At 44.8% G+C, this 72,089-nt stretch overlaps 2 protein-coding genes across 3 annotated transcripts; one reads left to right on the forward strand and one right to left on the reverse strand.

Annotated features, from left to right (window-relative positions):
- Positions 1–19,874: 19,874 nt before the first annotated feature.
- On the reverse strand, positions 19,875–23,171 carry LOC133897622 (uncharacterized). 2 transcript variants are annotated; one of them, XM_062338416.1, is made up of 3 exons: positions 22,480–23,171; positions 20,387–20,485; positions 19,875–20,255 (listed from the first exon to the last, which is right to left on the reverse strand). In XM_062338416.1, the coding sequence occupies exons 1-3, from the start codon at positions 22,516–22,518 to the stop codon at positions 20,133–20,135; spliced, it is 261 nt and encodes an 86-aa protein (XP_062194400.1). In that variant the 5' UTR covers positions 22,519–23,171; the 3' UTR covers positions 19,875–20,132. The 2 variants fall into 2 exon arrangements, with proteins under 2 accessions (XP_062194400.1, XP_062194399.1); XM_062338415.1 differs by lacking the exon at positions 22,480–23,171 and adding an exon at positions 20,694–21,069.
- A 24,488-nt stretch (positions 23,172–47,659) lies between these two features.
- LOC133896715 (HSP-interacting protein-like) lies at positions 47,660–53,118 on the forward strand. Its single transcript, XM_062337313.1, has 2 exons — positions 47,660–50,617; positions 52,837–53,118. Exons 1-2 carry the CDS (start codon positions 48,169–48,171, stop codon positions 53,037–53,039), a joined length of 2,652 nt encoding a protein of 883 aa, XP_062193297.1. The 5' UTR covers positions 47,660–48,168; the 3' UTR covers positions 53,040–53,118.
- The last annotated feature ends 18,971 nt before the right edge of the window (positions 53,119–72,089 follow it).

Consider the following 72,089-nt stretch of genomic DNA (forward strand, 5'->3'; position numbering starts at 1 on the left):
CATGGTCACATCACAGTTGATATGTTGACGTATCATTGCCTAAGCGCCCTCGAGAAGGATTTTTAGCAAGGGTTAGAGTTGTGAGGCGGTAAAGGCAACAAACATAATTGTAAGGGAGGTATTTGAGAATTGAGGTAACTTCCCTTATTTTATGCAATAAAACATGCGCACATCATATTTTTAATTAGTTATCATATTAAAGATATCAAATGATAAGTTTGGATGATGTTCAAGGTCATCTCCTTATTGAAACAAATAAGAATCTATCAGAAGAAACAAATCGAAGGACTCACCTTCATATCTCTATTCTGTTCATCACTTTCAATATCTTCTAATCCAAAATCTTTGATAGACATCATCCTTCCCTTCTCATTTTGTATCCCTTGTGCCTCTTCATCCTCACCATACTGTTTGCCAACATTATAGTATATATGCATTCTTACCTCTGTCCCAAATGTTTTTATCCTTTTCATCTTCCTCTTGTTCATTCATGTTATCACCACCACTACCAATTTGTTTCACTGCTCTCTCTGCTCTTTTTAATGTATAGACATATTGAGTTATGAATATACAAATACCTCATATCGGAAGAAACAAGTACAACAACATACACTACTACAAAACCCCCTTTCACTGCTGGTTCCAAAATACTCTTCACTGTTAGTTTTGGAGACTGGGGACCAGCAGTGAAGGTGTTATCACTGCTGGCTGAAGGATTCAGTCGGTAGTGATCCCTTCAGCCGGTAGTGATAGCCGGGTGCTGAATTAGAAAAAATTTCGCACCTGAGGAACCCCCATACTCGCGCCATCGTAAGTCACATGATTTTTTTGCACGAAATACACGCGTGTGTGGTTCGTGACACTTGAACCCGGAACCTCTCAGCTTATACAATATGTCTTTACCATCCCACCATAAAAGTACTAGTGATAGCATTAGCATCTGTAATCCTTTTGACATCTTCTGTCTGAAACTTTAAACGATTATTTGGATATCTAAATGACTTCAAATGAAAAGTTTTTAATTACAAAGTTGTAGATATCATCGAGGACTATAATGATATAAAGTTTGTCCTCATTTGACTTCGTATGAAAAAGTTATGATTTTTTTAAAATAATCTATCATCCACTATCATTGTCGGCTCTTTTTGAATGATCTTTTAGTGCCGGTCCTTGATACGAACCAGTAGTGATACTCCATCACTGTCAGCTCGTAAGGAACCTACAGTGATAGACCGATATATAAGCCTATTTTTGCAGTAGTGATACGTGTTGCAATATTTTTCCCCACCAACTTCTCAAATAACTTATCTCAACCATAATGACAACGCAAATTTTGAAACTATAGTAAACAAAAATAACAATATTTTAACAGCATTTATAGCAAAAAAATGTAGATAACTATGTGATGGAATCTAATAGCTCCGATGCCCTGAAACAGAGTTGATACAGGAAATATGAAAGAAATAAGAGGTCACCAGATAAGACTATGTTAAAAATAAAATGTTGCAACCCCACTCAAGGTAAATTTGAGGCCAAAAATTGAATTTAGTGATCATGAAAGATCAATGACCTTAGCATTGGGTCGATGTGATTTTGGTTATCAATAATATTGATGATTCGTAAACTGCCGATCTTACAGACTTGTAGAAGAAATAGAGGGATGCTTTGAGTAGACGAATCAAAAAACACGCAGAGGGGTTTTTATACAACTTCAAGCATCCCTTAGGATAATAGCCCTACGTCCTGTTTATCTTGTATTGATATCTAGGACAGTTATAAGGGGGTGTGTGGCTAGCCTAGAAAGATCTAACCTAGTCGGGCTGCTTCTTTACGTGTAGTTGAAGGAAATCTAGCTACAAAAGGCTTGGTGGATGCAAAGTTTCTGCAGGCACGCAATGGCTTGTGCCTCATTGTAATTCTCAATGTTCTCCGCAAGGTCCCCATGCTCCGTATATGTTCTCTGCAGGCACTAAATGGCCCAAGGCACGAGTAGGCGACACCAGCCCAGGAGGGAAGGAGCGCACGCGCACGTTGGTCGGCTGTGGCCCACTTCATCCTAGGTGAGAGGGTGGTGCGCTGGCTCAGGCTTTGGTGCTAGTTTTTATTATTTTTATTTTTTTGATTATCTTGCTTATCTTTTTTTATGATTACTTAATTAGAAAAGGCCAACAACAGCTAAGGAAAAAAAGCCAGAACACCCTGTGTCAAAGAAACTAAACAACCACACAACTAGGAGAACCTATGAAGGTGCATCTAGTCCCTAAGTATATTTTTGGTAATTAATGACAATACCTATGGACTAACAATTATGTTGAGAATTCTTAGTAGGTTGCTCCATAAGTGATGCATGAATGATTGAGCATAGATTCATTGAGGAATACCATTTGATCAAGAATGCATCAAGATGAATGAGCTCTAGATGATACTTAGGTAAGTGGTGATAATACATACGACTAACAATTATATTGAGAATTGTTAGTAGGTTATTTCAAAGGAGATGCCTAAGTGATAAAGCATGGATTCTTTGAGAAATACCATGAGATCAAAAAATATGCATCGATGTCATTGAGCTCTAAGTGATGCTCATGTGATGAAAAAGAAGCTAGAGAGGAAGAGACCTTAGAGTTTGAGGATGGTCTTAAGAATATTGACAATAATCGTGAAGGCTAAGTCACTTGTCGAGATTAAGTGACTAAAGGTATTAAATTGTTAATTTAGTTTTACGGACTAATACGTGTGCTGTGTTTGAGAGTAAGTTAGGGTTATGTTACATATCAAGGCAAATATTGAATTGAGATATTCAATGTGCCGAGATGGAAGAGAAAGATCAAGACAAGTTTAGTGGACAACTTATGTGCTTGATGCTTGCGGTTCATACCTCAGTGGTGAACTAGATGAAGAAGATGTGGAAAGAAAAGTCTTCCATACTTGGTGCATGGGAAGCAATCTAGTGAATTTCATCAAGCTTCTGGAAGATCAAGAGAGGATCGAAATGGGAAGCGAGGATGAACATCGTCATCAAGCTCGAGTGAAGAGTTGATGACAATCCTAGAAAAAACATCGGGACTTAGAATGATATGTTCATCAAGTCCAATGGGATGGCTAGCTCAAGGCAAAGGTATAAAATGTATGATATTTTCTTTTACCGGTCAATGGTGATTATAGAAGAGAAATGACCAGATTGATAGGACAAATACCGTACTATTAAGAGGGGTCTAGACGATTGCTTGAGTTTTTACCATGTGTTGATAAGCTTAATCTTCTATTTGTATGCTCTCTTTTGTGGGATGCTATAGTTTGCAAATGGGTTTTGCAAATAGCTCAAATCCATGTTCCTACTCCGTGTGGCATGTCACTAAATTTGCAAAGGTGTTTCCTAAGTTGTCATAGTGAATGCTTTAACCTTTGTCCATATGGAACCTTTAGGTTGCAACTTTGTTTCTATAAAAGATTAAGTTTCATGCAGTTTTCATTACGGTGGATCTTTGGACTATGTTTTAGGTTGATCCAATGTGTTTGAGATCAAGCAATTAGTTGGGATGTGTAGCCTTCTGAATAAGCTTTATGTAGAGTCCAAGATCACCTAAATTGGACAATTGGTTCAAAAGTTATCGTCATTTCTCTGAGTGTTTGCTGTGCTGATCTGGGAGTGGCAGCCTGATTACCAAGATTGCCGGTCTAGAGTTGACACAAAAACTTCATTTTCCTGGAGAGGTTGGCGATCTGACCGCCAAGGTGGCCGGTCTGACCACTGGAGCTTGCAGAGAAATTTCATCTCTCTGGAACGGGTGGTGATATGACCGCTAAGGTAGCCGGTCTGACCACTGACCACTGGAGCTTGCAGAGAAATTTCATCTCTCTGGAACGGGTGGTGATATGACCGCTAAGGTAGCCGGTCTGACCACTGGAGCTTGTAGAGAAATTTCATCTCTCTGTAATGGGTGGCGGTCTAAACACCAAGGTGGCCGGTCTAACCGCTGGAGTTTGCAAAGAACCTCTGTTTTCCTAGAGAGGTTGGCGGTCTGACCATAAAGGTGATGGTTTGACCACTAGAGACATGAAAAGGCTGTAATGACTAGTTTTAGAGTTGTTGGTTTAGTGGCGGTCTAACCTCTCTGTGCATCTAGCGGTCAGACCACTAGTTGTATTTTGGTCTGACCGCTAGATGTGCAGAGAGGCCATCTTGGGTATAATGGCTAGATTTGATGGTGTGACCTATATACCTCTTGTCCAGTGACTTGGAGTAGGACTCTTGCCCTCTTTGAGCATCCTTGAGCAAAGTAAAGTCCTCTCCAAATATTTGTGCATGTGTTGCACATAGAGAGGGTTGTGAGGTAAGAATAAAGTGCATTTGCATTAGAGATTGAACTTTAGGCACTTGGTGAGAGTCGAGTTCATCTTGGCTTGTTACTTTTGGTGTTTGTCAACACCTAGATGGCGTGATGGCATTGTGATCAGGTGATATTCTCAAAGAAGTTTGTGAGAAGGCCCGATATGATTGTGAGAGGCTTTGTGCATGCCTTGGTTTCTTTGCTTGAAACTTCTCTTTGTCTTGTGAGCCAAGTCTTCAAATCCCCAATCTCAACTCGGAGCCTTCAAGTTTTCTTTGGAACCCAAACCGATTGAGGCCCCTTCATGTTCGTGATGACTTCCTTGGGAACCCAAATGGGTTGGTTCCACCTCCAGTCCTTTCTCATAACCATATATACAATCACTTTGCCATTGTCCTTCTTCTTGAACTTGTAGTGGTTGCTCTTGATCTTGATATTGTAGTTGGGCTTGGTGTAGAGGTTGGAGGTCTTGTTAGAGAGATTCATCACCTTCTTCTTCTCCTTGGTCTTCTTCTTGACTTGCTTACATTGGAATGACTTGTGGCCTTCTTGATGGCACTTGAAGTATGTCACAGGGGACCCCTCTATAAACTTGTTCACCATGTTTTCATGGTTATCTTGAGGAGGTTGGATATATCCTTTGACCTTTAATCTTGCTAAGTCCTTCTTGAACTTCTCCATTTCTTGCTTAAGTTCATCATTCTCTTGTGCAATGAGATCATTAGATAGTTCTACAAAAACATTCGCAATACATGTCTCATTGCTAATGAGTGAGCTAGATAAATCAATCAAATCATAACAAGAAGAGGAAGCATCTACGTTAGGATTGAAACTAATGAGAGAGGTAGATTGCTTCGAAGGGACCTTAAATTGAGATTCAATGCACTTAAGTTTTGCCTTAAACTCTTCATACTCCTTGTTTAGCAATTCGAATTTGCTCAATAATCATTTATATTAGACTATAACACACTTATGTGATGAATTGCGTGATGATGACCTTGAGAAAGATCTTCTCTTGGAAGAGTGGATGGTGAAGCTCTCATCGCTTGAGCTTGAATCATCTTCACTCACCCATCTTCCTATGCTTGCGAATACTTTACTTCTTTCCCTTGTCTCCCTCTTATTGATCTTGGTCTTCTTCTCCTTCTTAATATGATCAATTGTGCTGACCAAGTTCGTCATAGAGATTGGATGATTGATCTTGGCGTTGATCTTCTTGAGGTTCTAAACCAAAAATCTTATGATCAATTTGAGAAAACTTGGTATAACGCCTAGAAAGTGCATCAGCAATCACATTGTCTTTTCCTTTGTTATGCTTTATGATACATGGAAAGGACTCAATAAATTCGACCCATTTAGCATGCCATTTATTCAGTTTATCTTGACTCCTAATATATTTCAGAGATTCATGATCAGAATGTATAATAACTTTCTTGGGCCATAGATAATGTTGCCAAGTTTCAAGCACACGAACTAAAGCATACAATTCTTTATCACACGTAGAATAATTCAGACTTATCCAACTTAATTCACACTGTAATAAGCAACAGAAATAGCAAAAGGCATTGGACTTGTCGCTAAATTTACTTAGTCTCTTCCGGGTTGGTCTTATATACAACACAGTTTAGCAAAGTTGCTCCCAGAATCAAATCGATTTGATGTTCTATTCCTCGAATTGGTGGTAATCCTGGGGTACTTCAGCTAGAAAAATATCCACAAACTCCTACAAAAGGTTAGCAACAGCAGGATGCAAAGAGCTAGATATATCATCGAGTGAAACTAAAGCATCTTTGCATATCAAAGCATAGCATGGCAGCTCATTGTCATAAATTTTAGCAAGGTCAGATTTTGTAGCGAGCATAACACACTCTTTCAATTTAATTCCATCGGACTTAGAAGTTGTTGTCACCTTCTCCTTTTTGGGTGGAAAATTTTGTTTCGCTACTTGTTGATTTTCAGATTCATGCTTATGCTCTTTTCTCTTATTTTTAGCTATCTCTTTTTCACATTTCACAACTTTAGCAAGGGTTAAAGGTAGAAAGGTTATTTTCTTTCTTTTATACATAAGGGTGTACTTATTACTTCTACCATGATATGTTGCATCTGTATCAAACTCCCATGGTCGACCTAGCAAAAGAGAGCATGCTTGCATGGATACTACATCAAAATCAACATAATCATAGTATGAACTAATAGAAAAATGCACCCTAACTGTTTGTATTACCTTCATCTTACCGTTGTTTTTGAACCATTGAATATGTTAAGGGTGAGGATGAGTTCTTGTCGACAAGGCAAACTTCTCGATCAAATTTGAACTTACCAAATTGTTGCAGCTCCCTCCATCAATAATGACGTGAACACAGTAATCCGTGACTACAACGGATATTTGGAATAGATTGTGGCATTGTAGCTGTTCCGCTTGCTCTATTTGAGTGCTTAACACTCACTGCACAATGAGGTTCCTATAATTCTCCGTGGTAGCAGCACCAAATTCTTCCTCGTGGTCGATATCCATCTCATATTCATCCTCTTCACCTGCAAAGTTAGCTGCAAGAGCATATTCATCCTCAACATCACTAGCAGTTACATATCCACCTTTCTCTGCTGCAATGTACGCTCGCTGACTTGGACAATCCTTCATGACATAGCCTATTCCCTTACATCATTGGCAAATAATCCTAGTCGTGCGACCAATCGAAGCAACCAAAGAAGAGCTCTTTGCTTGAGCCTGCACACTAGCAGATTTGCATACCTCGAGAGCGTGTAATGGTGTCGAGGGTACTGCTGAATGCGCCCTACTCGAGAAGTGGGCAGCAGACCATGAAACTGAATGTGGGGCTATTTTGTCTTGACCTAGAGTTGATTTTGAAGTAGTTGAGCTTCCAAAATTATTCCTTAGCCTTTGTTGTCGTCCCTGCAATTCTTTTTCTACCAAACATGCAAATTGGAACAACCTAGGAATGCTATTATATTCTTTATAATCGACTATGTCCTAAATTTCACGCCTTAACACCCCATAAAAGCGTGCAATTGCAGCCCCTTCATCCTCAATAATATCGCAATGTAGCATGCTAATTTGTAGCTCCTGATGATACTCTTCTATAGAACTATCACCTTGGTTTAAACGCTGTAATTTCTTACGCGAATCATGTTTAAAAGAAGGTGGAACAAATCTGTTATATATAGCAACCTTTAAAGCATTCCATGTAGTAGGTGCTAATCCGTCAATACATACCCTATTCCACCAGATGATTGCAAAATTTTTAAATTCACTAGTGACTTGCCTAACTTTATGCACTTTAGTAACTAAATGAGCATTAAACTTCTGTTTTACTGTCATCTCTCAATCGAAATACCTTTCAGTATCATAAGCACCCTCAAAAGATGGTACAGTAAACTTAATCTTAACAAATAGATCATTATTAATATATGGGTTATGTTGCTGAAAATTATTACCTCCTATACCTTGACGGTTGAAGTTCAATCGGTTCCTTTGTCGTTCATCAAAGGTATCACATTTTTGCCTCAAAATTTTATCATCCGCGATGGACTCCTCTTGTTCATGAGGTGCACCAAGAGGATCCACTTGACTATTATTCGGTGGCGGATTAACCAATCGATCAAAGCGTGTATTGAGCATTGCAATGATTTCATTGAGTCACTACAATGTGGTATGGGTTCCCGCAATCTTTTTTTTAATGTCATCATTAATAGTTCATTGATGATCATCCAACAACATTATGAGTTGTCCCTCAAAACACACTTTTTCACATTCGATATTTCACCTGCCATGGTTAGTAGCAGACAGAAGATAACAAAAGACATTATCCCTATTGACTACAAGGTGGTGGAAAGTGAAGTGGAGTCACACCCTCTCAAGCGTCTTACCACGCTCTTGTAAGCGTTCTTACCAATCACAACAGTTGGCACAACCGGTAGCTGGTTCGTGATACCTTATCGGGTGCGAGTGAGATAGTTGCAAGGGAAGAAAGCGTTCTGATCGACAGAATGTGTAGCTTGGACAGACAGTATTTAGTAGCAAGGAATAGCAATAATTGAAATCAGATTAGCAAAGCTGAATAAGAGTCCACAGTACTTGTCACAGTTGCTGGCCCGGACACGTTTCTAGAACTAGCTAAAGGAAGCCGGAAACTATAACAGACACAAGCACATTGGAACAAAATTCACAATGCAGACTGCTTTTTTTTTTTTTTAACTCTCTCTCTCTCTCTCTCTCTCTCTCTCTCTCTCTCTCGAAGCTCTCTCTCTCTCTCTCTCTCTCTCTCTCTCTCTCTCTCTCTCTCGAAGCTCTCTGCTTCTTGCCTTTTTAGTGAATGTGACACAAACTCAAAACTCTTCTACTACCTTTTCTAAGATCAATGAGGTATGTGGGTCACAAACTTTTCCGGAGAGCAGGGGTATAAAGGTAATAAAAATATACTCTCTCTCTGAACTTTAGCTACCTCTGTTTTGGCTATGGTGGTCGGATCTGAGAAGGTGGGTGACTCTGACTAAGTGATTGCAATGACTAGATGGTCGGACCACGAGTGGGTGGTTGGAACCCAAGTGAATGGTCACAACGACTAGATGGTCAGACCCTGAGTAACTGGTCGGAACCCAAACGGGTGGTCGGAGTGACTGGTTGAACCCTGAGTGGGTAGTCGAGTGACTACATGGCTATAACAGACAAGGACTCGATGCTAGAAAAATATGACACGATGACTTGACCAGCAACAAAGTCACTAACGATGGACTTGAACTCAACAACATGAAAATTGAAAACAAAATTGTGAAGGTCACAAAGTGGTTTGGACAGCGGAATAACTATGATTCAAATTTTTTTGTGAAGAAATTTTCTGGACTATAGGTAATGAAACAAAACTAAACAAAGGGGTTAACTGGGATTACCTAATAGGAAACTATAGCTCTGATATCACTTGATGTGGGGATGCCTGAACTTCCATAGGTAATATGATAAGTCGATTTGGTGAAGCTTTGACGTTGATGATCCAAAGACTCCGATCGGATCAGATCAATAACCCTTGCAACCACTACACTACTACTCTATTGTTATCAACCGTGCCAAGACACAGTTGACCTCACCAAAAGATTTTTCCTACTAGCAAATCAAGAACACAAGCAAGAATAGGTAGATGCAATCTGAATATTACTGATTACCAATGAAATACTCTAGTTGGGGTTCAACAAACTAATAAACGGTGAAACTATCTAAAACAGAAGACAGAATAATCTAAACTAAACCCGATCCTAAACTATGACGGCTACTGTATCTTTATAGGGGGACGTGAGGAGGTCGAGCTAGGATTGTGCAGCTATGGAAAGAGATGTACACAACCTGGACTCCGACCCCGACACAATTACAAGACCCAACTAGGCCCAAAACGGTGAAGAAGCACCTTATTTCTTTGATTGACTAAATTATAAGGAATATTTGGTCAAGATCATATCTATTGGAGAGGAATCAACGTAAGCTTTCCAGAATGTCCAAGATCGTCTGAAATGGACTTCGTATGAGAGAGTTATGTCTATTTTACTGATGTGTTGTCGTGAGATTCGACCATGACCACGACCATGACTTCAACTACAACCACGACTAGAGCTCAGCCTCAGATCTGAGTAGACTTGGGCTTCGAGGAGTGACCTTCGAGGGGTGACATCCGGGTAAGATTGTAGTGCTTCTCCCACGTTCCTAAGTAATAAAATATTATAAGAATTTAGTAGTAATCCATTCAAGGAAGCATGAACAATGAGAAACGAGTTCACCTGATGGTCTAATTATCATGCACATGCTCTTGTAATTGGATCTTGTATGATTTGAGGATTATTGGCGGTATTGATCGTATCCGAAGAAGCCATGGTCTCATCACCTCTATGCTTAATGAAGTTGATTTTCTCACATGGGCTTGTGTTCATCTCCTTCTATATTCCTTCTTTTGGTTCTCTTGTTTCTCTTGCAAGTTTTTATTTTCAATTGTGATATTCATTTTCCTTTTTGAACTGCAGTTTTTTTCACCCTTGTGAAGTTGATATCTTTGTTACTAGGGACATAAAACACTGCATATAATATTACACATTTGGGTCTCGCATCCCCTTGCCTCTAAGTAGTCAATTTGGAGAGTTTTTTCAACTGGTGACCATCTTTTTGAGTTTCTGTCAAGTTGTGAGTTTTTTTATGACTAAGGTCATGGAATGGTCTTAAATGAAACTTTGTATTCATATCTCATCCATGAAGTCACATGTTATCGGTTCTTTTCTTTGTTTCTCTCTATTTACTTTCACTTGAATTTTTGAGGTGCGTTGAGTGAAATAAAAGAGAAAACCATCCGATTCGAAAGAATTTGGTGAGACGTCTATTCACCTCTATAGTCCTCAATCTCGGTCCTACAAGAAGAGATTATCAAAAGATTCCAAAACGACATCTATAGTCTTGTCAAGAGAAAGTTGGCTCAGTATCTTATCAGAACATCCAGATTGCTTCTCATTTTTCTCAAATGGAACTTCAGATCTTTCCTCAATTTCTGATGGAGTTGCATCAATAAGATGGGAGAGAACATTTACAACCACTCGGATTAACCCATGTTCTTGAGCATCTCTCCATATCAAAGGATCTTAACACCAGGAAAGGGCTGGCCTCTTTGAAACAATGCATCACTTATGTTGAGACTGGGCCTTCATTTGAGCAAAATCCTATTGAAGCAGGAATTGCGTCTTGCACCTCTTATTCTCGAACACGGAATGTAGGACTAAGCATTCCGCATTCAGAACCTTCTCTGCCTTCTCGCATGCAGCCCTCAACCTCATCCTCGCCTTCACATTCCCAATTACATCGATCTTATACATTTTTCTTGAGGTCATAAATAGGCTGACTCCACGGAGCAACCGAAATAGAAAATCCCGAGCTTAGGCATCGAACCCGGGACCGGGAGGATCGAACCCAGTGACCCTCCCACTGAATTATCGCTCAGTTTCTAAAAGGGACATTGATCTTATACATGTCCCTGAGCTCCTCGATAAACTGCTCGTACAACACATCAAAGTCCCTGCCCCTAGCTCCGCATGGAACCCTATGACGGCACCTTCATCTCCGACACGTCGAAGGCAACTACGGCGACCTGCATGAAGTATCAGGGGACAGAGATCACACAGTCAGCGATGGGAGCGTCGAGGTCAGTCTCGGTGAGCTGCTTGAGGTACGCGAGCAGCATGGCGAGGAGGGAGATGATGATCTTGATGTACCTACCTTTGTCTCAACATGTCAAGGATGAGAGATGCCGCTGGATTTGGCTGCTGCCGATGGGGAAAAAGGATGATCTGCTGCTGATTGCTACGTGAGGAAGAAAGAAAGCAGAGGGAGAAGACAGGTGAATGGCAACTGGCTTGGGGTGGCAGTTGCCACAATTTTAGCTTGGGTCCTCTGCGAAATCGATTGGCTTGTTCAATTTTCCTTCCTTTCCATAGCTTGCAGTTTCCTTCCAGGCATCAATCGACAGTTAATGGCATTAATTCGCGCGGAATTGAAGGGAAATTGAATCGGGAGGTCATATATTTAGAAAGAGATCAGGAGGTGGAGGAAGACTCTAATGTGTGGGTCCGGTTGGCAGCAACAGAGAGAGAGGTGCAAAATTGGGCTGTTACAATGAACTAGTATCATTCACAGAGAGAATGAGTTTATTGGCAAATTTATAGAGAATCAAAGGGGGTAAACCGCACACCAGGATTCATTCTAAACATAACGTTTTCTACGTTACTAGCGGTACATAGTGTCATCAATGCTGTGAACGATGCAGAGCAACCAGTTGAGGAAACATTGTGATAATCCCTTTTGCTTATACTTTTTATTGGCACTATTGAAGCTTTAGCCTTTTGTGTCATGCTCTGCATTTATGAAAATCTCAAAAACTAGCATTGCCGTATATAGCATTAGTGTTCGTTTAAGGCTGGTTGAAGTTTACTACACTAAAAATGTATATAAGTGTGGGAGATGCACCATGCTTGGAGAGCCCTAGGCAACTCTGTGATGGTCAGAGGTGGCATTGGAGAGGCTGCAAAAAAGAGTAAAATTGGTTCTGAGGACCCGTTGGATATAGTGGCTTCCAAAGGTGCTGTCCAGGGGCGGATCCACCGCTAGGGCGAGCATGTGCGGCCACCCGAGCTCCCCGTCGATGGGAACCCCCCTCCAGGCTTGTGAGGTCCAGTGGCCTAGGCCCACACAGCCACACCACAGCCCACAAATAAAACTTCAACCTGCAAGCAAGCCGCAAGCGCAACCCTAGCTGGCATCCTTCTCCCGACGGTGGCTTGCGGCAGTGGCGGGCAGGCAGCGGTGGTGCCGGGCGCCCAGGCGGGTCAAGCCGTGAAGCGGTGAAGGAGAGGGGAGACGAAGGTTGGACCGTCGAAGGCCGGAGCGCTTCTCGTCATCTTGTGAGTAGGCCGCCGTGCTCCCTAGTCCGACAGTCGGCAGTCCCCATCGTGGCCATCGCTCCACGATGTGCTGCGACTGCGAGGTGGCTTGAGGACTTGCAGTCCTGCGGAGTTGTGGCTTGCGGGCTGTGGCAGCGCCCAGCGCCAACCGCTGGGCCGCAGGCGGCACTGCGTGGCTATGTCGGTGGACGGCCCTGTGTGGCTGCGTAGGCGGACGGCGGCCAGCTCCAGGCGGTAGCCTGCAGCCGACAGCTGTTGGTGAATCAGGAACCGGGGGTTCCCGAACCCCGAGACCGGGTCAGCAATCCGCCATGTGGCATGGTCCCGCGGAGTCTCCCCCGCGAGATAGAGAAGGTTGAGTCCCGGGAGAGGGTGCTCAGAGCCGCAGTCAGTGGCCCCCGAGCACCCAAGTTCCCTGATGCTCTGCGAAGTCTAAGTATCGAGAAGGGAGTGCTCGGGAGGGTGTACGGCAATCCCCGAGCACCCAAGTTCCCCGACGACCAGAAAGGCTAAGTACCGGGAGAGGTGTGCCCGGGCGCCCACGTGTCCCGAAGAATCACCAAAGGAACTACCGGGAGAGAGTGCTCGGGGCCGCAGGCGGCGGCCCCTGAGCACTCGGTTCCCCGAGGACCCGTACCAGTGTGCTCGGGAGAGACTGCTCGGGGAGGTGAACAGTACCCCCGAGCACTCGGGTCCCCGACGACTCAAAGAAAACCTCCCGACCGTTGCCCGGTGAGGGTCTGCTAATGAGGTGTCAGCTAGCCATAGGCCTGTAGCCGCATTTAAGAGCGCGTGTGGCCTGTCACCTCCAACTGCTCCCGGCGCGCCCGGTGTCAGTTCCTGCCACGCTTCTGGCAGAGGGGCGTGAGAGCATTAATTGCACGGGATCCTCTCCCGTGCCACCCGATCTGTCCCAGGATGACGTCGTGAAGACCGAGGCGTTCTATCCGCCGCGCTGCTGTGTCAGGTGTACAAGACAGGGCGGGCACGCCGGGTCGCTCTGAGGCTGCCCGGCGGGCCCTCTCCACGGCGTCCGTTGCCTGAGCATTTATGGCGATGGGTGACCGGGCGTGAGACGCTTTTTTCCACCCCCGGTCACTTCGCCCAGAGGTGATGATGACGCCCTTTCCATTCAAGGCGCCTCGGAGTTCACGTCCTCCCGTGCGAGGCACACCGCGGCTGGCATGTATTTGAAGAGGCCGGCGGCACAGGAGACAACATCTCTGGAAGAGGCTGAAAGAGTCCGAAAGAGAGAGCTGAATCCAACCTCGAAAAAGACGCCGAATTCCGGAACACCCCTTGTCGGAGGATTAACTCCTGTCGCAGGGATCCCGAGAGACCCCTTTTTAGAGATTCGGCCGGGGGGATGATCCTGAATAAGTTCGTCGGAGGAATAAATGGGAATGAATGCAACGGCCGGTGGTGGGGGTGATGACCTAGTGCAAGAAGAAGTAAATGCACCAGAATTTAGACAGGTTCGGGCCGCACAGGGGCGTAATACCCTACTCCTGTATGGATGCAATAACTGTCCTGAGGAAGTCCCTCAAGGATGTTGCTGGTTACAAGAATATTGGCCTAACTAAGAGCTTGAGGCTCCTTGTTCTTCGGTTGGAACTGTACTCAACCTAGCTCACAGTGTCTCTCGTTCTTCTTGGGCTTGGTTCATTGTGGGGTTGGTCTTCTTCGTGAGTGAGTTTTTTTTTGCGTTCAGCCGAGAGCTTTCTTCCTCTTCGATTGCCCTTCTTCTTCACCTGTGTCGCCGGCTCTTTTAAGTACTCGCCGGCCGCGACATGTCCCGAACAGGAAGGAGGGGGCACAAGTTCCAAGACGCCGCGACTGGGAAAGGCATCATCATTTCTTCTGGGTGAAGTGACTGGGGGTGGAAAATGCGTCGCACGCCCGGTCACCTATCACCATAAACACCCTGGCAACGGACGCCGTGGAGAGGGCCCACCGGGCAGCCGCAGAGCAACCCGGCGTGCCCGCCCTGTCTTGTTCCTCTGCCACAGCAGGGCGGCAGACGGAACGCCTTGATCCTTGCGATGTTATCCCGAGGCAAGCTAGATGGCGCGGGACGGGACTCGTGCAATTAATGGCCCCACGCCTCTCTGCCAAAACATGGCAGGAACTGACGCTGCGGCGGGAGCAGTTGGATGTGTCTGGCCATGCACGCTCAATAAATGCGGCCTCGGACCTCTGACTGGTGGACACCTCATCGGTGGGCCCCTCGGGGGCCTTTCTGGGTCGTCGGGGTACCGAGCGCTCGGGGGGTACTGTTCATCTCCCCGAGCACTCTCTCCCGAGAATGCCTATCCTTGTCCTCGGGGTACCGGATGCTCGGGGGTACTGTTCACCTCCCCGAGCACTTTCCTCCTGAGCACTCTTGTACGATCCTTCGGGGAACCGAGTGCTCGGGGGCCGCCACATGCAGCCCCGAGCACTCTCTCCCGGGCACTCTTTGTGCGGATCCTCGGGGAACCGAGTGCTCGGGGGCTGTTGCTCGCAGCCCCGAGCACTCTCTCCCGGAACTCAGCTCTTCTAATCATCGGGGGACTAGAGTGCTCAGGGGTGACCGGGCACCGGCCCGAGCACTTTCTTCCCGGTACTTAGACTCCGTGGATCATCGGGGAACTGGGGTGCTCGGGGACCACTGACTGTGGCCCCGGGCACCTTCTCCCGGGACTTAAGCTTTTCTCATCCTTCAGTAGAGACCTCACGGGATTGGTGCCATGTGGCGGATGGCTGGCTCGGCCTCGGGATTCGGGGACCCCAGGTTCCTGATACACCGACACCCCCGAACAACATCACTGAAGAAGAGCCATTACACACAAGCCGAAGAACAGGGAGCCCTAGGCTCTAGGATAGGAAACCCTCCTTGTAACCAGCAACATCCTTGAGGGACTTCCTCAGAACAGGTATAGTATCCATACAGGAGTAGGGTATTACGCCCCCGTGCGGTCCGAACCTGTCTAAATTCCGGTGCATTTACTTCTTTTTTGCACTAGGTCATTCCACCACCACCGGCAGTTGCATTCATTCCCATTTATTTCTTTTACGAACATACTCAGGATCATCCCCCGGCCGAATCTCTAAAAAGGGGTCTCTTGGGATCCCTGCGACTGGAGTTAATCCTCCGACAACAGCGGAAGGGGGTTGCGAACTTGTGGTCTTGGCGTCTTGCAGCTCTTGATGCTATAAACACAGAGATGACTCAACATTTCAGTGAGCTATCTTCAGAGTTGCTTATATGTTTTTCTTGTTTTGATCCAAGAGACAGATTCTCTAAGTTTGATGTGCACAAGATTGCTAGACTTACGGAGATATATGACATAGATTTCTCTATCAGCGATTGTGCCGTTATAAAAGATCAACTTGAAACATTTATTCTTCATGTTCGAAGAGTTGAAGATTTTATTGGTTGTCACGATCTTGCAAGTCTAGCAATGAAGATGGTAGAAACCTAAAGACATATTGTGTTTCCATTGGTGTACCACCTTATTCAGATAGCATTGGTACTACCAGTTGCAACATCATCTGTTGAAAGAGTCTTTTCGGCCATTGTCGGAGAGTGAACTCCTGTCGCAGGGATCCCGAGAGACCCCCTTTTTAGAGATTCGGCCGGGGGGATGATCCTGGAAAAGCTTATGTGGGAAAAAATCGGGAACGGAAATAAATGCGATGGCTGGTGGGAGACGATCACCCTAATGCAAGGAAAAGTGGGTACGCCGGGTTTTAGACAGGTTCGGGCCGCACGGAGGCGTAACACCCTACTCCTGTATGAGCGCTATATTTATCCTTGAAGGGGATTCTTCAAGGAGATATCTGGTTCTAAGGGGAGAACTGTTTACAAAGAGCTTGAGGCTCTTCTGTTCTAGCTTAACTTGAGCTGGTTCGAGTGTCTGTCGATCTATCTTTGGCCTGGTTCGCCGGAGATTGTTGGTTGTCTGGTCTCTTGGCCGTCTTGTGGTCGGGGGCTCTTTTTTTGCTCTCCCTTTTTAGTGTTCTCCATCCTTTCCTTTTATAGGCGCGCCGACCTCAACATATCCTAAATGGGAAAGAGGGGACGCGAATGCCAAGGTGCCACGGAGAAGGGCGTAATCATTTCATCTTGGCGAAGTGACAGGGGCGGTGGAGAAAGGCGGCGCGCATTCGACCACCAGCCGCTGCGGAAGCCTCGGGGCGCCCTAAAAGGGGCCCACCGGGCAGCCTCAGAGGTGCCCAGTGCGCCCACCCTGTCTTGTTCTTCTGCCAGGGCAGGGTGGCAGGCGGAGCGCTTCGATTCTGGCAACGTTATCCCGAGGCACCTGGATGAAACGGGACGGGACCCGTGCATTTAATGGACCCACGACCCCCTGCCCGTGCATGGCAGGGTCTGACACTGGGGCGTGGGCAGCTGAGAATGTCAGGATGTCAGGATGTCAGACCGCGCGTGCCTATTAAATGCGGCATTGGGCCTTTGACTGGATGACACCCTGACGACGGGACCCTTCGGGTCGTTGAATGATCTTGCGCGAACCTTCTTGGTATTTGGGCTCTGCGGATCATCGGGGAACTAGGGTGCTCGAGAACCAGAAGCGGCGGCCCCGAGCACCTTCTCCCGGGACTTCGCTTCTACCTACCTTGCAGGGTGGTGATATGTGGTGGATGGCCGGCCTGGCCTCGGGACTTAGGGACCCCTGGTTCTAAATACACCGACAGCCATGGACATCATCAAGACTGATTTGCGCAACAGGATATGCGATGATTGGCTCAATGACTTGATGTTGTGTTATATTAAGCGGGATTTATTCAGAGGACTAGATTCTAATGCTATTAAGAACCGGTTTCAAGACATAAAAACAAGGAAAATGAATTTACCTAAGCCTTCTAGTTCTAGACATAATTAGTGGTTGTGGTTTCGTAAGTTTCTTTACTTAATTACTTCTATTGTATTTGGTTACATTTGGTTACTTTGCTTAACTGCACATTTGCATATATGCATATATGTTTACCTTCGGTTATTTTCCATTTTGCTGGTTCATATGGTTTTATCGACTTATGTTGAGGACTTGTTCGCTTCGCTTAATTATTATCTTAATTAAGGTATTTTTCTTTAATCTTAAAGTTCGCCCTACCTTCTTTGCCTACCTGGATCCGCCACTGGTGCTGTCCAGTCCCTAAGGTGATAAATATGGCGGCTCGTCGTGAAGATGGTTGCAGGGGTTGTTGGCACCATAGAAGATAGCAACAACGGTAATTGGCGGTGTCAAGAAGAGGGGAAGAGAACTAAGGGCAGCATCCCTTGTGTGGGACAATACCCACCTGGCATGTATATATTGGAGCATAGGAATTCAAATCCTTTCACAATCTCATCCCAAGGGTGGTTACCACGTATGAGAATATCTTCATCGAGTTACTTGTGAGGATCGGCTCACAAGCGAATCCCATTATTTCCACACAAGTGTTTCCAATTATTCTCATACTAGAATTTCGATTTTCATATAAGCATTTCAAATTATTTTTGTAATAAACTTTTATCCAGACATTCGTTTGAATTTGTTTGCTGATCAAACTTGTTTAAAATTTCATGAAAAAATCTCAACCATACTTGAGACAGTAGGAGCATATGTAAATTATTTCAAGATTTTACCATGGGAATAGATTCCACGAGAACCTTTTGAATGCTGCTGGAAAACATGCAATGCATTTTATATTTTTCTAAAAATTCAAAACAATTATAGAAAATTTCAGATTAAATCCACAATTGCATCTTATAATATTTTGGCTCACATATTCTAGATTTTCAATTTTTTGGGTGTTACGGCCCTACAATTTGGCTTATGCTGCTTGGTGTACAGAGATGGTTCAGACTGAAAACCATGGGAGTATTTTTTTTTTAAGTAGGTCCATAAAAAACAAGTAAGGCTGCAGATAAGAAAAATGCATTAATTACACATTCTAGAAATTTTCAAGACCTTGCCACATGCACACACAAAGCAACAAAAGAGAATATTCACACAAATCAATGAAAATGATTATCTTTTTGTGCATTTTCTTCGAAGCTTGTTTATTTTGATCTGGTGTTTCCAGAATGTTCCAAAAGAGCATTACACATAGTAACTCTGGGTTTACCATCATTTTGTTATTCATATCTCCTCAACGCCGAGTAACCCCTTTTGTTGTTGGTGCTATCAATTAGCAAATTACTGAGTAGACGCTTCATTCTCCCACTTTTGCTTTATTTTTACTCCTTGTTACTAGTATCATTGATACTATTATATATTGGTTCGATTGCATGCTATTGTGCTTTGTAGCTGTTATTTTGGCTAAAGTTTTAATCTGCTTTGAAGAGATGTGTTCTGCTCACACAGTTATTTGATGAGGGTTTGGGAAAATAAGAGAAACCAATTTGAATCGCTTTGTGATTATTGTTACGAAAGTTCTGATAAAATTGAACTTCAGAACTTTTTAGACTTTGTCGTCTGAAGATTGAAATCTAATTTAAATTTGATATGGAGGATTTCAGCAGAGTTTGTTTCATCATAGATACTCCAACATTTGGTATGAATTACTCGTGCAATACATTCTAGTTCTCTTCCTCATTATGAGATGCCTATTATAGCATTTGTTTATACTCCACTGATAGCACATTAACGCCTTCATCCGTACCATTGTTTCTAAGACGAAGTTGAACATATCATGGATTTCATTTTGCAGTTGGCAATTTTGTTGTACGGGAGACAACATTTGCAAGTTCCCCTTTGATTATCGTTATTTTGATGAGTTTTATGCTCCAGTTGGAGCATGTTCGAATTCCATTAGATAAATTCTTCAAGACTACCACCTCTGTTTATTGAGCATTTATTTCAAGTTTCTTTTGACATTTGGTTATGAGAGGGTTATGGATTGTTTTAAGACCTAGATCTTCCTTTCTGTTTTTGGTTACTAAGTTGAACCTCGTGGTCGTTTGATCAATTTGGCTAATGTACAGCAATCGGAGAAGACTCATGCAATCCCATTTTCTAATTAGTCCTATGGACCTTTGGCGTACAAGATTCGTTGTTAATAATTTATTGCAGATTCACGATTTGTCTATAGAAGGGAATTCAACTTGTGGTGGAGATTGATATATTTTGATCTGAATTCTAGTCTACACATAGTCAAGTCTAAATTTATTTCCTTCTCCAACAGGGCACCTTCATGCTATGTGGAGTTCTATCCTTCCCTTTTATTTTTTTCTTTATTGTCATCTGTAGACCGAGGGTTATTAGGCAAGCCAAAGCAAGTTGAAAGAGAGCCACGGACCATGGCAATATCTGACTTGTAAACTCTTCATAGTAACGGATTTCTGGTGCATGCATGATCGATCTCTCCATCTCTTTATGCAGAAGCTCCTGCAGCTGCAGGGTCCACGTCATCATCCTTATGAAATTTGAGCACGGCGCCTAAGATTGGACTCATCCTTGTTCTCTTCTTCTTCTTCGGCTTGTCTTTCCGCAGAAGCTGCAGTGGTAGATCTCAAGATAGTGAGACATATTGTGCAACTTGTCACTTGACATATTGCGAATTATACCAAGAACGAATGAAGTTTGCATGATTGAGATGATGCAGAGAATGAACCGTTAAAAGCCAACCTTCTTAATTGTTGCTTTCACCTGGCTCCGAAGTGTAGCTTTCTTTTGTAACATGTACTCCCTCAGTTCTTGGCCCGCCATTGCTTCCATCCTGGCCACCTGTCAATTAATGATCACTGATCAGTCTATGAACGGTAAGAACATAGGTAGTTAAATTCTTAATTTGTATCAAATCGATGGTGGTTAGATTACAGATGAAGTAATTTATACCACCTGTTTCTTATTAGTGTGAGCTCTCTTCATAAACAAAAGAAACTCATATTCTATAAGAAAATAACATATGAACACCCATAGTGCTGCCATTTACCAAAGATTTGGATTCCTCTGCTTCTCTCATTATGGTCGCACCTGCTTTGTTGGAAACATCTTTCTTTTCTGGCAAAGACGCCACCTTCTTTCCCTTACCTTCTTGAGGCATATCAAGTAATAGGTGATCCAAGACTCGTATTGTTAGGAAATCGATGACTTGTAGTTTTGCAAGAACTCTAAGAGTGATCAGGTTTATTTATAGGCTATAAGCTTCAGCACTTGGTTAGGCTTACCCGTTTAAAAAATCATATACGTAAAAGAAGTCATGGAACTCGATTGATCAAGCTTTCAGGAACATGTGAATGGCTGCAACTATGCTCTTTGCAGTTTGCAGTAAGCTACCAGAAATACGCTGAAATATTTCAGTATTTCAGGAAGCAGTTGATACTTTCTGAATATAAGGAGGTTGACATGGATTTCTTGAGCAAAATCCTATACTAGCATGATGCTTGCTTTTGCTTAGCTTAAGGAGAAAGGCGCCAATGATTTTCTTGTAGCAGTTACTTTTACAGGCAGTTTCACTTCCTCCCTTTATTATGCTTAATTTCTGCAAATAGAACCCTTATCCTTGGAAGAGATGTCGCTTCTAAGTTTCTCTGAAATTGAATACACTAGTATGGTTGCTCTTTTTGATTTGTTTTCTTTCGGTTATGCTTGTTTTCATAGTAACCGTTGTTTTATATCCAACGCCATACATAGCATGCCTTTAACCACTGCTTTTATTAGATGCCTATCTTTTACCGCAGTTTACAGAAAAGTTTATACGAGTTGTTGTAGGCATTATTCCTTTTTGTATCTTGAGTTCTAAAAGTAAAAGGAAAAAGGTGTCAGTTAAAACAAAGATGCTTTCTTTTGCAGGATTCAAGAAGGAAAGCTCCTTTTTTTTTTTTTACAGAAATATGGTGTTTCTTAGTTTGAAAAGCTCATGTTGCTTAGTTGTCTGATAAACTAACATTTTTGTTACATTTCTTTTGATTTCTGTTTTCTCTAATCTGTTAGGGTTACATGCCATGATGTTTGTGTACTTGCAGCCACAGTGTGCAAATGCTCTGGTGATATTTTTATCATTACAATGGTACATGCCATCGGTGCCAAATGACAAAACAAAATACAGAGGTGAAGAGGGGAGAATGGTACAAATGATACTTCTAATGCTTGCGGGTATAAATTATATTTACCGGCTTAGGGCACTAATTTGTAGTGAGAAGTAAAAACTAGCTATGCTATCTTAGCACATTATATCTACAAAACAAATCTAAAAATCTTTCTCTCGATACATGGGCAATTACACTAATGATTCAATTGTGGTGCAAAACATTGAATCCATTAAAGTAATAAACATTGTTGAAGTAGGTTCCATCTTGATAAAAATGAAATCCATAAAATAGGTATATCTCTTCCCATACACAAATTGCGAAAATGTTGTTTCTCTTGTTAGTAATTTACTATTTATATTTATTGAAACCATGAGCCTTGAACTAAACAAGAAACATAAATAACATTTATCACATTATTTCAACCTATCATTGTAAAATTTTACCGGCATGGCAATTGATTTTGTTTCATTTTATTTCAATTGTAACTACGCTAGAATTACTTTGCTATTAAAAAATTCACAAGTCAAAAACTTTATAACGGGACAAATGTGCGCACAATATATTAGAACAATAATTATATTCTTTATTGAAACAAAGTAACTTAAACATAGTCCAAGCATGGGGTAAAAAACAAACTTGAATATGTAGCTTATGGCCAGTCCTTCAGAAGTAGCATCTGCTCCGTACCTTCGTAAGATTAAAGCTGGAACAGACGGCGGTGTGCATAAATGTTTGACTCCTCCGTTAGCATACTAAGCAATAGTACCATCCACCAGTGGTCACTAGCTCTCTTTGAATTGGCACCAACATTGAACCAATTTTCATACTTGTCCACCATCCCAACCAAACAATCATATGAACTAGTGCCCTTTGGGAAAATAATGAGTTATCAGCAAATTTATAGAGACTTGGTAGAGAAAAGTTACATGCCAGAATTCGCATAACGTTTTCTACGTTACTAACGACAATAGTGATCAATAGTGTGAATGAGGTAGATGAGTCACGCAAAAAGGGTTAATAATCTATTTTGATTCAGGATACCTTTTATTGGTACTGTTAAAAAATTTAGCCTTTTGTGTTAATCTATTGGATGTAAGAGATAGCATTGCTAGCTATAGCATTAGTTTATATTTCAGGCTTTGACATTTATTACAGTCTAAAAATGTAAGCACACAAATTGTCCATTATAGTTTTCAGTAAGTGCTATCCTGAAGTAAGTACTTAATATATAACCTTTTCCAGCTTGAGTATCACTAAGGACCAAACACAAGCCAATCGAGCCGCATAGTACACAAATGAAGGTTCCATCTTAGACCTCTTGTAGACAGCTAAAATTAATACAATACACATATTATGTAGAATATTCATAGAATATGCTGGGGAGGTCCATGAGCAGACTAAATAACTAACCTGGTCTACAGACCCAACCTACATGTTGAGTATCACTAAAGAACCGCTGGCTGATAATAACTAACTGCATAGAGGGACAACAACAACTTGATAGCGACTGACATGACTATTGGGAAACAAGTAGGCAACATAGCACAGAATTTACATATTGTTAACCAAGAATCCATAATGGTTATCAGATCACCAATTGTTACCATCATATATGTAGCTAGCGCCGAGTAGCATAACCAAACAATTTGGGTAATTGTGTATTCAATGTCACTAACCACGTACTCTCCTGTAGTAGCAGTCTAGCACCTTGAAAATCATCCTTGGTACTTGGTAGTGCCGCAGAAACAATACCAGGACCTCTATTGGTATATCGACAAATCTTGAGGTGGAACACCGGTTTGCCAATGCCAGATCACATGGCTAATATTTCTCAATTGATCAACACCATAGGCGGAGGGTTAGAGTGTTTACCAATGAAGTCACATGCATGCATCAAATTAAAGCCTGCCGCACTTTAATGTATAGATGCCCATCAGAGGAGTCCTACTCCATCAAGATATGAACTAAATGGAGTCTAACCAAATATAAGTCAGTCATGTCCTTATATAATCCGAATAATTTGTGCAAACCCATTAAACGTATGACCATACATGTTAATGTATTGGAAAAGCATACGTAGATAGTCACGATTGTAGAAACCTCCTTCACTGTTAGCTCTAAAACTACCTTCACTACTGGTTTTGGAGCCGGCAGTAGGCAACGGGCAGTGAAGGGCCTTATCACTGCCGGCTCGGTGGACCGGCAGTGAAGGGTCTTATCACTGTCGGCTCGAGGATTCAGCTGGCAGTGATACCTAAGGTATCAATGCCGGCTAAATCCTTCAGTCGGCAGTGATAAACCTGAAATCACTGCCGGCTGAAGGATTCAGCTAGCAGTGTTTTGTCTCTCCTCCCTCTCTCTGTCCTCTTTGTACTCCCTCTCACTCCTCGATCTCTCTGTCTCTCTCTCAATACATACATACAATGATACATATATTTAATGTAAATCAATAATAAAAGCACCTTCATTAATACATAGTACTGAACACATATTTCAAGTCATAGGCATCGACAAATACACATATATACATAATAGTTCTCACAGGTCACCCCCTGAAAAGTCAGTCATGTTCAGCCAGTCCAGTATCCATCTACCTCTACCTCTACCTCTCCCGCGATGAGGACCGTGTCTCCGCACTGTCGACTGTTGGCGTGTGTACGTCCGGGGACGCAGAGGGGGGGGGGGGGGGCGATGGTGGTGGAGCGGAGGATCCGGCCACGCCTGATAGACCGTAGCGTCGCCTAAGCTCTAGGCTCGCCGGCGTATCAAAAACATCAAAGTCTGACGCCTGAACGCCTCTATAGTTTGAGCCTTGGGCCTCCTCCGCAGCACACTGACGGGCTACCCTCTCGTCCTCCTCCTCCTAGGCACGCTTACGGGACACAACTTCTTGCTTCTCCGCAGTGCACAGCTGACGGGCCAGCCTCTCATCCTCCTCCTGGGCACGCTTCCTAGCCGCTACTTCTTGCTCCTCCTTCGCATCATCTTTGGAAGGTCATCCCATCGATACCAACTTCGCATCATACATAGTAATTAATATTATTCATTAATAAATAGTAATTAATGACATACATTAATATCGTGTCATTTGGCAAAATATAATACGTTGTCAGACCCCTTGGTAGTCTTCCGCCTTATCACTGCCGGTTCGTAAGCCACGATGACTGTATTTTCCCTCGCGGCTTATGAACCGGCAGTGATTCTCCATCACTGTCGGCCTATTAGGAACCAACAGTGATGGACCGGTATATATAAGGGTTTATATAGTAGTGAGTGGTCTTAGCAAGACATAGGGACTCCCAAACATATACACAATTTTCTTTCGGAACAGGAACTCATGGATTCCATTTAACCAGGGTGCACAACTAACTCACCGGTCATCACATTAGCTACAAAGTTTGGGAAGTGGTCTAGCCAGACATTGGCATCACGCTCTCAACTCAAACCAGAAGAAGCTAACACATACGCTGTGTTGTTGCATATTCTAAGGAAAAATAGAAAACAATATGAATCAGAAAGTAGAATGAGCAAACTCTTAATCTCACTGAACACAACACCCAATGGAGCTAACACTATAACAGAAACAGTCATCCGAGCTGGGTCATCAGTGCCAGCTAGGATAAAACTGGCACTGATGAAGTATCAGTGCCGGTTCATACCTTCCCGCGCTTGATCATCAATTGAGAAGGGTTGAACTGGCACTGATACTATATGAGCCGGCATTAATACTTGATCCCTACATATATAAGAACTTAGCCGCAACCTCTCAATCCCTTGCGCTTCTGCCGATTCCATTTCCTCCCCGACACCACCGTCCTCGGAGCCCAGTTGTCTCCCCAACACCGTTGTCCTCATCCCCGGAGCCCCGCCGTCCTCATCCCTGTAGCCCCACCATCCCCATCCCAGTCCTTGTCCTCATCACCGATGCATCCTCCCCGCCCCCTTCCTCATCACCGACGCTGCCTCCCTGCCGTCCTCGTCCCCATCATCGATGCCGCCTCCTCATCGTCCTCGTCCCTAGAGCCCCGCTGTCTCCGTTCTCATCCCTGTTGCTGACGTCGCCTCCCCGTGTCCCCGTCCTCATCACCGTCGCCGACACCGCCTCCCCGTCATCCCTGACATCGGTGAGCGTTGTCGCTCCTTTCTCCCTCCCTGTGTGCCACCGCTCTCCGCTTGGCTGACACACGCGCAGCCGTCGCCGCGCCGCCATGGCCAAGGGCCACCGATAGCCCGTGCCCCAGGGCCAGCCTCTAGAGAAGTAAAATTTGTTGGTTTATATATGTCTTACTTTTTGTAGATGCCACATGGATCTAGCAGGTATCGTGGATGCATCCGAAGCAACGTCTACATCTTGTCGCGTGCTGCCCTTCGGGTCCTCCCGGCATATTCCTCTACAAACTTGACACCCACACCCTCCCTAGCACCCACAGGGATAATCAAAATAGTATACCTCGCATCTATTTTGGTTGGATAACTAATAGTTGAAAAATGTGTAGTTGTTGAAGATATGCATGTAATGATGTAGGTGATTCCTCCTCTAGTTTGGTTAAATGGAATGATTGCTCACATCGAGGGTTATACACAGCCTGTTGTGACTACCACTATAGGTGATAGTGGTACAAAGAAGATATCAATTAGTTTTCAGATGTCGGTAAATGAAGAATCTATCACTATAGGTGATAGTGCTTGAGTAGAATGTGGAAGATGTGGCTTCAATGACTATCAGTGTGTCGCAGTTACATGTACTTGATATGGTTGGTGCCACGAATTTTAGTCTATAGTAATTTTCATATATTATCAACTTTTCTCTTTATATTCATGCTCTTTTCCTGTAGGATTTTTACTGGAATAACAGGATGTATTTGGATGTTAGCTTGGGTTCACTCTTACGTTATGTCATGAAGTGGCTAGGTTTCACAATGATTGGTCCAAAAGTCAAGAGAGTTCATGAAGGTAGGTATCAGGTTTATGTGGAGTTCGATGAAGGAGGTTTCGCTACTTATAGAACTGTGATGGATCTGCCCTTTCTTGCTTGAGATAGTGCGCTCGTTTATGCACTATGCCATTGGATGAGATATATGGAGTTGATATCATAGATGTCAACCATGAAGATTATATGATTTGATGTGCATCGTAGAATCATAGATGAGTACATTTGCAGTGTGTTTAATCTATGTTATAAACAATGATAATATTTATGTGTGGATGTTGATGAACTCATGATTATGTGTGGATGTGGATGAACTATTTGTGATCTATGTGTATATATCTTCCTGTGATGAATGCCTACATATATTTCAATACAAGTTTGAAAATGGATTTTGAATGATGTATTATTGAGTGCATAATTTATTTGTGTCTACATAAGTATCAATACCGACTTGTGACACTAGCCGTCACTGATACTCAGACTATCAGTGTCGGTTCAGTCTTATGGACCAGCACTAATAGTCTGAGCATCGGTGCTAGTTCTTTGTTATGGACCAACATTGATATTTATTATTAGTACCGTTTAATAAACTACTACTGATGATATTTTTACACTGACACTGATGATCATTTCTACAGTAATGTAAGTCATCTGTGGCACTTGTCACTGCCTTTTGGAGAGTCTGGCAATCGGTTTAGGAGAGCAGTTCGGTCATGCCCAGAATTGCTTCCTCTCGCACTGCATGTAATAGGGGCTATTACATTTACAAGGGGGGCAGAACTGGCTGTTTCATGTCTTTTGCCAAAGCACTTCCAGAATTTAGTGGACTGTTTTTTTGCACCAGAAAATCAAATGTTTCGACCGAACAACACCTTTCATTTGCATTTAATGCATTACGGTCATCCATGGGGGAATATTTTCTGAAAATAGGTCCTTTGACCTTTCTTGCATTGGATATTTGGATGCTATGTGCAATACTGTACTGCAAACCTGAAGCGACAGAACAAATCTGATGATAAGGGCAAGAGGATTATCAGTGATATTGATCAGAGACTGAATTCTCACAACAGAGACCGCACTGTAAACTCTATTGACTCCTCGCTGGGAACTTCTTGATAGGGGATGGGTCAAGACTCAAGATTAAAACAGGGGAACTCCTCCGTTCCCATCACCATGTAGCTTGTTGGGGAAAATGTTTGCCTTGCCGCCATTTCCACGGGGGATTTAGTAGGTATCAATCAATCCCTATATAAGATCTAAATTTGAATGATATTGGGAACTTACAAACCAAGTGCCAGATACAAGTATATTAGTAGGAATTGGAAACTTGGATCAAAGAATTGGATAGAATTTAGACCTAATAACAGGAATCCGGGGTACACATAGCATGATGTTGGGGGAAACGTCCCAGCCTGAGATATTTGGTGATGTACTGTAGCGATCATAATATCCTGTTACCACGTGGTATGTAAAAAGGGTCAAAGGTCTGTGGTACCTCCTATGTACATTACTGTAACATAATATCTTAGAGGGTGTGTATTAATTTCACATGTCCCTTCTTTCTATAAATAAGCTCTCAAAGGGCACAAGAAAGAGGACCCCCGGATGATTTTCCCCGCTACTTCGACTTTCACAGATACATCGACTCTATACTTTCTCTCGCTCTCTCCCCTTCGGCTCACTGTTCATCCCTAAGCTTAAGCCTACTTGCTGAAGGAGGCTCTCGCTGTACTTTGTTCGTAGAAGACACTTCTTTCACCAACAGATGGCATCATACATGGGGATGCGACACTAGAGGCCACAAGAAAAAGGAGTTGGGAGCTCATCATGAGCGGAGAGCATGAAAATTTAGCAGTTTTTTAGAAGACACCACTACACTGGGTGATCTTGCCATCATCTCGCAATGTCGGGGGCCATCGTCGGGTAGCTCCGAACAAGTGGGTTTGCCACCAGGCTTCCCTTGCAATAGGGCTCACCTCGGAGAAGGTCATGACGCATAGGCTTAAACGCACCATGAAGGGGATGCAGTTGTGAGGACCGCTATATGAGCATGACCCCATTAGCATCTTGTGGGTGAAGAAGCCATGGTTGCATCAGCCCGTGCACACGAACGGCAGCTGTGGAGTGCTGCGAGCCGCTCCCAAGGCTGTCCAGAGGCAAAGCATGTACAAGTGTGGCTCCCTATGTCTATCCAGTCTCAAGCGAAGGCTAACCCATGCGAGGGCAAAAGCAAAGGTAAACATTCCTCCATATGTTAGATAAGAATATGTGCCTATTTATTGTGCAACACTTGGATGTGTCCTTATTTATTACTAGTATTAGCTGATGGTCAAGTGGACCAGCAGACACTCCTACTAGTTTTTCAAAAGCTAGAGAGTATTTCTTAGTATAAAGCCTATCGTAGTCCGCATCCCTAGTGTGATCAGCATATTTTCTGGTCACTGGGCATGCACTATAGCGTACTTCATCTAGAGCACCTCCTCGTTTATTATGATATGATGTTGTGTGAGTCACAAGCTGCGATGCAGTCAAATCACCTAACATGCACTCGGTGTGGGCTCCTGACACACGCACCATACATAACAAGATATAGCACCGTAAGGCTTAACTAAAGTTCTCGCGTTCATACTATGACCGTGAGATATTTATTCTGTTGATGTAGAAAGTAGTGATATATTTATTTACTTGTATGCTCTTCTAGCCATTGCTAGTTGCATAATCAGTAATTACTTTTTTTTTCTGGAAAGGTCACTAGCTTGGCCGCGCATAGGAGTTAAGTTACATGTAAAAAAAAGTTAGGCTAGAACAGCATTGTCACATAATGGACACGGCACCATAAAAACCTCCGTGTGCTGTGTTAGTTGGTCCTAACGTGTGCTCCCGTATAACCCACATGGGCTGAGCAGTTAACCATAGGGAAGTAGTAAATATGAACACGGCACCCATAAAGATATGCAAGGACATGACGTACTCATAAAGTATCATGTTCTGCCATCTCACCTAAAGCTTATCTATGAAACACTTATCTATCTGCAATTCTTTTTACCCGCTTGGAGAGATGGCTTCGAGTCTGCGCAGGAACACAGGAAGAGCTCGCAGGCGCAGACCATGTGAGGGGTGGCCTTGTCGGAGTACCCGGAGGAGGCTCCGTGCCCGGGCGTCATGGGCACTTCGTGGCCCAAGCAAGACTCGAGCGGCCTCCGGACCCCTTCTGGCCACATGTCCCGAGGCACCGGTAGGCCTTCGGACCCTCCTACTCCTTCACAGCACCGGCTGGCCTCCGGACCCTCCAGCCTCCGTCTCACCTCGTGCTCCAGAGGACCCCTCCAGCTCACCGACTATGTCAAAGAAAAAAAAAACACTACATAAATGACGGGTCATAATATGATCTGTCATTTATAAGAAAAATGACGGGTCGTAGTTGTGACCCGTCACTAATGCCAGTCATTGATTACGGATGAAAACTTGACCCGTCATCAATGACGACTCATCAATCATATATCATCGTAGGCTAGTCATTGGTGCCGGGTCAAATTTTGACCTATCACCAATGACTAACTCATCGGTGACGAGTTATTTAGAAATACAGAAAATGATCCAAACATTACAAAATTTTTTATTTTTATTTTATTTTTCTCTTATTTTTTTCTCACTTCAGAAGAACTAGAATATGAAACATTGTACATTTTTGCTAAGTTTGATATAAGAGGTAATGACTATGGACACAAACACTCGTTCCAAAAACAGTTGTGACCCATCACTTATGACTCTTGGCAAAATAGTTAAAAGGATCTTTTATCCAAGTCCCTTCAGGACGCAGCCTTGGTTGAGGTGGTTAGACAGCTACTCGCGCGAGGGGCCGTCGCGAGTTTGATTCCCACGGAACGCATATTCTAAAAACAGCCTAAAAATAGGTAGAGACACGTAACGAGTGGTTATAGGTCTGAGTTGGATTGACTTGGATGAAAAATATTTTTTTTATTTTTTTCGCTTCCAAAAAGCGCGAAAACCATATATCAGTCATAAGTGACGAGTCACAATTGTGACCCATCACCAATGACCTTAATAAGTGACGGGCCAAGTTTTAACCCGTCACCAATAACCTTATTGGTGACGGGTTCTTACCCGTCACTTATTACATATCATCAGTGACGTGTTCAGGATGACGAATGCAGGACCCGTCACCCATAACGGTTATGACCCATCACCTTTATCTATTTTTCACATAGTGACCTCCGCGATGCTCCTACCTCCCAGCCACAGGTCATGCTCTGGAGCCCCATCTCACCGCCGCGCTGCCCTTCGGCTCGCCTCCGCCCTAGACCGACCTCCACGTCAGAGGCCGTGCGTCTGGACCGACTTGTTTGTGGCTAACGGTCGTGAAGCAGGAAGAGGAGCTGTACCTGAAGCTGTAGCCCAGCGCGCGCTCACCAGCATCTACGGGCGGCATCGCCAGCACCATATCGTTCAGCGCTAGCTCAAGCGAGTACGACATGGACGTCAGTAACAACCGCACGGGCGACAAGGCCGGCAACCAGAAGGGGGCCATTGCTGACCCAGACACATTCAACCTTGGCCCGGCTATCCTGAGTGACAAGTTCCTCATACCGACGTCGCACTACTACAGAACCCCACATAATAGTCGCCACCTTCAGTGCCGGTTCAAAGGAACCGGTACTGAAAGAGGTATCAGTGCCGGTTCTAAAACTCCCGGCCGCGATCGAGGGCCTGGAGTTAAGAACCGGCACTGATAGTTACTATGAGTGCCGGTTGGTGGTTAGAACCGGCACTGATATATCAGTGCAGTTCTAATAACAAACCGGCACTGATAGTGGTATTTCAGTGCCGGTTTGTCTTTAAACTGGCACTGAAAGCCTGCTATAGTATATATAGCCCATCTTCTTCCCCGTCTTGACCCAGAACAGAGCCGCCGCCGCCGCAGCCCAGTGTTACAACGCCTCCTTGCCATTTTTTTGGCGATTCAAGGTTTTTTTTTTGTGTGGGAGCCTTCAAAATTTGGAGGAGTCAACTGTTTTAAGGTTAGTGAGATTTATATTTTATTTTTGGATAGATTACTTGGTAAATTGCTCTAGGGTTGATGATGGATGGTGCTTGTTCCATGGTTATGGATTTAGAGATGTAGTTGAGATATAATTTAGGTAAATTTTGCAACTTTGTCGTTGTTATATGTATAGAGATGATCTAAATTTGATTCTTAGTTAGATTTTAGTTGTTAGATTTCTCTAGGTTTGAATTTAGGTGGTTGTTAGTTGGTGTTGAAATTTGAAATGAGCAAGAGCTCAAATATCCATATAAATTAGAGAAAGGTCACAATTTTATCATTGTAGATGATTTAACGAGTTGCAACTTTGCAACTTGTTGAACCATTATTGCCATTCAAAAATTGCAAAAATACCGCTAGAACTGTCATTCGAGTGGCATCCGAAGAATAAAAAATCAGGGAGGTACTTGTAAGATGTCTCTAAAATCTAGCTCTAATTTTCTGGTATATGGATTGCGTATATTTTTAAAGTCATGAATTTTAATAATAATCCGATGAATTTCATCTGTTAATTAATCAACATACTGAATTTAACATATACAGTTCATAAAATACTGTGTTGTAGGGATGGCACATCCACCCACGGGCCGCAATCAGACTCGACAGCCTTTGGAAGGCGGGTCCCCCGACCCGGCCCAAGTACCGGAAGGAGATGGGCCCTCAAATAGGGACCAATCAGGATGCGAGGTAATTCGATGAATATGTTCTAGATTTTGAAATGTTTAATGATTATAAGTCCAATGTGTTTAATTATAATGATTTGCAGATAGACTGGTCATTGATGTACAAGGAACGAGGGCCAGAGTTCATTGTTGGCATCGAGGCTTTTTTTAGGGCTGCCGCGGCGTACAAGAAGCCAAAAGGGAAGCGTGACGAGCACTATATATGTTGTCCGTGTGTTGACTGCAAGAATGAGAAGCAGTTTTCAAACATAGAGCAGATCCGTGCACACTTGATTCGCAGGGGTTTTAAGGCTGGCTACACCCGTTGGACTGAGCATGGTGAACTTGCAGATGTTGGGCGTGAAGGGCAACCAACAGTCAAAGGTGACGAAGTCAACGATTCGACGGCTAACGAAGACTTCGATATGTCGGCATTTGAAGATACTTTTGTCGAGAACGATGATCGGGACAGTTTTGTTGGCAACAATGACGAAGGCATAGAACAAATGTTGCGCGATGGGGAGGGGGACTTCACCATTGAAAGACAACATCAAAAGTACCAGCACATGATAGAGGACTCTAAAACACCAGTTTACCCGAACTGTAAAGATGAGCATAGCAAGTTGCATGTGGTGCTGACACTGATGCAAATGAAGGCTAGCAATGGTTGGGCCGATAAGGGTTTCAATGAATTGTTAGAATTCTTGAGGGAATTGCTTCCAGAGGGGAACGCGTTGCCCGAAAACACGTACCATGCCAAGCAGGTTGTCTGCCCGTTGGGATTGGAAGTAGAGAAAATACATGCATGTGGAAACGACTGCATGTTGTTCCGCGGTGAGGATGCAAACTTGGAAGCGTGTCGCATTTGCAATGCACCGCGGTACAAGAGCAGCGTTGATGATATCGAGGGCGATGGTGTAGGGGTGAAGAGAAAGAATAAAAGACCCCCCATTAAGGTGGCTTGGTATTTCCCTATAGTCCCCCGTTTGAAGCGATTGTTTGCTAACAGAGCGAATGCCGAGCTAATGCGATGGCACGCCGAACAACGCAAGAAAGATGGAATGCTTAGACACCCTGCTGATGGCATGCAATGGAGGAGATTCGATTCAAAATACAAGGAATTCAGAGATGAAGTGAGAAATATAAGGTTCGGGTTGAGCACGGATGGGATGAATCCTTTCGGCAACACGAGAAGTACTCATAGCACTTGGCCTGTAACTCTCTGTATCTACAACCTTCCACCTTGGATGTGCATGAAGCGGAAGTACCTTATGATGCCTCTACTGATTAGTGGGCCGAATCAACCAGGCAACGATATCGATGTGTACCTCAAACCATTGGTGGAAGATCTTCTTGTACTGTGGAAAGATGGCGTACGAGTATGGGATGAGTACAGACGCGAGAATTTCACCCTGCGCGCGATGCTGTTCGTGACAATTTCATATTGGCCTGCTCTTGGTAACCTATCAGGGCAGACTGTAAAAGGGTACAATGGATGTGTTCAGTGCTTGGAGGAAACGGAGGGGCGGTGGCTAAAAAACAGCCGGAAAATGATCTTCATGGGTCACCGTAGGTTCCTCCGTCCGGATCACCCATACCGCAAGAATAAAAGAGCTTTTGATGGGACAATGGAGCTTCGTCAAGCTCCAAAGATTCGCAGTGGAGAACAGGTATTTAAGATGGTTAATACACTTAGAGTTGTACTTGGAAAGGGGCCAGGCAGTACAAAAATGCAGGCTGGGCAAAATGCTCCCATGTGGAAAAAGATGTCAATATTTTGGTTGCTGCCTTATTGGAAGTATCTTAGGTCCGACACGCAATCGACGTCATGCCGTGGAGAAGAATGCGTTTGATAGCTTGATTGGTACCTTACTAGACATACCCGGCAAAACAAAAGATACACTAAATGCATGGCTGGACCTGGAAGAAATGAACCTCAGGAAGGACCTACACTACATACAACTAGACAACGGCAAAAAGAAACTTCCCACAGCTTTCTACACTATGAGCAAGGAAGAGAAGATCCGCCTGTGTAGTTGCTTGCGTGATGTCAAAGTTCCGACCGGTTACTCCTCCAATATCAGGAACTTTGTAAACATGAAAGATACGAAGTTAGTTGGCATGAAGTCTCATGATTGTCACGTGATGATGACGCAGATGCTTCCAGTTGCAATTCGAGGTATTCTGCCGGATAAGGTCCGAGACCTAATCATTAAGCTATGTTCGTTCTTCAACGCAATTTCACAGAAGATCATTGATCCGAACAAACTGGCAAAGCTGCAGGAAGACATGGTCCATACTATATGTCAGTTTGAGACTATTTTCCCTCTGACATTTTTTGATATAATACCCCATTTAATTGTTCACATTGTGGGTGAGATAAAGAGCCTTGGCCCTGTGTTTCTGCATCAGATGTATCCTTTCAAAAGGTTCATGGGGGTTCTGAAGAAATATGTTCGTAACCGAGGCCGTCCGGAAGGTTGCATTGCCCAAGGGTGGAGTACGGAGGAGGTCATTGAGTTTTGCATTGACTATATGAAACTGAACGCGATTGGTATGCCTATATCTCGCTATGAGGGGAGGCTAAAGGGGAAAGGGACGATAGGTCATACTTCAATCCATATCAAAGATCGTGCTTCATTCACTCAAGCACACTTCGCAGTTCCGCAACAGGCAATTGTAGTGATCCCGTATGTCAAAATGCATGTGAGCATGCTACGCTCCACAAATCCAACGAAGTCAGATGATTGGATCGCAAAAGAGCACAGAGATAATTTCGGTAATTGGTTACGTCAACTCATGATGGGTAAGGATACTGATGATGCTCTGTTGGAACTGCTGGCAAATGGCCCGTCAACTACGATTCGCACATTCCAAGCATACGAGATTAACGGCTATACATTTTATACGCGAGCACAAGACAACAAGAGCACTAACCAAAATAGCGATGTCCGTACTGATGCCTGTGACCGCGCTGGCAACAGGGAGACCTACTATGGATTCATAGAGGAGATTTGGAAACTTGAATATGGCGAGTTGATGGTCCCTCTGTTTCGGTGCCAATGGGTCAGACTCGTAGGGGGAGTCAAGGTCGACAAGTACGGTATGACTACCATGGACTTCAAACTCATCGGATACAGAGAACAACCATTCGTGCTTGCCAACGATGTTGCACAAGTCTTCTATGTAAAGGACCCGGACCCAGCTAACAAGGAGGAGCGTCACGTGGTTCTTCAAGGAAAAAGAAAAATCGTCGGTGTTGATAATGTTGTCGACGACGAAGACTGCGACAAATTCGAAGACCTGCCTCCTTTTGGAGAGAATGTCGAACTGCTTCTCATTGATGACACTGCGGAAGCTACCTACATACGCCGCGACCATAACGAAGCATTAATCATTCAGTGAAAGCAGCTTTCATGTATTTGGTGAAATTTGTATAATATTTAGGTTAAGCTTTATTTTGTATGAAGGACATGTATGAGTGATGTAATAATATGCTTTAATTTATATCGAGTGCATATTGAATTATTCTAGAATTATTTTTCAACATAAAACAAGTTAAAAAGATTTTATAAAATTTATTTGCAATTTTCTAGAATTAAAACTAATTTTATATGCAACAAAGCATATTAATGCATTTATTTTGTCAAACAAAGCACATTATAAGAATTAATTTGCTGGGAAATCAAGTATCAGTGCTGGTTATATGTACAACCGGCACTGATACTTCAATTATCAGTGCCGGTACATATAACCGGCACTAATACTTGAACTATCAGTGCCGGCTGTACATATAACCGGCACTGATAGAAGTATCAGTGCCGGTTGGGAAATAGAACCGGTACTGATACGTCTCCTATATTTATCGCCAACACTTAGCCGCATCATCGTTCCTCTATTCACCCTAGCGCTACCTTCCTCATTAACTTCAGTCACCCGAGCCTCGACGTGCCGCCGCCTCCTCCCGACGCCACCCGGACGCGCCGCCGCCTCCTCCTGATGCCGCCCCGACGCTCCTCCGCCTCCTCCTGACGCCGATTTGTCCCCGAGCCGTCGCCGTTGTCAACCCCCACGGAGGAGGAGCCGCCGCCGCCCTTGACGCCGACGCCGAGGACCACCTCTCCTGCTCTGCTCTCCTCCATCCCCTTCAAGCCCAACGGGTAAGCACCATCCCATCCTCCCTAACACCGATTTGTGATAAGGATGGAAGAATTTGGGAGAAATAGAGGAACTACGAACTAGGGTTCTAGTTTTGTTCTGTGAAATGTGAAGTTCATGAATCAATACCCCTCAGCAACGAACTGACTATATATCTAGACAAGCAAAAGTGCAAGGGCTTGTTGTTAGAATCTCAGGAATGATTAGTCATGAATGTTCAGTTACCTCGATACGAGACGTCATGCTCATTTACCTCCTTTTGACTCACTGTCACCTCTTTAAACTAGCTGATGGTAAACTATGATTTGTATTAATCCAACTCAAAGTGCAATGCTGTTTTGTCCCATCAATTGCCTGCAGTCAATCAAACCGCTTTATCAGTTATCGTTTGACTGTATCTTAATGTAGTAGTTATGGCTTCTGTGGGTATGTGTGTACTAGTACTGCATTGGTTGGGACTAAACTCTAAAGCAATTACAAATCAGAGTGCTCTAAATAAACTACTAGGCTACTAGGTAAAAGAACAGATGATAACATCGTTCCTTTGGTGTGTATCTGCTTCTTTGGATGTTAATCAGGATGCATAAATGCTAAATGACTAAAGGTACAGTTTTTGACTTATTCATTGTTTGGCATATAAATTTCATAAATCTTTTACATCCTTTTACATTTCTTTTGTTTGTGAAAACCGATGTCTGCATACATACAGGACTACCCTATGGAGTCAGTATACCAGTATATATCACCTTAAATTTAGGTATTGCATGCTTATGCATCTTGTATGCTAAATTCATTCTTATCTTTTTTTTGAGAGCTAAATGCATCTTGTATGCTAAATTCATTCTTATCTTTTTTTTGAGAGCTAAATTCATTCTTATTGATCTTTTCACATTAGGCAAATTTTCTGATTCATACATATGTATAACATAGCTTTGAATATATAGCTTTGTATATATAGCTTTGAATATATAGCTTTGTATATATAGCTTTGTCATAATTTGGTATGTCATATGTGTTTTCCTATCCGTTTTGGATGGTTGTAGAACAATGACTGATGGTTCGGCGTGGACCATCGAAAAGATTGATGATATAGTTGTAGACCTAAGGAAGATGGCTAAGGAAAGCTTCGATCCCTATTTTGTGCAAGTGCTCTATGGATGCGAACCGGCTTGTACTCCAAATTGAGGAGGTAGTGAGAAGGCTTCAGAAGTTGTCCATTCAATCGGCCGAGGTGCTGGACCGTCAAGATGTTGGCCACCTTGAGGGCGATGATGTGGATTCTAGCGTGGACCCGAACGACGTGGTTCCTTATGACTACGTTGAGGGCGATGATGTTGGCCACATTGAGGGCGATGAGTACTGGTGGTTGTCGAGTGATAATAGCGATGAGTAGTTTGAATGTATAATGCTTGTGTGGACCTGATTATTATGTGTATAGTACTCTGGCTATGAACACTTGCATAACTGAAACTGATGTATGTTGTACTTATGGACCTGATCAATATGTTGTACTTTTGCATTTCTGTATGCCTTATGCCCTTGCATTTTACGTCCATTTCTCCTCATTTCTTCTATGTTCTAGTATAGCATTCGGTTTTAGATTATCTCTAAATCAAGTGCTTCTTGTGTGTACAATGTTGATGTAGGAATGACACGTACGAAATCCAACTGCCGTGCACGGCCCCGTCCCGTCCCCCCTCCGATACAAGGTCCCTCAAGTCCGGCTCCAGCCTCAGTACATGATGAGCCTGCAAACATGGAGCCGGACCAGACATGGGGCAGTAGCCCAAGGTTGTACTTGAACATGGAACAATTTGAGTTGGAGACAGCCGCTGAGGCTGCGCAGGGCACGGCCGAAGGTGATGCACCGGAGGGTCAGATCGACCCTGATGCTGATGCTCCGGGTGGTGACGAGATGACTGGAGAAGAGAGGAGTGGACGAGGTCCCAGCAGGATGCCTGAGGGACGTTTCATCATCGCGGAGGTCAATGCAGTCGGGGAGCCCACGAGACCAAAAGTTATTCTGGGCCCGTACAAGATAGCAATCGGGTGTCTGGTGAGGGACCATGTCGCAGTCACATACAGAACTTGGAGAGGCAGACGGGATGACATGTGGGTGGTTCCCGAAAATATCAAGGATCTTATGTGGGGCAAGTTGTTGGCAAAGTTTGAGTTCCCTGAAGGATGCAGCATGGCGAAAGTGAAGAGTCGTGCCCTATCAATAATGTCCATCGCGTTCAAGAATTTCAAGGGTAAGCGTGGAGAAATTATGGCTTGGTGGGCCGGACACCAAAATGGGACCATTATCCGACGGTTCAACCATTCTGGAACGATTTCATATAGCACAAGCGTTCAGAGGAAGCACAAAGACTAAGCGAGATCAACAAAGCCAACTCCAAGAAGAACGTGTACCCCCACAGAATTGGCTCGCGTGGGTACGTGAGGAAGTACGATGAGTGGGATGAGATGGAAGAACAGGTAACCCACAGTGGTGCCACACCTCAGACGGCTCCCTGTATTGAACGGGCGAAGCACTATCTGTACGCGAGAGGGGTGACCTTGGCGGCAGATGGCAGTCTGAACTTCAAAAGCGACAGAGAACAGGAAGTGATGCAGAGATTTGCAGATGCCCACACTCAGTCTTCCCAAGGCTCTTTCAGGCCGGATAGGGAGAACGACCAGTTAACCTTGGCACTTGGAACCAAGGAGCACCCAGGTCGCACCAGAGGTAAGGGTGTGGTGCCCTGGAAAGAGGGATTCCCAGAATCCACCGAAAGTTATAGGAGTCAGAAGAGAAGGAGAGAAGAGCTGGAAGACCTGCTGGCTGTAGTGTGACAAGAACTTGTGCAAGAGCGTCAGATGACAGACGCCAAAATCAGAGAAATCAAAGAATCATTTCAGCAAGGAATCAGATAGCAGCAAGGCGAAGAAAATGTTGTGAGCCCTGGTGGTCGTCGGAGCAGCTGCGCGTCCGCGGGGTTTGGAGAAGAAGAATTAGCCCGTTACCCCGTGGATGACATCACAGAAAGCAAGGTGTGCAAGCTTGTCGTGTCCACTATGAACATTACCATCACGGTGGCTATGGGGCAGGTCGACCAATGCGTCGAAGGGGCTCTCTTGAACGATCTTCCGATACCACGGGGATACGCTAAGGTCCACGTGGACTCCGTGCGAAAGCTGTACCGTAAGCTTGACATGGATTACCCCAGAGAGACAGGTTCCAAGAGGCTCGGATCAAACGTGGGTGGTTTCATTTTGTGGCACAAGCGCTACATATTGTTTGAAGATGAGACAGACGAGTTGTCTGATGCGGAGTCGGACCTAGCACACAGAAGAGATCCAACTCCTCCACGGTCAGCGCCAGTGCCACCGTCCCCAGGAAGAGATCCAACTCCTCCACTATCGCCGCCCCTTCCACCATCACCGAGAAGAGAGTCGACTCCTCCCCCTCCAAAGTCCGCAAAAGTGCCACCAAGGGAGCCAACACCTCCCCCTCCGAAGTCAGCATCAGTGCCTCCAAGTGAGCCGACTCCTCCTCCTCCGAAGTCAGCAACACTGCCACCAAAATTGCCAACTCCTCCGAAGTTGACAACACGCTCTCAGTCTAAGAAGGTGGCAGCACCTGAGAAGTTGCCTTATGAAAGAACTGCAGAGGAAAACAGAGCGATAGTGAACACCGAAGTCAAGAAATTTTTTAAGAAGCGAGAGCCTGAGAAGAAAAAACCACTCACTAAGGAAACAAAAAAATTTCTCTTGACGCTGAGCAAACCTGTTGTGGCTAAGCGTCAATCAGACTACGAGCGTATCAAAGGAAAGAAATCCTTGAGGCAGGCTTCTATTGATCAGGTACGGGAAGAACAACAACTAGAAAGATTCCTTAAGGATGCCAATATGACAAAAGAGCAATTTTTTAACGAGTCCGTGGCACCCAAAGCAGTCGAGAGATGGCAATTTAAGCTGGGCGAACTATTGGTCGCGCCGGACGAGTGGGCCAAACTGACATATCAACTTCGGAAATTTCATGCGTGGTACATGAATGAGTCGAAGGAGGGTAGGGAAAGTTTTGAGGCTAGATTCAAGGAATAAGATCTCCTCCACGGGGACAGCAGTATTTTTATATTCTTCGAGGAAATGTATCGACTGTACCAGTATGATGCCCTCGACGTGTCTATCTTGAGTTATTGGACTCTGTAAGTGTCGTATACGTAAAATTCATAATATACATTTCTGTACCATTGTATTGAATCTCTTAACTTATTCCTTGTGTAGAATAGAGGTACAAAGATGCAGAAAGGAGTGCATCATGCATGTGGGATTTATCGACCCATATCTTGTTAACCCAACAATGAGGAAATCTACCGACCTAAAGAAAACCGAGGACTACGTATTGAAGTGTCTTCTGGAGCTACAATTGAAGAAATACATACTTTTACCCTACCACTGGGGGTACATGTTTATACTCTTTTTAGCAATACATCGTTAAAAATTAGGACCAACTAACCTATAGTCACCTATGTATAGTTTTCACTGGATCCTTCTTGTTATCCAGTCAGATATTAGCAAGATCTTTATTTTCAACTCACAAGATAATCCGAAAGAAACCTACCAACCCGTCATTGACTTGCTACAAAGGTAAAAACTGACCATTTTGTTACTGCTCTTGTAGTATTTGATTTGATTGAATCTAAGTCTACTTACGGTAATAATCACACACATACAGAGTGTACCCGCGATACACCAAAAAGAGCGTTAGATACAAGCCATACACGAAAGAATGGACAGTCCGACATGGCTTTCCTTGTAGGAAGCAGGGTCCGGGCAATAATTTATGTGGTTTTTATGTAATGGAATTTATGCACAGCTTCAACATAGAGGATTCGATCCTGTCGAAAGATCCTGAGGTAGGCGGTATACACATTGATGACTAATTTTCAGGTTCGATACGCCAAAATCATATGTATTGATTTATTCAATTCTTCAAATTGCAGATCCTCGAGCTGTCCAAAGAACGTCTCATGCCTCATGAAATCAACGCGCTTCAAGAACAACTTGTCGCGTTTATCAATGACGAAATCATCAATCCAACCGGCGAGTTCCATGAAATTGGATCGTCTTTCTCGTTACCTTCAACCCATAAAAAAGGGTAGAGTTCATATCCATCGGTTCACAAGAAATCTTAAACTCCATAATATTATTGTAATGAAACTTGATAAGTATGCGGTATATATATATTGTGATGAGACTTGATTTTTTATAAATAAAATTTATATGTGGTTGTGTATATATGCTGTGATGGAACTTGATATGTATGCGTGTCTATTTCCGGCAACGTTGAAAATTTGAAAATGGCACTGTACTGACGGCAACCGCCACGTTTTTAAAAAAAGACGGGAAACACTTATCAGTGCCGGTTGATTATACTAACCGGCACTGATAGTGCACCTATCAGTGCCGGTTCTAATCTAGAACCGGCACTGATAGTGATTTTCAGTGCCGGTTCCATACCCGATACTGATAGTCACTGACTATTAGTGCCGATTAATCAGTGCCGGTTCATAAACCGACACTGATCACGTTTTTGAACCGGCACTGATCACCTCTTTTTGATGCATGCCGAGTGCATCAAAAAGAGGGGCATGCCTGCTGCTGCTCACCCAAAGCTGATGCTGAACAATCTGTAAACAACGTCCAGTGCCCGCACAACGAGTATGGGTACGGGTTCCTTGATCGCGAACGCGTGTAACAGCCACCAGTACACATGCAAGCACAACGATCCTCTCCCACAGAGCGATGAGAACAAGCGGGCACCGCCACCGGCACAAGTCTTCCCGGTGACCTTCAACCGGTCTAATCAAGCGCTGAAACATCTGGATTTCAACCTGCCCTTGGACGGCCAGAGGTCCATCGCCGAGCTGATGCAAACGTCAATGATGTGCTTGATGATGTCAACAGCATGGTGCAGCAGACCCTAGTACAGCAGTAGCAGTCTTTCACATCTGGACCCGTGCTGCATGGGCACGGGGGCTGTATGCTCTTCTCACGGTACATACCAGACCTGCTGCACGTATATCTGTACGTGTCGTTACCATCTATCTACTCATATACTATCCCATATATGGACATACCCATGTCTGCACAGTATTAGTAGCATGCATCAGCTCACGCATAGTCATTCCGTGCAGTCTTGAGTCCAGCTAGGCACATGCAAGTACGCATGGTTCAGTCATGGATATACCCTAGCTCACATCAACATTGGATTCTGCATTACATGCATGAGCTGCCCTATGCTGGTAGGTAGTGGCACCCGTCTGGCAGATTTTGCTACTGCTGTGGCCAAAAAGCTCAAAGGGGACCAAGGAGTTAGGGAGTTAAAAGCCTTGGCCGATCCCGTATGCCACGCATGGCTTCGGGGATGCATTGCCTGACTCCTCTCCACCACACTACTGCTGGTTGTTACCCTGCGTTCGCCACACAGGCCGTGGACGACCCAATCGTGACCTACCAGCAATGAGCTTTTGCCTATGATATTATTCAAGCTATCGCAAATCCAAATATACTACACCACTCGAGCAAGTTGCAGCTAGGCGCAAGCCTTCCTGTCTGTGCTCGCAGCGGCAGGAGCTTTCATTTACATATTCATAAATGCATGTATATGGCCCTTGCTTTCTATGGCACGCAGGCATGTACTTTTTTCTTCTCACATAAAAGGGGCAAAGAATTAAGCCACAAACGACACGCTCGCGTGTAGCTTTTGCTTTCTGTGGTATTCCTGCGTGCGCGCAGTCTTCTCTGTTTTCCATGTGCAGAAAGCAGGATATTCAATGGGCCTTGGAGCAAGGAAAGTTGAGACTCAGCCTCCGGGCGTGCGCGCCTAAGTAGGCACGTCTGAGCTCCCACCGATCACCAGATACACCCCAATGCTGCCATCTTGAGATCAGCATTGCTGTTACTTTCGATCCTTATATGACATACTAAAGGTCTTAGTTGGGCATGTGTTAAGAATAGCCATCTCATCTAATTATAACTTATGCTACAATTAGCTATTCACTAATAATAGTAAGTACAAAACTTAAGTTATACCTTAGTTTGGCATGTGCTAAGAATAGCCATCTAATATAGTCATAACTTATGATGCAACAAGCTATTCACTGATAATAGTAAGGTACAAAACTTAAGTTATATCTTTGCTCAAATAGTGCATAGCACATAAAAATCTCCGCACCTGAAGGCGTTGCCTCGGTAGCGAAGATGTCTTAAATACCTCTGCAAACGGAAATGTCTTAAAAACCTGCGCAAATAGAGATGTCATAAAAACCTCCTCACGCGGAGATGTTATAAAAACCTCCACGAATGGAGATGTCTTAAAAACCTTCGCAAACGGATATGTCTAAAAACCTCCGCACCCGGAGATGTCTTGAAAACTTCTGCATGTTAAGATGTCTTAGAAACCTTCGCTACTGATGGTGTAGCCCTAGTAGCAGAGAAGTTTAAAAACCTCCACTGCTGTTGGCATAGCCATAGTAGCAAAGAAGTATTAAAACCTTCACACATAGATGGCATAGCCTCAGTAGTGGAGAGCTCTTAAAAAAATATCTTAAACACCTCCGCACCTAGATGTTATAGCCTCGGTAGCGGAGAGGTCTTAAAAACCTATCTTAAAAAACCTCTGGTATCTTGAAGGCCTAGCCTCTGTGCCGAAGAGGTATGTACCCTCCGGCATCTTGAAGACCTAGCCTCCGTGCCGGAGAGGTATGAACCATTTGACATATTGAAGGTCTAGCCTCTGTGCCAGAGAGGTATTAACCCTCTGGCATCTTGAAGACCTAGCCTCCGTACTGGAGAGGTATAAATCCTCCGGCGTCTTGAAGATCAAGCCTTCATGCCGGAGAGGTATCAACCCTCTGACGTCTTGAAGGCCTAGCCTCTATGCCAGAGAGGTATGAACCCTCCGACGTCTTGAAGGCCTAGCCTCCGTGCCAGAGAGGTATGGACCCTCCGGCCTCTTGAAGTCCTAGCCTCCGTGCCAGAGAGATATGAACTCTTCAGTGTCTTGAGGGCCTAGCCTTCGTGCCAGAGTGGTATGAACCCTCTGGTGTCTTGAAGGCCTAGGCTCCGTTCTGGAGAGGTATGAACCCCCCGACATCTTGAAGGCCTAGCCTTCGTGCCGAAAAGGTATGAACTCTCCAGCATCTTGAAGGTCTAGCCTCTGTGCTGAAGAGGCGAAAAGGCTCCATGCCAGAGAGGCGGAAATCCTCAAGCATCTTAAAGGCAAAACCCTCTGTGCTTGAGAAGTCCAACACCTTACGCTCCAAAAAATCCGTAGGTCACGACAAACTTCTAGCCAATGTAGAGTTCAGTTTTGCTCCCAACCAACGCAACTAAGCACCCCTAAAGTATCACACCCCCCAGCCGCTAGCGGTAGCAGAGTGCAAGGAGGTTGGGAAAGGGGAAACAAACAAAGCGTTGGTATGACCAAAATTAAAAGGTAAAGTCAACACAATACAATTTTATTCATTCACGTGGTACAATAGCCTTAGAAGCTTCCCTGCCTCAGCTAAAGCCACGAAAATAGCACTAATAGAACACTCCCTCTGGCCGTCCATAGACGAAAATCGCGAGAGAGCCGGGGAGTCAGGGAGCCAAAAGGCTTGGTCGATCTTGCACAAGTTGCAGAAATTTGCTATCCCTGAGTTAGCGAGCCAAAAGGCTTGGTCGATCCTGTACAAGTTGTAGAATTTTGCTATCCCTGTCAGAACACACTATTTTCAAAACAATTATAAGAACAATGCAGGAGCTGAGATTCCAATAAACTTGAGTGGGACTCAGAATATGTTGACTCTGGATGGCTTTGCCTCCATTGAGACCTGCCGCGCCTATCGCTGAGGGGGTAGCGGACTGCCCCCCTCAGCCTCATTGTCGACTACACCTCCGACCACCGCAGGGGGCTCCAGACGGCTCTACCTCCATCGATCCCCACTGCATCCATCATTGAGGGGGTAGTGGACTACCCCCTCAGCCTTGTCGTCGACTACGCCTCCAGTCGCCACAAGGGGCTCTGGATGGCTCTGTCTCCATCGATCCCCACCGCATCCATCACTAAGGGGTTAACGGACTGCCCCCAGCCTCATCATTAACTATGCTTATGATCGCCGTAGGGGGCTCCCGGAAGCTCTTCCTCTATCGAGCCCCACCACGTCTATCGCTGACGGGGTAGCGGATTGCCCCCCTTAGCCTCGTCATCGACTACACCTCTGGCCATTATAGGGGGCTCCGAACGGCTCTGTCTCCATCGAGCCCTACTGCGTCTATCGCTGAGGGCGTAGCGGATTGTCCCCCTCAGCCTCATCATCAACTACACCTCCGGTTGTCGCAGGGGGCTTTGGACGGCTCTGCCTTCATCGAGCCCCGTCACGTCCCTCGCTGAGGGGGTAAGGGACTACCCCTTAGCCTCATCGTCAGCTCTACCTTTAACTATTGCTGAGGGGATCGCAAACTACCTCCCTCGGCTCTGCCTCTGTCAAGCCCCGTCACGTCCCTCGCTGAGGGGGTAACAGACTACCCCTTAGCCTTGTCGTCAGCTCCTTCTTCGTCGCTGAGGGGATCACGGACTGCCTCCCTCGGCTCTGCCTCCGCTGCCATCGCTGAGAGGTTTTGTGAGGATGGGAAGCTGTTTGGGATATCCTAACTCTGTGGTGGGGCTGGAGCTAGTTCTCTGTTCATCCGCCCGCCACTCGGAACCTCGAAGCCAGTGGATGAGGGGGTACTGTTGGGGAAACACTCTAGCTTGAGATATTTAGATGGTGTACTATAGCGATAATAATATCTCCGTTATCATGTGGTATGTAAAAAGGGTGAAAGGTCCGCGGTACCTCCTATACATAATATTCTAACAAATATCTCAGGGGCAGTGTATTAATTTCACCTGCCTCTTCTTTCTATAAATAAGTCCTCAAGGGGCACGGGAAAGGGGACCCTAGATGGTTTTCCCCCACTACTCCAACTTTCATAGATACATCGACTCTAGACTTTCTCTCGCTCTCTCCCCTCCGGCTCACTGTTCAACTCTAAGCTTGAGTCTACTCGCTGGAGGAGACTCTCATCGTACTCTCTTCGTAGAAGACACTTCTTTCACCAACACATGAAAAGGGGCTATTTCTATTATGATCACCCTCTTCCCATGTTAACAAACATGTGTATTTGTATATGTATTGTTAGTCTTCTTAGCTCGTGACTTGGGCTTACCCTCTTCAACAATTTCAATAGTTCATTTTTGACCCTAAACCACTAAACTATTCGATTACACGCCTCATATTTCAATATAGGTAAGTTCACTTCTCAACGGTAGTTTTTCACTTAATTTTGCCTGAGTGGCAAAGGAAACCAGCCACATCACCTCTATTTGCCAAGTCAAAACATGCCCCCCCCCCCCTAGTCTTTCTCTTTCTGACCTCTGAAGCACAGCCGCATGGATGCTGTGCTCTTGACTTGAACCCCACACCATAAAAGTTTACCAGAATGTTTATCTTGATTTCACGGTTACCTATTAAAGATATTTCATTACTCTCTTAACTTTCCATTTTTTGATATTACAACGGTGGATGCACATACTGGATTTTATTAGTACCGCAATATCCCATTTTAGAGATCACAATGGTGAATTCAAGCGTTTGTAAACACTATAGTGGGTTCCGAAAAACGTTTGCTGCCACATGTAAATCAAGCAAATAAGTGTCTAATTTTGCAAATGGTTCTTGGAGTTTTGTCCAATTATATTGCACAGGAACAAAAAATATGCATAATATTACCTCAGCATTTCCTGGGTACACTCATGGCAAAATAACAAAAAACCAGTCTTAGGCAAGCTATTCTTAGAAAGTGCTTAAATTGGCAAACACAATATCCCATGCGCACATAGCACCTCTCCCTGCCCTCAATGTGCTAACCATCCAAAACAATGGTTTCAATCCAGCTGAACCGCTTCCTCTCGAATAAGGAAGAAAAAAACAGCACGAAACTCTTGCCTGTTAGGGACAACCCAAAAAAAGTAAACATGAATGGCCATGGCTGGGTGGCACCCTGATGCTGTCCAAAAAGTGTGTGGCCTCCCTTGGGCTCCAACTACATCCGTCCCCTACTCCATTCTCGTAGCATGCTCGTCATGCTTTGCTTTGCCATTTGCCCCATTCCTTATTCCAGACTTTTAACTTCCTTCCCTCCGTTTTCTTGTCGAATTTGGGACAACTCCCACCAAGATCCGCCACCATTTTCTGTATCGTTCTTCACAGTGCATTCTCAATGGATTTGCCAGGGTAGGAGGATAAGGTTCCCATTTGTGTGGGGAAGAGGGAGGAGCGATCTCTTGTTGCCGAATCTCTCTTTCCCGTATCCATATTCCTCTTGCAAATCTATCTCAAAAGAGGAGAGGAAGATACACCATATCTTGATTCCTGAAGAAGAAAGGTGGTGGCAAAAAAAAGGTATCTAGTCTGTATTATTTGAATCAGCCCCTTTTTTGGTAGGACAAGAAACCGTGAAGCGAAGCGGAGCCTTGCATAATTTGAAGAATGGGGAGGACACCAAAGAAGAAGAAACTAAGCGAATCGGGGTCGCAGAAAAGCCTAAGAAGCTCAAGGAACAGCAGATGCAGCGGCGAACAGAGTCCCAATTCAGCAGTGGACAAAGATGACCCTGTTTTCATTGGGCTGGCTCTCGAATTGAAGGAGGAGGGTACCAAGCTGTTCCAGAGGAGGGACTACGAAGGGGCAGCCTTCAAATTTGACAAGGCTATAAGGATCTTGCCAAAGGGGCACGATGATGTTGCCTTCCTCCACTGTAACATCGCAGCATGTTACATGCACATGAATCCTGAGGAGTATCATCGTGCAATCGACGAGTGCAATTCAGCACTGGAAGCATCACCAAAGTATGCAAAGGCATTATTGAAAAGAGCCCGGTGTTTCGAAGCATTGGATAGGCTAGATCTAGCTAGTAGGGATGTGCAAAAGGTTCTGAGCTTAGAACCAAACAATGTGACTGCATTGGAACTCTCAGAGAGTATTAGGGAGGTGATGGAGGAGAAGGACGTTTTGTTGGACAAACAAGTCGTGTCACCGGATGAGCCTGCGGCCAATCTTGCAAAAGCGAGGGTACAGAGGAGGGTGTCCCGAAAATTCAGAAATTCCATAGTCGAGGAAGAGGTGTGGGAGATGATTCATGATGAAGAGGATCATGAGAATGATGAGGATCATGGGAAAGAGGACTGCAGTAGAGAGAACCATACGAGGAATGACTTAAGCCAGGAGGAAAATCACACCGGGGAGATGCAGGTGAAGCATAATCAGGAAAAGCACACTGAAGAGATCAAAATCAATTACGATCAGCACAAGCGAGGTGCAACCGATGAAGGGCAGCAACTGCAGCTTGCTTCATGGGACATGGAAGAAATGAAGCTGAAACAGAGGCATAGCCAAGACATGCACGAAAAGCATCTCAAGGAGATACTGGTGAAAGGTATTCAGCTTGAGAAGGGAAAGTGTACCAAACAGAATCGTGTGAGCAGTGTGGAGAAGCGTCAAAAGCCTTTTGAGGTCGGTAGTCATAGGAAGCAAGAGAAGCATACACAGGATAAGTATGAAAGGTACACCAATGTCAACCAAGAAAGACACTCTTTAGAGAGGCATATAGGCCATTGCGAGGACATGCCAGAAAAGCGAATTACCATCAAAACAGCAAATCATGGTAGAGTCAAGCATAAAAAATATACCGGGGAGAATCACGAAGATGTTAGGGAAGGGGCAAGGAATCATGTTAAGTTTGTTCTTGAAGATGACATTAGGGTTGTTTTAATTCCAGAAAATTGTAGTCTGTTGCAAGTAATGGACATAGCTCGGTACAAGTACAATCCCCACCTGAAGTCATTCCTTCTAAAATTTATGGACAAAGAGGGTGACTTGGTGACAATTACCTCAACCGAAGATTTAAGGTGGGTCGAGGAATTATATTCAGAAGTGCCAGTTCGGTTGTATATAAAGGAGGTTAGTCCCGAGCGTGAGATCACCAGGGATCTGGTCATGCCTACCTCCTCTTCTGCTGTGCAAGAACGAAATCATTATAGCTTCTCTGAGTGTGGAAGCTCAAGGAAGCAAGATGAAAAGATCTCTTGTGTTGATGACTGGATGATGCAATTTGCTCGCCTATTCAAGAACCACGTTGGTTTCGATTCTGACGCATGTGTGGATCTCCGTGACCTTGGTATGCGACTTTACTATGAGGCGATGGAAGACACCATCACAAGTGAAGAAGCACAAGAAATATTTCAAGCAGCAGAGGCAAAATTTCAGGAAATGGCAGCTTTAGCATTGTTCAATTGGGGCAACGTCCACATGTCTCGTGCAAGGAAGCGATTATTTTTATCTGAAGATGCTTCGAAAGAATCAATACTTTCCCAGCTCAAGGATGCATATGAATGGGCATGCACTGAATATGTCAAAGCTGGGAAGAAGTTTGAAGATTCTGTGGATGTAAAGCAAGACTTTTATGAAGGTCTTATTGCACTTGGACAGCAACAGTTTGAGCAAGCAAAGCTTTGTTGGCGTTATGCTGATACATGTAAAGTAGACATGGGAACTGAAGTATTAGAACTTTTCAATCATGCTGAGGACAACATGGAAAAGGGAATGGAGATGTGGGAAGGAATAGAGCATTTGCGAGTAAAAGGGCTATCTAAATCCAGAAAGGAGAAGATAGTACTGGATAAATTGGGTTTGAATGAGCATGGAAAAGATTTATCACCAGATGAAGCCTTTGAGCAAGCCTCAAATATGCGCTCACAACTAAACATTTCGTGGGGAACCATTCTTTATGAACGCTCAGTAGTAGAATTCAAGTTAGGACTTTCTAGCTGGGAGGATAGTCTACAAGAAGCCATTGAAAAGTTTAAGACTGGCGGAGCTTCTGTAGCAGATATCGGTGTGATGGTAAAGAACCATTGCGTGAATGAGAACACTCAAGAAGGTATGGCGTACCCATTTGTTCCTTTTCTGTGCAATTGTTTTGTTGCTGCGATACATCACTTATTTTTAAACATGTATATGTATGCTAGTTATGCTTTATGAATCTTATAAAAAATAGTATGGGAAATGCTCATGTCAGCATTACTACTTTTGATGTTCTATTCTCACAACCTAATTCATTGCACAAATTTTTGTAGACCCGAATCTTCAAATATTTTTTTATTGGAATCACTAGCGTTTAAAAATTCAAACTTTGAAAAGTTGTGTAAGTATACATGAAATGACTACCTGTAGTCTCAAGCAATGCTCTAGCATCATACGTTCTCTATTATCCTATATCTAAGAGTACTATGTTTTTTAATGAAGGAAGTACAACTCCCGGCCTCTGTAACTATAAGACGACAAAGCATCAAGGATACACGTTGCCATTACGCCCCCACCATCAAGAGAAATCGAAACAAATCGGTAATAGAGAAAACAAAAAAAGAAACTCTACTCCTAGGTCACAAACCTCCAACTTAAAAAGAACTTCTAAACTCTTACTTGCTGCTATTATAGGCTCCAGAGTCTTCAAAATGGATTGACATGATTTTGGCAAACCCCAAAACACTTCATCCACATTAATTAGGGCAGAAGAAACATGGATATCAAAGCCGATCAGCTCTGCACAGACTCCACCACCAAGATAGCACGCAAGAAACCGAAGCCACACACCATCATCCATTCTGCAACAAAGAGGTAAGGATGTGCGCACCACACCTCCATTGCATATGGCCAGCCATCAAAACCATCTCAAAGTACACTTTCTCAACATCGGTGCCTCCACCACTGCCGCCACTGAACTTGTCGACACACACCAACCTCCACCTTCAAACTCACCAAACCACACATGCAAACCACGGCCAAGAGCCATGACAGGCAACCTCTACAGTCACCACAGAAGTAGCAAGGACTAGGGGATCCTTGCAACAATGGCCACCGTACCAAACCACATGGATGACAACACCCATGACACCGGCTTGAAACAGAACCGGCAGCATCAATGGAACCAGGCTCAACGTCGGTGGCCACCAACACCACTGCGGACAGCAACCGCGGCCTCACCGGGCAACCTGTAAAACAAAGTCATTTCTCACGACACCATGCAGATTGCGGCAGGCATCACCATACTGACACCACGCCAAGGGCCGCCACAAATCCAGGGTCGACCGTGACATGCCCAAAGATAGCAGCGATGTAGATCCAACCTAGGGTTGGGCACCCTACGCCTCGTGCGCAGGGAAAATAGGCAGGCCGGCATCGGCACCAAGCCTGACCAGAGCCGAGCACCACCGCACTTCCATCCACAGATCTCAAAGCGCCAGATCATCGGGCCATTTCCGTGTAGGGAAGAGCACATCGACGACAAGATTAAGCACTTGCATCTCCCGGCCAGAGACCCGAGAGTCTCCACCGAAGGTGAGCACCCTCACACATGGGCAAAGCACCAGCTCCATAGCTCGGCCGAACGCCGCAGACGTGAAGATGGCCGCGCCCCTAGGTTCGCACACCAGGAAAAAGCACGTCATCAAAATGCAGTAGAATCCAGCCAAAACCCGTAGATCCGGCCACCAATACCGTAGATCTAGCCATACCACGCGCCGATCTGCCGAACCTCATCGGCGGTTCACCGGAGGAAGAGCAGACGCAGGGTAGAAAGTGGAAGGGGAGGGGTGACACCGTGACGACGACCACTTGGCGCCATCGCCAGTCGTTGCCGCCACCGCTGCCATCCAGCCGGTGGGTAGCGACAACTGCCACCTAGGGTTTTAGCAGGGAGGGCCTCCTGCGGCGGCGATGATGTCACCCTCGTGCCGCCTTACGGGAGTCGACGTGAGGGACCCTGCTCTCCCGTAAATAAAATATATATGATTTATCCTTGTCAGAGTGTAGCTTGCTACTAGCAAAGACAATCAATTGGTGAGCTAGCCTATGATAATAAAGCACTGCACTACAATTTGTGATATTATATTCTGGAACTAACTTGAGTAATTCAACTCATGTTATACTATAACTTACAACTAGTCAAAATGCAATCAGTTTCACTGCAAATTTTCCAACTATATTTTTACTAATATTTTGTTCCACAAAATTAAGATGCTACAGTGCTAGATGCTCTTATCTAGGTTTACAGGGGTATTTAATTGTATCGTAAGAGATTTTATTTTGTCTGTTATGCAGGATTAAGCTTCAAGATTGATGAGATAATTCAAGCATGGAATGAAATGTACGATGCTAAAAAGTTGAAAAATGGTAGTTCTTCTTTCCGTCTTGAACCTTTATTTAGAAGGAGGCCTTCCAAGCTGCATAATATACTAGAGCACATACACTATACGTGTGAGCATGTATCAAACATTGGACTTGGATGCTGTACGCGTGGATAAGAATGTTGATACTTATTTCTTGTGCGACAGGTAACTTTATTTTTTTTATGGATAAGTACTTTTGCGCTTATTCCCAAATAATCATAGGGATATTTTTTACACCACTGATCACCAATTTGCTTGTGTGCCAGCCCAAAGCTAATATTTGTGTGTGTACCATTGAGAAGATGCCTGGTGCTGCCCAGTGCCATTTTCGACCTGCTCACTAGGACACTTGGTTACCATTGACTGAGAGATGAGCATGGACGGATCCTATGGAAAAACACAAACATGCCCCTGCATTATTTCTCACCTTCACCAAATGGAATTGGCATTGCCTAGACCATGCCCCTTTCCTCTCCACACCCTTGAGCGCTGCACTCCTCCCCTCTTGATCAAACGAGAAGGGTGAGAAATAAATCAAACGCTATATATCCCTCTGGTTCAAACAAAATGCAAACCTTAATGTAGAATACATTCTCACTCGGCTCTTTCATTAGCAGGCATCAATCATTTCTCGTTACTGGTAGTTTCTTTGTTAGCGGGGGCAAATTTAATTGAAGTTCGGAGGTGTTTGCATCAATTGTTCACTTTTCAAGTCTAGTAAAACTGCCTTGTATATTATGGTATGCATGTTATATTGTTCTTATTTTTTAGTAATATAAAAAGGAACATATCTAGTGCAAACCATGATTTAGATGCACTTCGGTTGAAGAACTAAATCACAGGAAAATACAGCAAACCGACTGTTAAGGTATATCTCAATTTAGGGAATTTTCATTCAAAATTTTAAAGTTCGAAGTCAATTTATTTTTTGGGGCAAAGCAATAGGATAAAACCTTAACAAACAATAAGTCAAAAGGACCCGGGTGGGGGGGGGGGAGGAACAAAAGTGCATTGCTTGGCTATCACCTAAAATATTTGAAGAATTTTTTTCACCTTAACACCAAAACAAAAATGATTTGAATGGTTGCATCTAGATCGCAACTATAATTTGAAATCCACTAATAAATCATGCCAAAAGGCACAGAAGAGTACTTGCTTAGTTTCTTGTATCCATGGTTGATGATCACTACTAAAGAGCAAAAATTATTCCAGTGTTCTGAAAAGTCTTTGGTTTTTTTTTTTTTTTGCGGCACACATTGTAATATGCTATGTGCGCGAGTGTTAGTGCCAAGACCTCTGAGTGACAAGAAGAAGAAACGCACCCTTTATTATTGACAATCACCTTCCCTTTATGCACAGAGAAGAATATCCTAACAAATAAATAGAAACAAATCTGAAGAACGGAAACTAATCCCAAACTCATCTCTAGCCTCCTTATCTAATTTAGCTAACTTGATGGGAAAACCAACTAAACAAAATTACGGACCTTGCTACAGAACCGTGGGTACTATTAACGCTACGTAGTGCGTCCCTATCCTTGAGCCTGTCGCCCACACCCGTAACACATTAATTCTTGTTGCTAGCTAGCTTTTGCTCATTTAAGTATTTACATTTAACATCATTTTTTTTTGCAATGTGTTTTGTATAGGTATGAGTTCTGCGTGAACTTATCATTCTTTTTCTACATTTTGATTTATCCTTTTTGGGTCAGAACATTATGCTATATGCATCACTAAAATGAAAATGGATTTAACTTGTGTTTGCAGACTGTTAAAAATTTGGACTTGTGCTGAAATCATGCATCCCAAAACGATGATCTTTTTGAATCGAGCCAAAGAAATTCTCGGAATGCACTTTGAAGAGTTTTATGCCTATTTCACCTGTACAAATGCCCCAAGCGTGTATCCTAGAAAAATAGAAAAGCTCAGCAGAATTGTACCTTGTCGTAGATGAAACACAAGAGTGAAATGAAATGTTCATAGTGGTGAAAGATATGAATTCTTTTGGAAAGATTTTTCATATGCAGAGATAGAGTGATCATAAGTACAACATTCCATCACTCCAATTTTTTCTTATCCATTATATGCCACCCATTGTCTCGCTGACTTGTGGGCACGGACCCACCTTGTCAGTGACACAGCAAAGGATTTTGTAAAAATGCAGTGGCACCTGGCATATTGGAACTATTCCATCCAACTTCGCTGGTTAATTTACCACGATGCAAGCTGAGATAAAACTAATGATAAAGTTGTTGAAAGACGAGACTAATTATTACTTTAGACACCTATGTATCTACTGAAAAGTTATAGCTGTTTTAGAAACATGGTTGCAATTGTGTTCATCTGTATATTCTGTAAATTGCAACTCGTTTACTAATTTAAAAGTTGTAAGGAAAAAATCATAGATTAACTGGTTCTCAAAGCCGCTCAACTTGACGAGTTTCTTAATGCCAAGGCAATAATGTAGGTGTTGGGTTAACTGTCCCAACACAATTGTGGAGGTTATGATTATTATAGTGGTTGTAACATACAGTTTACAATTATACATTAAATAATGTGCATATTATAGCAGGTTGGACGAAATTTTTAGAAAGTAGGACTGATTTGTATCCATTTTTTGTCACTTCTTTCTGGCCAAACATGCTTGAAAACTTGTACAAAGCATTTTCAAGAGTCAGGAGATCCTTTAGTTCGTTCATTGAATATTCAGCCTATAAACTCTTGTGTTGTAAACTGTAATGTTGTTTTGTGATATAAGCATAGCAGACAATATTTACCATAGGACTCTGTTCATGAACTGTAACAATGTAATTCATTTGTATCCACAACTTTTCTTATTTTTCTTTTTCAGACTAGTGAGAGTGTCAAGATGCAAGTACTAAACTTAGACTACGCGTATGCATCCATTTCCAAATCGGCCCAGCTTCTATGCAGTAAATTTACATGGCTGCTGAAAGACATTCAATAAAAAACATGGCTGCTGAAAGGCTGAAAAATAATCTACAAACCTGCTTTCCAGCATTCCGAATTTCATAGAGCCTGAAGCACATTGCTTGAACTATTCTTTGTTTGTTTTCTTCCATTTAATGCCTACACAATAGGAATGAACGTGTAATGCCCTAGATGTCGTTTCACTACTACAGAAAATTCATGTCTTTCATTAATACATAATAATTAATGTCCTTCATTAATATGTTGCCATTTAGCGATATATGTGTTATCTAATTCCCTAGTAGACTTCTTTCTTATTGCATACTCTCTACTAGAAGGTATGGTATCATTTGAAGATCTCTCACGCGTCAACGGCACAATCGGTTCATGAAATTCATCGTTTGGATTGATAATATGTTCAATGAAGAACCCAATGATCTGTTCTTGAATGGTACGTATTTTTGTATGGGGTATCGCACTTGTACGTTGTTTGAAGTGCTGCATTTGAAGAATCCAAATAGTTAGTCCTTGACCATGTATAGAAATTGAAAAGATGACATCAGTATGTAATTCCATACCTCAACATCAGTAAACCTGATAGCGTCTCCATCTCCGCTGAATACGTGCTAAGTAAGGACATAGAACCTACAGAAGTTGTTGCTGGCTAGTTTGCTCATACACTTCAAGAGGAAATGATTCATCAGTGGAATGAACTAAACCTCTTTATTTAGTAGTAAATGCAAAACATGAATATTCTCTACCACTACAAGAAATCTGACTATCGGTGATGACAGGATATCGTCACAGTATAACAATTCTTTTGTTACAGAATAATAAGAGTGACGTATTTTTCACGTCACTCACTTCGTCACAGAATCTACGTCATAGATTGTAATTAGTGATGAAGCCTGCAAAATCATCATAGAACGATCGACATTTTATGACAATTTTACTATCATCATGGAAGATAGGCTACTCTATGACATTTTTATTTGTCATGTAATGTCCTACTAAACATCATTATTGGCGTGTATTTCGCCACTAAAATTCGCACAGCCGATGTCTGTCTGTGAAGAAAAATGATATCATCATGCAAATCGTGATCGTTGTGACAAAACAATTTGTCATGAAGTTTTATGTATCGCCACTAAGGTACAACATGTATTGATTGATTATGACGAAACACTTAGTCATCATTCAATATATAGTCTATGACAAAATATTTCGTCACGTAGTTGTGTCTATGTGGTCACAAATCCTTGAGAATGTTAGCAATATATATTACAGAACAATATGAACATTGTCTTAGCACAAGTCCCAAAAACTTTCAAAAAAGACATTACATGTCAAGTTTTCTCAGCACAACTGCAAAATACAAGCATGTCTACATTATTGCCATGCTTGCAGTCACCTCATTATATCAAGTCACATAACCTTATAAATAATATACAACACATGTCAAGTTGCTTCACCACACCACCAAAATATAAGCATTTCTACATTGCCATGCATACAATCAACACATACTTCAAAATGTAACTTAATGTTCTATGAACCATGTATATACGTCAAGTAATTCAAAAGCAGCTACCTTGTATCATGTAGTACTAGAAAGAAGATTAACCTGAACCTATGTTTGAGGATTGGCTCATATAGTTCATGATGAGATATCTGTACACAAACACGGTAAAATAGTGATATAAGAATTCCTTTATAGTTTAAAAAATAACGATGGGTACTAATGTATAAATATATTACTCTCTAAACTCATTCCTCACGAAATAATCATCATAACAGAAAACTGGGTTCTTCACAATAAGCACTTTGACTTTCTTGCACAACAATGAGTACTACAAGTTTTATATTCGCCTTTGTCCAATACCTGAACAATGTTCTCCAACAATTTAAACCTTTCGAGATGCCAAACCATGCAAGATCAAGTTCATTCTGAAATCTTATACACTATTAACAAACCATTTTATCTTGAAACTAATCACACAAAAATCTCCTGCTAAACTCAGTCAAACATTTGGTAACCCTGCACATTACTGCTTCCAATTTGCATTCTGAGATCCTGTACACTATTAACAAACCATTATCTAGAAACCAATCACACAAAAATCTCCTGCTAAACTCGGTCAAATATTGGTAACCCTGCACATTACTGCTTCCAATATGACCAGGAATCAATGGAGCACAATTACACCAATAATTTCATGGGTTGGATAATGGTAACTTACTTGCTTAAACATCCGCTCTCAAAGAGTTTCAATAAAATTGTTAGGCCCTGCAAAAAAATGACAAAGCATTTAAGAGGCATACTACAAAAGCCATGAAGCCAAACCTTCAGACAATAAAGCTTATCATATAAGTGATCAATACAGGCCAAACATAAAAGAGAAGGTAGAATGAAGTCAAATATCTAAATCTTTTTTTTTCAAAATAAATAATGAAGATAAAAAGGATAGGAAATATGACTACTACAGACCAGATACAGTTGTCCCCCAGTGCTTTTCTATGACGTCAACAACAGCGGCAATTGCTTTTCCTTTCTCAGTTGCCCTTTCCATTCGTGCAATTGCATCATATAAGCATTTGGCTATGCCCAGTTGTGCAATGACTTCACCATTCTCCACAACAGGTAAATGCCTAAACTTACCTGAAATCAAATAATACTTTTCAGAAAAACATCAAAAAAGCTGCAAATAAAAAATGCCCAAAAATTGTCTGAACAACACGACATCGACTTTGCGTGAGGCCATGCTCTAACATGCCTCGTGCATAGTTGTGTGATCTGGTATTGTTAGTGCCTTGGACAATCTGAGCCTCTTCACAGTTCTCTTGCCGGTCATTGACCTAAGAATTATTATGTGAGAAGTGAAGTTCATATGGTTGGAGTAGATTTTAATCATTTGAAAGAAGAACCATCGTTGACCAAGCAAAGTTTAACAACAATCAATGTCATTTTGGAGCCAAGCTTGCTTCTAATGAAATTTTGGAGCCAAACTTGCTTCTCAGTGAAATGTGTCTACCTTACGTAACCTAAAATTCCAAAGCAAAAGCCACGAATTCGCACATGGTTGTAACAGCTCAATGGGATTCAACACTTTCTATTGCAAATAAAAGGAATCATACCATTAGACCGAACACTGATCAAAATCTCCTAACCTCCCTCGACTCCATAAAATCGAATTGAATAAAGGCTACATATGGAAGCCGCAAACAAAGTGAGGCCTGAAAGCCATTCCATGCTTCTGACCACAACCACACAACATCTCACAATCTAAGCATCCTAGTACTAACTACATCTAGCAACAAATGAACAAGGGGATGTGGCAAGTCCTTAAGATGAGTTGCCCCGGGAGATGGAGGTGGAGGACCTCCTGGAGGCGGCACCATCGTGGCTATGGCTGTTCTCCGCGAGCGGCCCCCTCCTCCTGGAGGCAGAGGATGAGGAGACGCTCCTCCTGCTAGAGACGTGGCCCCCTACCCCCACGCTAGCATCCATCTCTCATCGTCACCTCGGATGGGTGGGGGGGAAGCAATAGTCTCTGATTAGCGACAACGCTGATCCGCGGTGGCGAGGGGTCCATCCCTTGAACTGGGTGCTCCCACAAGATGGGGGGAAGGGAGACCGGAGATGAAGCCAAGGTCACGACGTGCGGCTAAAATTTTGGCCAATTGAGGTTAGGAGAGAGTAGAAGAGGGCGGCAAGCTGTAGAGGGTATTGGCCGACCGGGTGAGGGAGGAGAGGATCAGGGGACCAGAGGAGGGAGAAGCACCAGAGACGAACCACCGAAGGTCTACCGACGATGACCTAGGAGGCTGAGCTTGGGCAGGAGGAAATTTCCCCCTTCCACTCGTGCTCTCTGCTATAGGCAGCTGGTGAATGATGAAATTTGGGTTAGGGTTATAGTTTGGTACCAGTTATATAGGAGACATCTTAGTGGGCTGGGCTGTAACGCTGCAGTGGGATCAAAATGACCCTACTCATTTTGGTTGACCAGAATTGGATGACTTGCATACTGAATGTAGTTCGGGTGGTCTGGTCGCTCTGAGCGAGAGGCCGGGTCGGGTGTTCGAGCTCGTCTCACATATACCCCTGTAGAGGGATGGATTTATTCCAGTTAGTGTCCAGAATTAGCTTGGGTTAGGCTAGGGTACAAACGCATGCGCATTCAATGGTAATGTGTGTTCGCGTGCATTGGAGGTATTGTGCCTCCCAATTCCTTCTCTAGCGTGTGTATGGATGTGCATGAGTGTGGGGTGCGTGTGTTGTGTCCATTCTCATCGTACCCTCTAAAAAAAACTTGATGACTAATCATGATTAGACGATGATTAGATTATGTGTAATCCAACTTGGTTGCTAGTTTAGTCGAGGTAGCTAGTCGGAGCTCATGTACTGAGTGGACAACTAATCGCTGACTAATCATCGATTACTCGACGACTTGAAAACATTGGTATGAAACCCAAGACGAATTTTACTATGACAAATCAGCATAAACACATGGAAAGCAATTTTCACTTCCAATCAGCTGCTTCCAATAGTGCTCACTTGGGAATCAAACTCAACTGTCGTCACCGGATGAAGCTGTGGCACGGTGTCCATGGGCCGTCTTAGAGACATACCTTCCAAAAGTTGGAAACTCCATGAGGGAGGGCGTGATGGTAGCGGTGAGGTGGCAGGTACAGCACAGGAGGTGTGATGGCTCTACAGTTTGAGGATAGCAGGAGCTCCATGCGCCACCTCATCTCGCTTAGCGCCACACCATGGATGCGGCGACTGGTGATGCAGTGGTGCTGTGGAGGCAGAAGAGTGTGGAAGGAAAGTGGAAGGATAAAGGGCTAAAAGGGAAAGGATCTGGATGGAGTTTGGTTTTCATGAGCAGGAGTTCGGCCGCCAAAATTTTCATCTTTGCCGCCAGTGAGACAATGCCGAGCTGCTAGAGTGCTCTCCAAACTCTTCTCTCCCTCTATGCAATGGGTCTCTCAATCTTATGACTTGAGTAAAAGTGCCCCAGGTCCACATTTGTAGGTCTGCTCAAGTGTAGAAAGGAACACGGTGAAAGATTTGTGTTGCTGGCATGTTTATGATATCTAGATTCTTTGCCTATTTAATTTATTTATACGGGTCAAAATACATTGGAATGACCATGCTATAAAAAAAATAGAACAAACTTTCCCTACATAAGCAGTGTTGGGGGTCGTTATCAAGGACCCCAACGACCCCTTGGCTTAATCAGCCATGCCTTCCAAAGATCGGCCTCACGAAGCTTTCGCCTTCCGAAGCCCCGGCCTTCCGGAGCCCTGCCTCCCAAAGGCTCGGCCTCTCGAAGCCTCTGCCTTCCGAAGCCCCGGCCTTCTGGAGCCCTGCCTCCCGAAGGCTCAGCCTCCCGAAGGCTCGGTCTCCCAAGCCTCCACCTTCTGGAGCCCCGGCCTTTCAGAGCCCTGCCTTCCGAAGGCTCAGCCTCCCAAAGGCTCGGTTGAGAGGCCTCGGCCTCTCGAAGCCCCAACCTTCTGGAGTCCCGCCTCCCAGAGGCTCAACCTCCCAAAGGCTCGGTCTCCCAAGGCCTCGGCCTCCCTCTGCCCGAGCTAGCTTCTCGGAGGCTACTGGGTGAGTCATCAGGCCTCAGGAAAGATCTGCCAAAAGGGAAGCACTGGTTGTACTTACCCTCAAGGAAGTGACCGGCATTAAATACCTAGGCTAGTGGACACTGCTCTGACACCCCAGTATGATGGAGACTGCTTTGACACCCCTGACAGTGCGGCACCGGGCCGTAGTTAGCGACTGGCTCGCCCCCTTCAGGGGGCAGGCACCACGATAATTACCACGGTGGATATTTATCTCCCCAATAGGGTAGAAGGTAGTTATCCGGGATAAGACCCAGTAATTCGGTCAGATCTCGGATATTTGTACAATATGATAACTTGTACGCCAAGCTACGCACAGCCCTATAAATAGGAGGCCATGGTCCTCTCGAGAGAAAACAAGCAAGACAACAAAAAAGATACAAAGGTGAAAACACACCAAGTCACGCTGTGATACTCCTCCCAGAGTGATACATTTTTCTACCATCAATACATCGTGGTGTTCCTTCCTCTTAAACTTCGTCTCCAAACTTGAGTCTCCTCCTTAGAAGAAACTCTTGCTGTACTTGCTGAGGCAAGATGAACTCTTGCTCCAACAGCGTGCCATCTGTGGGGACTCGAACACAAAAGTGCTAAGAGAGGTAGAATGACACCCAAGAAGAAGACCACCAAGGCCGCATCGGTAGCGGTCGACCCCCTAGTCATGCCTGCACGGCAGTCCAGCCGGCTATATGCAGCCAGCACCGACAACAGCCCCCCAGCTGGGGGAAACGGGAACCTTATGGCCACCACTGACCCAACCATAACTACAGCTATGGGTGACACCGAAGGGTTCTCTACCCCAGAGACCTAGCAACAGCAAGGCGAGGCCCCCGCTGCACCCATAGGGGCTGCTGCTGGCGCTGCCGCCAAAAACACAATTCCACCCGAGCAGCAATCACGCTTGGTGGCGCTCCTGGCACAGATGCAGGAGCTATGGATGGCCCTATGGGTCGAGCAGGAAGCTGCCCACACCTTCGCCGCCGCTTCCGGGACGGCCGGCGCATTTCTGACCCAAGCTCCAAGAACAGACAAGCCCCTCTATACAAGGACTCGGCCCGTTTGGTTCCTGGAGCCCCGGGGCCGGCGTCGTGAGGACCCCCTGTAGGACCACTACTCCTGTACCTATCTGTCTCCGCATACGCCGTCAGTGCCTCCCTAATACGGGAGGAAAAAAGTAACGGTCGCCCCACTCAAAGGGCTATATACAACATCTCGGAGGCCTTAGCCGCGGCCAAGACACACTACATTGAGCTCAAAAAATAGCCTAAACCCTGCTGATAGCCTCACACAAGCTCCGACACTACTTCCTTGCCTACGACATCACTGTCCCAACCTCGTACCTGCTTGGCGACATGTTTCGCAACCGGGAGGCAACGGGACGCATCGGCAAGTGGGCGGTAGAGTTAGCTCCCTTCGTGGTAAGGTTTGTGGCCCGCACCACCGTCAAATCCCAAATCTTGGCAGACTTCATCGCCGAATGGACTCCGGCACCCACTGAACCCACCACTACACCCACCCAAGACAACTGGACCATCTACACTGACAGAGCATATTGCTCCATGGGCGCCAGAGCTGGCGCGGTCCTCATCTCTCCCACAGGCCAGTAGGTTCAATACGCTGCTCACTTGGATTTCAAGACGACCAACAATATAGCCGAATATGAAGCCATCCTCTTAGGCCTTCGAAAGGCCCGAGCCTTGGGAGCAGCGAGAGTCATCATCCGTACCGACTCTCTGATAAAAAACCAAAAGCTTGGAGGCTAAATGATGATCGTGATGGCTACTACACTTTGTCAAAATGGTATATTAGTGACAGGTGATAACCATTATTAGTGACAGATCCTATATCCATCACTCCGAACGTATCACTAATGATGCACTACTACAAGACAGGTGTCTGTGCTCCCCTCCTTCGATGCATTACTAAACAAGAAGGAACCGACCTCCTTCACGAAATACACGAAGGCCTTTGTGGCAATCATCTGGCGCCTCGTGCCCTAGCCGGTAAGGCACTTCGCCAGGGGCTCTATTGGCCTACGATCATGTCCGATACAGAAGAACTCGTCCGCACCTGCCAAGGATGCCAATGGATGAGACACTGAAGCCACCGACCTCCAACTCCCTTGCAACCAATCACCCCTGTTTGGCCCCTGGCTCATTGGGGTATGGACCTCATTGGTCCATTTCCCCACGCCAAAGGAAACCTTCAGTACGCAGTGGTAGTATAAGAGTACTTTTGCAAATGGGTTGAGGCCGAACCCCTCACTGCAATCACGTCAAAAAATATCAAGAAATTCTTCTGGAAGAACATAATCTACCACTTCGGCATCCCACGACAGCTCATGGTGGACAACGGCACACAATTTGACTCCAGGCCTTTTAGACAGTTCGACACCCTTAGTCCAATGGAGCCGTCGAAAGGGCTAACGGTAACATCCTCTCCAGTCTAAATCGCTGCCTCGTCGGCTTACCTTAAGGCCTGTGGGTTGACGAACTTCCCAAGGTTTTATGGTCCCTCCACACCACTGTCACGCGGGCCACCGGGTTCACACCCTTTCGCCTCCTGTACAGAGACGAAGCCATGACCCCCACTGAGGTCAAGTGCTACTCACTTAGGGTACAACTTCCGCAAACTGACAGAGAAAGGGAGCTCTCGCTCAACCTTACCAAAGGCACGTGGCTCCATCAGAACCTAGATCACTACATTAAGAAAACTAAGGCTTGGTATGATCCAAGGGTTGTGCCACGAAACTTCAAACCCGTGAACTAGTGCTTCGACGCACCCTAGCCCCAGGAAAGCTACGCAACAAATGGGAAGGCCCATACCTAGTCCTCAAGTCTAACAGGCCTGGCTCCTACCGCCTGGCCGATACAGAGGGGACCCCCGTCGAACACAGTTGGAATGCAGAGACCCTCCACAAGTACTATGTATAGAGAACCCTAGCCTCAGTTCTCTTCGAAGATACCAAACCCCCCCCCTAGCATCTTGAAGGCACAAGCCTCCATGCTGGATGGGCATTCCGTTCGCCATCTTTAAGGTCTCACCAACCTACGTGGTAGATAGGCAAAGACTAGTCCAGCATCTTGAAGGCATAAGCCTCCGTGCTGGACAGGAATTCCGTCTGCCATCTTTAAGGTCTCGCTAACCTACGTGACGGATAGGCAAAGACCGCTTTAGCATCTTGAAGGCATAAGCCTCCGTGCTGGACAGACATTCCGTCTGCGATCTTTAAGGTCTAGCTAACCTACGTGGCGGATAGGAAAAGACCACTCCAGTATTTTGAAGACGTAAGTCTTCATGCTGGACAAGCATTTCGTCCATCATCGTTTGGGCCTAGCAAACCTAAAATGGCAGATAGACAAAGACCGCTCTGGAATCTTGAAGGTAGTTCCTTCATACTGGACAGGCACAACACCCTCCGTCATTTCTAAGGCCAGGCCGGCCTAACATGGCAAAGGGATAAACACCCTGGCACTGGCACGACTAAAAGTCTCCATCACCCGACCCTTCCGATGCCCCTCGAAGTCTCGCAACCCATGGCCACTCAGCAGCCACAGGATGCGAAGGGGCTGGGACAGGGGGAACAAGCGAAGTGTCGGTGCGATCAATCATAAAAACGGGAGAGAAAAAGAAACAAAAATAGCAAGCTAACACAACAAAAGTTGTACAGATATAACATACACAGATCCTTTTTATACAGTTATGGCTAGCCTACTACGCCTCCCTGTACCACTATGGGAAGACGAGGGTGCCCAACCGCCACACGTCCCAGAAACACCGTGGGACTTGGAGAGTCGTCCCTGAGAACTGCGCACAGGAGGCCGATGCGAGCCCCCTCCACAAGAAGGGCTACTGCCCAAAACGGAGACTCGGCCTCGGGAAGATGAAGGATCCGCCAGGAAAGGATATGAGTCGAAGGCCAAGAAGTCCAGCTCTTCCTCCTCCTACCCCGCCGGCGAGGCCTCCACAGCCTGTACCTCCTCCATCTTCACCTCGCCCAAGATAGACTCGAGAATTTCCATTAGAACCCCGGGGAAGAATGAAGCATCGTAAGAAGCGTGAGACGGCAACCTCATGAGCTGTTCGGGACGCAAACTAGTCATCTCTTGCAGCAAAACATACATCCGGAGCAGATACCGGGGGATCCTCCGGCCTGACCTTAACCAAGACATCAGCGGCCACCTGCGGATCAATACGCCCCTCGGAATCGTGGGGCATAACAAAAAGACTCCGTCGACGAATGAACAGAGTAGCCCCCCACGCTCCTGACGCACTCGATCCCTCCCTAGAGGCTCTATCCAAGGTATGGACGAGGCCTTCTCCGGCCTCGAGCTGCCATACCTATACATGTAGATCAGACTCCAGTTAAAATTCAAAGGCACAAACATTCCAGAAACAACACAGGTAAACCACAGGAAGATGGGCGCGGTTCCATCAAATAAAGGAAAGATTATATACATGAAGCAGAAGGAGGCAGTCAACATGCTAGAACTCGACCCCTCCCTGGGAAAGAAAAGAAAACAAAGATAGCCTGCAACAGAGCTACACTTTCGGGGCATCCGCGCTCGGCTCCAGCAGAGCAACAATGCCAGATGAAGCTCCCCCAGAGGGCCACGAAGCGCACGTAGACTCCGGGTGAAGGACCGGACCTCCCAATGAAGAACTCGGGCGAAGGCCCCCCGAGGCACCCGGAGTCCCTTGACTGGCCATGAAGCTCAATGTCACACTCCGGCCATGCTTCGCCCATACACCACGACGGAAGCTCTCCAGGGCTGCCAAAATCTGGTTGGAAGGCCTCGACCATGGAGTCTGGCACCTGCTGCTCCAGTGCTTCGAAGGGACCAACCCCCACCTGGTGCAGCAGGGTTAGCTAAAGCGCAGCTGCCACACGAGCGCTGGACCTCGCATAGACCTCCACGACCCTAACCATGACCTTCATGGCAGACCGAAGCCAGAAGAGTGGCATGACCCGTCGCTCGCGCTCCGCGAGAGTAGAGGGGTCCAGGATCACCTCTGCGATCTCCGCTGCGCACTCCAGCAGGAGGCAGCTCTTTGGAAGAAAAAAGACAGCAAAAACCAAACTACAAAGGGAACTCACTAGCACTGACGGGCGAGCCAGAATACACCTTCGGCCACTCTTCCGCACCTTGCTCAAAGACACAGTTCCAGCCCATTTGAAGGGGCCGAACGCGCAACATGGTGAACTCCTCCATGAGGTCACGCATGCTCATCTTTTCGGCCACCCTTCGGAGAAGGGCCAGCTGAGAGGTGAACTGGTCGTCCGTAATCCCTGTCTCTAGCTCCGGAACATACAAGATATCCCGGTTCATGGAACGAAGGGGCGATGCAGGGTCGACGTTGTAGTAAAACCACCACTGCAACCAGCCGGCCATTAATGGCCTTCACCGAGAAGGCATCGCGATACAACGGCCGTATCTGGAAGTTGACACTCTCGAAGCTAAGGGGCCTCTTCGTCCCCTTGACCTTGAGTGCACAAATAGCCAGGCGGTAGCTGGTAAAGTGGAGGGCTGCAAAGAAATCCGCCATCCCTTCGCACCCCTCTGCCCACATGGCCCACTCAAAGGTAGCCAGGCGGGCAATGGCGTTGGTGTGGAGCTGCGGAATCTCTACGTAGAAGTGACGGAGCACCTCTTCAAGCAATGACACCGAGGGAAAACCCAGGCCCACCTCAAAGAATGCCTCAAACACCATGACCTCATGGGCCAGGGGCTTCAGGACCTCCTCGCCCAGCGGAGGCCGAGTAACAGCTCGGGAGGGAATCTTCCCCTATCTAACCATCCGGTCGAGCTCCTCGTCACCAATGATGGATGCCCGCAATGCGGTGGTTTGCTGGGAGTGGCTTTTGCTGGCACGCCAGAGCTCCACTCCTGGTGGCGGCCCCATCAGCAATGGGAAAGCCAGCGCCACCTGAGGATCCCCCGTCGCAGCTACTCCGGCGATCTCCTCCGCCGCCCGAGTTTCGGCTTCTCTCGAGGTACTCAAGCGAGCCATATGAACTGCAAGAGGATAGCGAAAGGCACTGGATTACGAGAGAGAGAAGAGTTGGGATCAAAGGACAACTCGCACAAAGGAAAAGACGTCAAAGACAAAGGTAGATGAGAATGAGGAGTTGGCAAAAAGGTCGCTCTGAGCAATCCCCCTCTTGCTACAAATAGGGAGCAACTTGCCCCCCAGGCGGCGGGTGTATGCACCATCCTTTCGCCTGCCAGGCCGAAATCATGGGGGAGCACAACTGACTCCCTTGACCCCCCAATGACAAGACGGCACGCGTCCCACACCCCACTTGACAGGGAAGGACGGCTCATGAGCATTCAATGCCCCATGTCGCCAACATCATCCAGCATGTCCTTTTGTCACCCGGGTCAAACTGTCCCGGACAAGCCAAGCGATTCTTGAACCATGAACCATCAACCACAAGCCAGGGACTGCCGGGGGCCCTGCTTTGAAGGAACCACGGGCCCGACCGCTCCGCTGGTCGCCCTCATGAGGGGCTACTATTAGGGGTCATTATCAAGGACCCCCTACAGCCCCTTGGCTTAATGAGCCCAGCCTCCCAAAGGCTCGGCGTCTCAAAGCTTCCACCTTTTGGAGCCTCGGCCTTCCGGAGCCTTACCTCCCATGGGCTCGGCCTCTCGAAGCCTCCGCCTTCCAAAGCCCCGGCCTTCTGGAGCCCTGCCTCCCGAAGGCTCAGCCCCCCAAAGGCTCGGTCTCCCGATGCCTCCGCCTTCCAGAGCATCGGCCTCTCGGAGCCCTGCCTTCTGAAGGTTCAGCCTCCCGAAGGCTCGGTCTTCGAGGCCTCGGCCTCCCGAAGCCTTGGCCTTCCGGATTCCCGCCTCCCGAAGGCTTAGCCTCCCAAAGGCTCGATCTCTCGAGGCCTCGACCTCCCGCTGCTCAGGCCAGCTCCCGGAGGCTACTGGGTGAGTCATCAGGCCTTAGGAAAGATCTGCCAAAAGGGAAGCACCGGTCATACTTTACCTGCGAAGAGGTGACCGACATTAAATACCTAGGCTAGTGGATGCCGCTCTGACACCTCGGCATGATGGAGGCTGCGCTGACACCCCTGATAGTGCGACGCTAGGTCGCAGTTGGTGACCGGCTCAGCCCTTTAGGGGGCAGGCACCACGATAATTACCATAGTGGATATTTATCTCTCTTATAGGGTAGAAGGTAGTTATCCGGGATAAGGCCCAGTAATTCGGTCAGATCCTAGATATTTGTACATTATGATAACTTGTACGCCAAGCTACGCACGACCCTATAAATAGGAGGCCATGGTCCTCTGGGGAGAAAACGAGCAAGACAGCAAAAAAAAGATACAAAGGTGAAAACACACCAAGTCACGTTGTGATACTCCTCCTAGATTGATACATTTTTCTATCATCAATACATCGTGGTGTTCCTTCCTCTTAAACTTCGTCTCCAAGCTTGAGTCTCCTCCTTAGAAGAAACTCTCGCCGTACTTGCTGGGGCAAGACGAACTCTTGCTCCAACAAGTAGCTAGGCAAAAAGAATATGTAGGGAAACTACATTTTGTAAAACTATTTTTAGATTAAACTATGAACTCAAGTCCAAGTTTAAATTCCCAAACAAAACTCCAATAAAACTACATAAGCAACCAATTAAGCACATGGACAAGGTTATGCAAAGTTTGTTTTTATGAAGTTTTATATTTGAATTGAATTTAAGTGTCTTGATCTGCAATTAGCTGCTGGATGATGGCTTTCAGCCTACAATAATGGGGCTTGGCCTGTCTTTATTTTAGAAATTAAAATAATTTTTGTTTTGATAAATTCAATGAAAATCAAATGAACTCTGAAAATATCAAATAAATTCAAAGAAAATAAAATGAACTTTGAAAAATTCAAAGATGTGAGATCTATTCAGATCATAAGAGCTTGAAGTATATCTTGACTCAACCGGATCTTAATCTTCAGACAACGCAGGTGGTTAGAGCTCATCAAGGACTACAATTTGGGAATCAACTATCACCCAGGAAAGGCATATGTATTAGCTGATGCCTTGAGTAAAAAATTTCATGTCAACGTTATAACTCTTCAAGAAGTGAGTCCCGATCTATGCAAGGAGTTCAAGAAGTTGAATCTGGGAATGGTGTGTAACATTGAGATAGTTGCAATGGAAATAGACTCAACGCTTGATCAAGATATAAGGAAGGGTCAGCTTGAGGATGAAAAGATTTTTGAAATCAAGCAGCTCATCAAAGTTGGCAAAGCCCCAGATTTCTTTGAAGATGAGCAATGTACAGTGTGGTACAAGCGCATGATATGTGCTCCGGATATAAAGGCTATTTGGAGTACAATTTTAAAAGAAGCTCATGATTCAGCATATTCCATTCACCCAGTGAGTACCAAGATGTATTAGGATCTTAAAGATCAGTATTGGTGGTATGGAATGAAACATGCAGTAGTAGAATATGTGGCTTTATGTGATATCTATCAGCAAGTCAAAGCCGAGCATGAGAGTTCAATAGGTCTGCTACAGCCATTGAAAGTACCTGAATGGAAGTGGGAAGAAATCAGCATTGACTTCATAGCGGGTTTACCTCGAACTCAATCAGGATATGATTCCATATGGGTCATAGTTGACCGGTTGAAAAAAGTAGCTCACTTCATTCGAGTTAAAGAATCCTATCGAGGTCCGAAACTAGCTGAGTTGTATATGTCCAGAATTGTGTGTCTACATGGAGTACCCAAGATAATTGTATCTGATTGTGGCAGTCAGTTTACCTCACGGTTCTAGCAATGCCTACATGAATCTATGGATACAAGGTTGAATTTTAGCTCAGCATATCACCCACAAACTGATGGACAGATAGAAAGAGTAAATCAAATCCTTGAAGACATGTTAAGAGTGTGTGCACTGAAGAATGGTAATAGTTATGACAAGAATATACCGTATGCGGAATTCTCGTACAATAACAGTTGTCAAGCTAGCCTCAAGATGTTTCCTTTTGAAGCCCTATATGGAAGGAAGTGTAGAACCCCATTGTTCTGGAACCAGACTGGGAAAAGCCAAGTTTTCGGTCCAGAAGTTCTGATAGAAGCAGAAAGACAAGTGCAAGAGATCAGAGATATTCTGAAGCTACTCAATCAAGACAAAAGAGTTATATAGATAATCGACGTCGAGAACTGACTTTTGAAGTAGGAGACTCCGTGTATCTCAATGTGTCACTGATCAGAGGTTTACGTAGATTCAAGGTCAAAGGAAAGTTTTCACCGAGGTTTATTGGTCCATACAAGATAGTGGGAATACGAGGAGAAGTTGCTTACCAGCTTAAGTTACCACCTCAACTCTCAGGAGTACATGATGTTTTCCATGTGTCACAGTTGAAAAATAGTAGAAGAGTTCTCGAAGAACAGTTACCAGTAGAAGAACTAGATGTGCGAGAAGATCTCTCGTACTCTGAATATTCAGTCAAGGTTCTTGACATATTAGAACAGGTTACCCGGAACAAGTGAGTCTGAATGTGCAAGGTGTAGTGGAAGCATCATTCAGAAGAGAAAGCAACTTGGGAAAGAGAAGATGATCTAAAAGCAGAGTTTCCCCATCTCTTCTCCGATCCTTTCGAATCTCAAGGGCGAGATTTAGCCTAAGGGGGGTAGGTTTGTAGCACCCTAAATTTCAATTTTTACAATAGTTTAAAATTTTGCTAGAATTTAAATAGGAGTTGTAAAATTTTGTCAATAGAAGAAACTAATTTCTAAATTTAATTTTGCCATAGGTTGTATATGTTTGATGCATTCACGCCGTAGTAGTTGCAATAGGTTTTTATGCGTAGAAAAAAAAGTTTGCAAAAAAATTCGTTAGAAGTTGCTCGCTCAAACCTCTTTTGAATTTTGGTTCAAAATCTAAAAAAGAAAAACATTTTCAAAATTTGAAAACTCTCCTTGGGCCAAATCTCCTTCCCCAGCCCACTTCCTCCTCCCTCCCCTCTCTCCTTTCCCCCACCCGAGCGGGCCGCCTCCCTTCCCCTGTGCTGGCCCGCTTGGCCGAGCCGGCCCGCTGCCTTGTGCTTGAGCCGACCCTTCCCCGCCCTCTCTCACTGTCACGTAGGCCCAGTTGGAGCCGAGCCAAGCCGAGCCACCCGCTGAGATGGCCCCTTTCTTCCTCCTACCACCGGCTCCCTCTCACTCGTGGAATCTACCCCCAAAATCACCACCGCCCTTCCAAATCTGAGCCGCCTTGATCCGTTTCTCTCCAATTAAGTGCCTCTACCGCGATCCTCGTCTCCCCAATCAAGTGCCTGGCCATTTTCCCCTCCCTTAAACCCTCTCAAATGCGATTACCGCTGCATTTATTTCCTTTTAGGCCACCGGACATTTCCTTCGAATTCCGGCTGATTGCCTTCTCCTCTCGCGTATATAAGCTAGCCATCTTCTTCCTTGTGAGGTTCCGCACCCAATACACTCATTTCCCCTCTCTTTCTACTCGGAAATCGACCTCGACGTTGTCATCTTCTTCGTCTCCGGTGAGAGCTCGGCCGCCACATTTTTTCTCCACGACAAGCAATCATTGATCCTTTTTCTTCTCTCTTCGGCATCGCAGGTGCTCAAGGACCATTCTCCGCCACTCCTTGGTGTTTCTC

The sequence above is a fragment of the Phragmites australis genome, chromosome 17 (assembly GCF_958298935.1).
Source record: "Phragmites australis chromosome 17, lpPhrAust1.1, whole genome shotgun sequence".
NCBI classification, from domain to species: domain Eukaryota; kingdom Viridiplantae; phylum Streptophyta; class Magnoliopsida; order Poales; family Poaceae; genus Phragmites; species Phragmites australis.

Excerpts from the sequence above, each read along its gene's own strand:
- LOC133897622 (XM_062338415.1), bottom strand. The coding sequence starts at position 20,804 with ATGCCTCAAGAAGGTAAGGGAAAGAAGGTGGCGTCTTTGCCAGAAAAG. Across the intron at positions 20,486-20,693 it reads CAGAGGAATCCAAATCTTTG|GTGGCCAGGATGGAAGCAAT; the intron begins GTAAATGGCAGC and ends ATTAATTGACAG. Across the intron at positions 20,256-20,386 it reads TGAAAGCAACAATTAAGAAG|CTTCTGCGGAAAGACAAGCC; the intron begins GTTGGCTTTTAA and ends CTACCACTGCAG.
- LOC133896715 (XM_062337313.1), top strand. The coding sequence starts at position 48,169 with ATGGGGAGGACACCAAAGAAGAAGAAACTAAGCGAATCGGGGTCGCAG. Across the intron at positions 50,618-52,836 it reads GAATGAGAACACTCAAGAAG|GATTAAGCTTCAAGATTGAT; the intron begins GTATGGCGTACC and ends TCTGTTATGCAG.